Genomic DNA, 62,064 nt, shown 5'->3' with positions numbered 1-62,064 from the left:
GTGCCCGGCTGTGGGGCACACCTGGCTGGTGCAGGTGCTGTTGGATGTGCCCTGGCGCAGGCAGACATTGGGTGCTTGCACGGGGCTCCCAGCCATCAGCAGACACTGTCCCTGCTCGGGGCTGATGGACACCAGGCACCGTGGGACATGGGGCTGTCCCTCAGCACCAGGGGACGCAGGATGTTGCCACAGGACACCCCATAGGCTGGGGCTGGGTTGGGGTCACTGGAGGGTCCTGTCATTGTGTAGCACACATGGAACCACCCTTCCGGGGCAGGGTCTGGAGATCCCCCTGTCCCCAGTGCTGTGGGACGAGCCTGGTCCCAGCGGGGCATTGGGGGTCGACAGCAGGGTGTTGCCACAGCAACACTGGAGCAACAGGCGCAGGGCCCGGCACCGCGCCATGACCATATTTACCTTCCCAGAAACTGCTTCGTGCTCCAGCAATTTACCTCAATTAGGCTCGTTACCACGTCAGGAGGCCGCAGTGACGGCAGTGGCCATTGGGGCCAGTGGCTCCACGCGGCTGCTCTGACCACTCTGGCACTGTGGCTCTGAGCAGGGTGATCCCTGTCCCCCTCTCTATCCCTGTCCCCGTTCCTGCACCTGGGGGCCTGGGCAGACCCCAGCCCCTATGTTCCACTCACCTTGCCCGCTCCGCCACAGCCCCACAGTGCTGCTGCCACAGCCCTCCAGCCCCACAGCCCCAGACCCTCTGCCCTCATCCCTGCTGTGCACATTCCCACTGCCAGTGCTGCAATGGCCCCTGGGCACTGGGTCCCATTCAGCTGGGACAGACAGTGAGTTGTCGAGTAAACAGAGGAAAATTACTGCGTGCTGAGCCGGGTGCTGCTGCCGGAGCCAAGTGCTTCATGGCCGGGGCCACAGCTGCCCTCCTCGTGCCCCGCCAGCCCCGCTGACGCCTTGCCATGGTCTGGGACCCCCACCACCCCCCGCAGACAGCGTGGCTCCTGCTGTTCCTCGTGCTGGCCGGCGTGGGCGGCACTGCTGTGGCCATGGGGTGCGGGTGATGCTGGGACAGGGTGGGACTTAGCAAGAGGGTGGCTGCCCACCCAGAGCTGCTGTTTACTGTGTGGGGCTGCTGGGGCTGCCGGGGTGCAGATCCAACTCTCACCTGCCACTCAGCACATCCCCTGCACCGGGCTGCATGTGGGGCCTGGAACCATGGCGTGCTTGGGGCCAGGTGTAGCAGTGTCATGGGTGATGGGCAGTGCCCATGCCCAGGGCCGTGGGCAGCGGGGGTCACAGCAGGGCAGTTGTCACCCTCAGGCACGGTGACCCCAGCAAGGGAGCAGCACCTGCCTAATCCCCACACACCAGGCGATTGTGGTGCCCAAAGCTGTGGCATCCGGGCTTAGCGCTCATGTGCACAGCGCAAGCCTCTTAGGGCACTGCTGTGCCCCCTCCCTGCCCTGGCCAGCCCGGCCCACTGGCACAGGGGTCCCTCAGCCCCACACTCCGCTGCTACTCACGGCACTCAGCGCTGCCGGTGGCATGGGCTGGGCCGGCTCCCAGCCATGGGCTGGGCCGGCTCCCGGGAGAGCGGGGGTGCCGTGGGCAGAGCCAAATGATTTAATTAAGGGCTCCTGGCAGCGAAAGGACAGAGCCGATTAGCGGCCAGAGGAGAGCGCGTGCTGGGGGAGCTGGAGCCTCGGCCGGCAGCACTGCAGTGGCTGCTGCTGCATGTCTGCCCCGCTCCTCTGTGCAGGGCCGTGGGGCAGGCAGCGGGGCTGGAGGCAGCAGGGCAGGCAGTGGGTCTGTCTTCTGGTGCAGCTCATCCCTGCCAGGTGGCCCAGCTCCCAGTCCATGGCTGCGGCCATCACCCGTGGGTGCTAGTGGGAGCACAGTCCCAGTGTGTCTGATGTCTCTGGAGTCCCCAGTCCCCACACCCCACAGAGAGGCACACGCGGAGCTGGCCCTGCAGCCCGGCACGGGCCCACACCTATTTACAGATAGGACAGATAAATTACAGCACTGTGCACAGGGACTCAAAGGCGCACGAGGGCAGCACCACAGGACAAACTCCTACCCCCAGCCCCCCCAGCCCCACAGATCCCACCCCAGAGGTCGAGGTCCAGGTCCCACTCGCCTGCCCCATTGTGTCCATTGTCCACGCGCTCAGCGCAGCACCCTCACCGGGCCGGCGGGTCCCGGTGCCTGCCAGCGCCAGGGCAGGGGACGACGGCACGCCACTGGCTCAGCACAGCCCTCCCGTCTGGCCGTGGGCTCAGAAGTGGCTCTCGGCCGTGGTCTCAGGGAACTCGTAGCAGTGGTGGCGATCTCCCAGGGCGAGGTGCTCAGCGGTGCCACGCCCGCTTCTCTCGGGGCGGTGGGAGCCGGGGTGGGGGGCCAGGCTGTGCCCCAGCCCGTTGGTGCAGCCGCTCACCAGCTGGTGCTTCTCGCAGGCGCTGCCGGCGCCATTGCGGGCGCTGGGTGCGTGGCTGTAGGTGTGCCTGTACTCCTCAGCCAGGTCCCTCCCCAGCTTCCAGCGCTGCCATCGCTTCAATAGCTCTGCCTGCACCTGTGGGTAGATGCCATCAGCACAACCCAGCGCCCCTGCTGCCCCTGCCCCCACTGTCCTACTCACCTCCTTATTGACAAAGCAGTAGAGAATGGCCACCAGCATCCCCTGGGTGGAGGGAGGAGAGGTGTGAGGCACACAGCCAGACCCCAATCTGGTCCCTACCAAGACTGAGTCCCCACAGAAGGCTGATCCTGCAAAGGCTGGGCTCACCTGGAAGGAGCTCAGGAAGAGGTCGAAGAAGAGCTTGACATAGCGCAGTGTGCCCTGGGCGTGCTCATCTGTGACGAAGGCGAAGACCACCTCGTGGATGCCCAGCAGCGGGATCAGCGTCAGCGTGGACTTGGCCAGCCTGGGGGACAGGGGTCACGAGGTGGACGCACAGGCGTGTGTGCCACGGGCACACAGGGTGGGCCATGCCCAGCGCCCACCTAAACTTGTAGTCAGTGTAGCGCATCTGGTGCGCACGGAGCTTGGAGACAAGGATCTGGATGATACGGATGAAGATGAAGAAGTTGATCTGCAATGGAATGGAGTGTGCCATGAGGGGCAGGGGCAAGGGCAGGCAGGACGGCTCTGTCCCCCTGCCCTGGGCAGCCTCTCTCACAGCTGTCTCAGGGCTTGCAAAAGAGATGCTGAGACACCAAGTGAGGGGCTGTGATGGGCTCACCAGGATGGCCAGGAACACGGGGAAGCGAAGGATCCACCAGAAGCCCATGTTGTTGTTAGTTGACCAGCACCTGCAGAGGGGAAGGATGGGGACTGCCAGGAAGCCCCTTGACCAGGTGGCTGCTGGAGTCTGGTGTGGCATCAGCAGCCCTGGCTGAGCAAGCGCCACGGGCAGGCACCCTGCCCTTTGCATGGGCAGTGGTATGGAGCCTCTCTGGGGCCATCACAACATCCCCACAGTCCCACACACACCCACTGTGCCCTGTGTTCCCTCAGCCACTGGCAGGGGCTGATACTCACTGGATGTTTTCGTAGAGGAACTTCACAACGACCCAGGGGATGAGGAACAGCACAGGTGCCCCTGAGGGGAGGTGGGCAGGTGGCAGGTGAGGCATGGCAGGGGACAGGGTCAGGGGGGCCAGGCCATGCAAACTCACCCCAGCCAATGCACAGGTAGAGGGTGAAGTAGCTCCTCTCGGAGAAAACAGCCACCACCAGCAGATTGTGCAGGTAGATGCCCTCCACCAGCAGCCAGCAGTAGTTGGCCACAATGCCGTACTGCATGAAAACTGTGGCTGCCCGGCAGCCTGCGGCTGCCTGTGGACAGAGGTCAGGGCTGCAGCACTGCCTCTGTGTGTGCCTGTGCCCCCAGCCTCACCAGTGCCACCAGTCCCCAGCCCCACCAGCCCCCACCCCTGCCCCACCAGCACTGACCTCATCACTCAGCCAGACTTGCACGCTGTAACCATCGATCTTGTCGCTGTAGTGGGTCTTGAGCAGGGCGTCAATGACCAGCACGGAGACACCCTTCAGGATGAAGGAGGCGAAGAGATTCATGTGGATATAGTTCCTCATGCAGTGCAGCTTGCTGTGGATGCAGGGTCTGCTGTCAGTGCCCGCACACAGATCCTCAGTCTCCACCTGCCCACTCTGCGGGCAGCTGTGCCCGCGCCCCCACCTGAAGCCCAGCAGCAGGGCCAGGGCGAGCAGCAGCGCGCACAGGGACATGGAGTATCCCACGGTGTACATCACCTTGAAGCTGCCATAGGTCTTGGCAAATTTTTCCTGGAAGAGGAGGGAGCAAGTAAGGGCAGGGGCAGGCAGGGGGGCAGGCAGGGACCCCTGCACCCCTGCTGCCCAGCTCTACCCACCTGCGCATTTATCTCCTCATCATCCTGCTGGCACTGTGTGGCATCGCGCAGGGACTGTCCCTGCGGCCCCGTCACCCACTGCCCGTCCGGCCCGCAGGTCTTGAAGACGTGTCTGTGCTTCACTGTGAGGGCAGGGGGTGGTGGGGTGTGCTGGCCCCAGAGCCCCCACAGGCACCGTGCACCAGCACAGGCACGAGCACCTGCAGCAGCACATGCACACGTATGTGTGCACATACCACACGGGAGCACGTGCCTGCCAGCTCTTACCTTTGTGGTACCAGGGCAGGAACCAGGGGCAGGGCACACTGGCCGTGCTGTTGGGTGCGGTGTCAGGCCAACACGAGAACTTGTCAAAGGTGCGGTTACAGACCAGCTCTGCAACAGGATAGGAGATGGCAGTGCCTTGGCCTCACCCTCCCTGGACATCAGGATCCCCCACTGGCCCCCTGCTCTGTTCCTGTCCTGTTTGGACCCTGTGCTGGCTTTTCTGCCCCATCCCCATCTCAGTGGGACCCCCCGCCAGCCCCTGTCCCCATCCCATCCCACGAGAACCCTGCTGACCCCCCGTGGGCACTGACCTGTGGGCGCAGGCAGGCGGCTCATGTTGTGCTGGCACTCCTCTCTGTACGCAGTCCATTTCTCGAAGAGGTTATCCGTGATCTGGGCAGAGGGGCCCTGGGGGCACCAGGAAGTGTCACCTGTCACCCACATCCTGCCCACAGGGGCTGCCCTGCTGTAACAGGCAGTGACCCCAGCTTTGGGACAGCCACAAGTGAGTGCAGGCTAACACTCTGTGCCATGCCACACCATGTCATGTGGATGGCAGGGCGGGCAGGAAAGGGCATCAGCTGCTGCAGTGCCTGCCATGGCGAGGGGCCGTGGTGGGCAGGGGTGGATCAGTGTTGGCCCGGGGTGTGCAGCAAGCTGGGCATGGGGCAGAGCACTGTTGTGTGGGACAGCCCATCCTTACCTGGCAGCAGAGCAGCAGCAGAGGAAGGGTGAGAAGGTGTGGCTGGGACATCCCTCCTCTGGGCCACACGCATGGGGTGCAGTGCAGGGTGCCCGGCTTCCTACCAGCCCTCAGCAGCTTCTCCACCCTGGCAGTGATGGCCTTGGCACGTGGGTGATCCTGTGTGAGACACCTGGTCACAGGGACTCTCAGGGCAGAGCTGGGGGACGTGGGTCTGGGGGCAGGCGAGGTGGGAGGGGGCCACACCGGCACAGGGCTGACCCAGTCACGGCCCCATTCACCTTTCCCAGTCCTCGTCTGACCCTGTCTGGCATTCACATTCAGCTGCTTGTTCCTGCATTTTCCCACCAAGTACCTGCTTTTTCCTCCCCAGGATGGCACTGGGACTGTGGCCATGTGGCCTCTCTGCTCATCAAGCCAACCCCAACCCCTGTGCAGCCAAAGCGCAGCCATATGCAGGACATTACAACCTCTGAGCAGGGCAGACTCTGGTGCCCCATGGCAGCACTGCCTCCGGACCCCCAGGGGTGACCCGGGCTTGTGCCACCCCACACTGGTGCTGGTGCCCAGCTGTACATCAGTGCTAAGCTCTGAGAGTGCAGGGCTCCCATGGCAGAAGGACCCCTCCCCACACCTGAGCATGCTCTCAGGTGGGGGCCAGCACCTGGGCTCCCCCCTTCCCATCGACTCTCATGCCGCAGGGCAGCCCTCGGGGCATTCAGCCATGGCCTTGCAGCAGCACCTATCCAGGATGGAGGTGGACAGGGAGCCACCAACAGCACGGGGCCAGGCAGGGATGGGGCCAGAGGTTGGCTGTTAACCCACAGGGATCCCAGCTTGTGGGGCTGCCTTGGCTCTGAGACCAGCTCAGCTGGGGTGTGCCGCTGTGCCTTCATTGCCCCAAGCTCCTGCAATGATGTAGGGCCTTGTCTGACACTGCACCCAAGTGCTCTGCACAGACCCTGGCTCACGAGGTGCTGTAATTCCCTCCATCCCCCTAAGCCGGTTATGGGGCTCCTGAGCGTTATTTTGGCTCTTCCCACAAGGGGCCATTCTGGCAGCAGCCCCATGGCACAGCACGGCTTTGTGGGGTGAGGGCAGCTGAGCTGTGGGGGACGGGAGGGACAGCAGTGCCGGTGCCACCACAGACAATCTGGCATCGCCCCTGGCCCCTGCGCTCCCCCCGGGCACCAGCCGGAGTGTTGCGCTCCCTGACCAGCCCTGCTCCCAGGGCTCGCCGCTCTGCCTGTGCCTATTTTTATCCCTGGGAAAGTCGTCTTTCCTCCACCAGGGCAGACCCACTCACCATGCCGCAAGTGGTTGCTGGAGCAGCTCATTAATCAGCACATGGAGCTCCAGACGCAGTTTGAGGAACAGGACCTGCAATGGCCTTATTTAGCCAGTCCCAGGACAGAGGGAACTGTCTCCTGGGACAGTCCTCACTGGGTGGCCTCTGGGAACAGTGACCTTTGGGGGGTGCCCACTGGCCACCTGACCATGTCAGCATCCCTATCCTTGTGTCATCCCCCTCAGCCCCACCCAGCAAACCTGTCCCCACACCAGCATCCTTGTCCTAGTCCTTCTCCCATCCCCACCCTAGGACCCCTGTCCCTTTCCCCCATACCAGCATCCCTGTCCTTGTCCCACCCCCAGCCCCACAACATCAACCCCACCTACCCCATCCCACCAGTGCTCACATCCCGACCCCATGGAAGGTGCTGGTGCCCATCCCTGGCCGAGCATCCATCCCTGCCCCGGCTGGGAACACTTCTCCAGGCTCATGGGTTACAGCGACTCGCTGCCAGCCCCTCTGAGTGGCCGTGGAGCAGCTTTGGGGCAGAGGTGTCGCTATTTTTAGCTGCTGCAGTGGGATTTAGCAGCGGGGAGGCCTCTGCCCTGGACTCCCCCAGCTGGCAGCCACTCCCCGGCCCCTGGCCCTGCCGTGGCCAAGCTGGGCAGACTGCACTGGGTGAGGGGTCCTGGCACGAGGGCCAGTCACGCTCCTTGCCACGGCACAGGGCTCCCTCCTCACCCTGCCCAGGCCCTTTGCCCCAGCTGCCCATGGCACTGTGCAGCCACGGCACTGTATTGGACCCCCATGCCCCATTAGGTGGGGGGCCCCCACAGCCCCACTGCCTTGCAGGGAGCACAGACAGGGGCTCTTTCCAGCAGAGACGTTGATGTGCTATGCAGTGGGCAGTGCCAGGGAGGGAGCAGTGGCTCTGTGTGGTAGAACAGCAGGGTGTAGGGAGGCCAAGACCACTGGCAGCACCACCTGGGAGCTGGTACTGCCCAGCAGCAGTACCCACAGTGCTCGGAGCAGTGGCTCTGCCAACTGGACATGCCCTTGTTGCCAGTGCCAGAGGCAACTCTCAGCCACGTCCTGGGTGCCAGAGGTAGCACCACAGGAGGGACATGGCCCCACATCACCCACCACTTTCTCTCACCCTGCCATGCCCAACTGACTCTCAGTGCCACATTCCCTGCCCTGGCACCTCATTCCCAGCCAGGGCCAGTCTCTGGGGAACCCTCCCCTACACCAGGCCGTGGGTGCTGGGTGCAGGGTGCCTGACTTGTGAGTGGGTGCCTCTGAGGGGCTGAAGCACATGACAGTGTGTGTGCAAGGGACTTTCACCCCACACTGGTGCTGGACAATGTGGCTTGTCCCCATGTCACAGCTCTATGGCTGCTGACCCCTGTGGAGCCTGGGCTGCAAACACCCGGCACGGCTCTGCTGCCACAGCCATGAAGGAGAGATCTCGTGCCCACGATGGCAGAGCAGGAACAAGGAGCCAACTCTGACACAGTTGAGCATAGGCAGGGAAGGGGCCGTGCTGGCAGTCCCAGTGCTGGGGGCCAGAGGGGTCAACACAGGCATCATCATCTGCCCTCAGGGTAGGGGGAGTGGGGCTGTCAGTGGTGTCTGTGTTTGTGTACTGAGCCCTTCCCCAGCCAGTGGTGCCAACCTCTACAGCTGCACGGGCAAAGCAAGGACCCCCTTCCCCTTTAACTGGTGTCCCTGTGACTCCTGGCTGACCAGTGACTCATGGTGGCCACCATTGGCCCTGGGATCTCAGGAGGCAGAGGCCAGGGTGTGCAGCTTGGGCAGAGTATGGGGCGAGTCGAGGACCTGGGTGCACTATGACCATGGCATTGCACCAAGACAGGGAACAGATGGGAAAAGGCTTGTGTTGGGATTTTGTTCCCCACTGGTGGATGCAAAGACCCCATGCTGCCCTGCAGCAGCTCTGTACCACCATGGACCCCCACAGTCAGTTAAGTGCCCAGGCCTGCCTGGGGAGAGACTCTCTCCTCATCCCACCCTGGTCAGCTTCCCCTGGGATTTTTGCCCCTCAGCCCCTCCAGCGCTGCTGCCATCGCACGTGTGAGGGAACGAGCTCCACATCTGGGATCACTGTGGTCTATTGCCACACGGATCAGTGGTTCGGTGAGCCCCCATGGGACACTCATGGGCATTTGCAACATGACCCGAGAGCGCCTTGGCACAGCCATGGCCCTGCACAAGCACTGTGAAGCTGTCACAGCCCCCCAGAGCCTGGTGCCCCACAGGACTCTTGCCTCCCCAGCGGAATGGGCACCCGGCCTCCTCACGAGCACAGCCCTGCACCCGGCACAGCCCCACTGGCTTGGAGGCAGTGGGGGGGGCCGTGTGCCCTCTGGACACAGGGATTAGCCCCCCGTGCGCTAATGCAGCGCTTTCCATGGCTGGCTTGGCTTTGAGCCTGGAGCTACACGCCAACACAGCAGGGGCTTTGGCACTTGGCAGGGGAGGGGACAGTGCCGGGCCAGAGCTGATGCAATGCCAGCACCAGTCTAGCCCTGCAGATGCTGCTCCACTTTCCACCCAAGACCATGGCAAGCGGGGCAAGGGTGGGGGAGACAGCCAGAGTAGGGAGGCCCAGGAGGTCTGGCCTGCACTGTCTCTGCCTATGTCCCTGCCCCAAGCTAGGGGATGTCTCCCACTCCCCTGCTCCAGTCCTTTTCTGAGAACTGAGTACCAGGAACTTTGGCCACAGAGGAGCAGCTGAGCTGCCTGGAGCAGCCCTCATGCTGCAAGACCATGGCTTGTTTGCACAGAGCTACGTGATTGTGGAAGCCCTGAGCAGTGGCACATAGAGAGAGCCAACGTCACCAGGCACCAGCAATGTCGGATTCTGTGTCATCTTGGACCAAGAAAACCCAAACCAGCCCTGACAGTATTTTCGTCAACAGCAGTACAGGATGCAAACAGGAGAAATGCTTTTTGCATCACTTCCACGACCCCCCAGCTGCCTCCAGGAGTGGTCAGGGGCACCTGCACAGCTGCCCAGTACCAAAGAGGGACTGTGGTCTTCCGGCACACAAGGGCAGAGGCCAGATGACCTTGCTGCCCAACTGGCTCTGGCAAGGGGATGCTGAGCCACACAGCAGCTTGTCCCTGGCTCAGGGAAAGGGGTGGTTTTGTTCATCACGTTGCACAAAAGCCCATGAAACACAAAAGAAAAGCACGAGAGACAGTGTTACACGTGTGCTTAGCCTGTCACAGGGGAGGTACAGGGCTGGGAAAAGCCTAGGAAAAGGTCAGTGCAGACAGGGAGATGCACACGCTCCCCTGCACTGGGAGCTCCACATCCGCCTTCCCAGACCAGCTCGTGGCATGAATGAACATTGTAGCCGCTGTGGACCTCAGGACAACCTCCCAGCACCTCTCTGAAGAGCGAGCTCAAACCCTGTGCTGTTGAGGTGCAGATGCACAAGAGACATCGCAGCCCGTCTGTGAAGAGGTCCCAGCAGAGTCCGTTCCTGTCCTGAGACACCTGCAGCCCTGGGCACAGTTGGCCACCAGCCCCAGTGAGCCAGGGGTGTGGCAGGGGGCACATATGCCCAGCCATCCACTGATGCCTGTAGTGCACAGTCATGTGCCCCAGGCCCCAGGGGGCCATGGGGGACGAAGGACAGAGTAGGATGCAGTGGAGGAGCACAGGGGGATGGAGCTGAGCTGCCATCCCATCTCCCCTGTGTCTGGCTTCCCCTGTCCCTGCCCCTGCCTGGCACAGCGAGGTGCATGGAGAGGCTGTGCTCGGTGGTTGGTCTCAGCCCTGTGCTGTGGATCAAGGCTTGCGGTCACATTTTTTCATTAACTATTTTTAATCCACATTTTGCCTATTCTCTGTTCAGCCTTTTCTCTTTTCCCCTCTCCAGGCAACAGAACATAAAAAAAATCTGCACCGCAGTGTGCGGAAAGAAGCGGGATTGGTGGGAAGCGCAGTAGCTGGCAGTCGGGGCGGCACTAACACGCCGAGGAGGGGTCCTGCGGGCCCTAAATTTTCCTGCTGATGCACAGACAAAATCATAGGAGCAATCACTGAATTTGGCGTGGGTCAGGACACACGGGGCAGGCGCTGCATGGGGCGCGGCGCTGCGGGGTGCACAGCGAGGGCTGGGCAGAGCGGATGCTCTGTCCTCTGCCTGTCCGGCGTGAGGGGAGCCAGGCTGAGCACGGCGGTCTCTGCTCCCCTCACCGCCCTGAGGGAAGTGCAGCGCCGGGCAGACGGGACCTGCAGCAGCTTTGGAGATGCACTTGCAACCAGGAGGACGGCAAGGTCACATACCCGACATGTCCTGGTTAAACAAAGCCATTTACCAACACCGTGTTGACACAGCAGAGCTCAGGACAGAGTCACAAAGGGCACTCACACCGGGCTCCTGCAAGCTCCGGAGAGCTGGGAAGGGTCAAAAGTGTCTCCTGCTTCTGCCCCTCGACGAGAGATCCACGGGCGCTGTTGTGCCCACGGCGATGAGACCCCGCGGGTCCCACCCCAGCGAGGGGCTGCTCTGGGAGATACTCCGAGCGCGTCAGAGCCTGGCTGGTATGATTGACCGGGGGCTCATCACAGCCAGGGCAGCGCCCAGGGGGGTGCCGTGAGCCCGACAGCAGCGCCTCTGCACAGGGACACCAGTGGCAGCGGCTCAGGTGGGGAGCGGGCCCAGCCCCGCTGCGACCCCCGGCCCAGGACACCCCTCACCGAGGGACTCATCACCCCCGAGGCCGGCGCCTAGCACCGGGGCGGCTCTGGGAGCTGCTGCTCTGCTCTCCCGAGGCTCGATTCGTGGCCCCGGGGATGCGCAGCCGTCACCCGAATCCACATCCACGCGACGGGGCGTGCGGCATCTCCAGCCTTCAGCCCGCAGGGATGGGGTCTCCCCGCCCTCCTCCCCCCTTCCCCGTACCTCTCGGGGCTGGGCTCGCGGCAGCTCCCGGACGCATCTCGGAGCCGGCGGGGACCGAGACCGGCGCGCTCGGCCGCTCCGGCGAAAACTTTTGCCGGAGCCGCAGCAGCGGCGGCTGTGGAGGCTCGGGGGGAGGGACCGGGGCGGGGGGAGGGACCGGGGGCGCGGAGTCGCGTCCCGCCGCCCCGCTCCTCCTGCCGGCACAAGGGGGGCGCAGTCCGGTGCCCCCGCTCCGCCCGAGTGCTCGGCGCTGCCCGCCGCATCACCGACGGCCGCTCCCGGGAGCTGCGGGGGCGCCGCCGTTCGTCTCCCCCGCCCAGCCCTGCTCCCGGGCACCGGCTCGGCTCGGCGGCGGATACGGGCGGAGCGGGAAGGGCAGCTGGACCGTTCCGACCCTGGGGGAGCGGGCCGGGGATCCGTTCCTCGGGGCGTTTCCCCAGTCCCAGCGCGTCCCCGGTCCTGCCGTGTCCCGAGCTGGTGGCCCCGGCGCGGGAGCGCGGGCTGCTCGGCCCCTTGGGGACCTGGACGGATCTCGGCCGTGCCGCCTGGAGCCGCCTCAACACCCGCGCTCCGGCCGGCGCCGGCAGTGACGGGTCGGTGTTTGCCGCCGCTGTCCCGCTGCAGGTAAACAGAGCCCAGACAGAGCAACGCTCCGGGACCTCCTGGCTAGGTCTGGAGAGGGGCCCGGGGGAGCCCCGGCCCGGGGGTGCCAGCGGCCTACCCTGCCCCGGCCCCCCGGCACAAACACCTTTACCTTGGGCCATGCAGGACGCGGTGGTCATACCGGCTGTGGCAGCACAGGTACATGGAGTGTATCCCTCCGTAGCCCAACCCAGCCCAACTCCGTCTCCCCGGAGACCCCAGAGCTGCCTCTGCCGGGGTCCCGCTCTGTGAGGCTTCCACTGGCTGGAAGCCCCCGTTGGTGTGGGCAGAGCAGCCCGAGCCCATGCTGGATCCTGCAGGTGCTTTGACAGTGCCAGGGGTTCAGATCCATGGCTGTCTCCCTGGAGGTGGCCCTGCCACCCATCCGGGCCAGGAGGGGACTGTGGGGGGAGGACTGGCGACCCCCATCTCTGCCCGGGGTCAGGGCAGAGAAGTGCCCTGAGGGAACCCCTGCAGGCAGCTGCTGGGGCCCTGGCACAGGGCAGGGTGGGACCAGGGGGTGGCCAGTGCGGAGACGATGGCCACAGGCTGCTGCCAGCCCTCTGCTCTCTGATGCTCAGAGATAAGCAGTGCCAGCGCACTGCAGCTGTGGGCACCGTGCTTCGGGCTGTGTCTGGCACACACTGTCCTGCCAGTGTGGCTGCAGCACAGCTTGGCTGCCATGAGTAACGTGGGGACAGGGTATGCGCGTGCTGGGAGCATGGGGCGGGCGCAGCTGGTGGGACCACAGCCCACCTGGAACATCCCTGGCAGTGGCTGGCATGGGCCTGAGAAGGGCTCTGTGCTGCTGGGGGACCATGGGGGCTCTATTGCTCCCCTACTCCACGTTGGCCCATCGCGTGGCACAGAGCAGTGCCCGCCAGCTGTGGGAGCAGTGCTGGGCTGGCCGGGGTATGAGGCACCACAGCCTGTCCGGGCAGCCCCCAGCCCCTCACTAGGAGAGAGCCAGCTCCCCCTGCGCTCACCTGCCCGTGGCCTCTGCCGGGACTGGGCACAGGCCCAGAGTGGCAATGCCAGCCAGCATCATTAAGCCTCGTTAAGGTGACGAGCTTTCACTGCTCTGCTATGCCAGGCTGCCTCTGTTCCACCCGCCGGAGCCCAATTAGTGTCACATCCAGGAGGCAGCTCCGGCGGAGGCGACGGGCGCCCTTGGCATGGCCCCATCTCAGAGCACAGCTGAGACCGGGCACAGCTTGGCACAGGACTGGCCAGAGCCTGCCCACAGCTCCCCTTGCACAGGTCCAGGGGTGCTGGGCAGAGCAAGGTGAAGATCCCCTGCTTGGCACGGTGCCAGGGGCCATGCCTTGCTCGTCTCCCTCTACTCTGGGAGGCTCAGCTCGCAGCCCAAGCCCTTGGCAGCAGAAAGGGGGTGCAGCATCCCCCCTTCAAAAGCAGGACAGCAGGACCTGTCCACGTTCACCTTTATTATACATTAAGGTCATGGATATTCCAGTTCTTTGATCCCTCAGGGCCAGCACACACAGAGGTGCACACGGTGGAGGGGCTGGTGCCCGCAGCCCCTGCACACAGGGTGGTGCAGGGCCAGGGGGCTGCTCAGCCCTGGGGCAAGTGAAGCTGCAGAGCAGCATGGGGGGGACGCCCCCACAGAGGCTGGGTCTGACGAGGGCACACTGTGAGTGAGCGAGTACTGGGTCCTCGAGCAGGCATTGCTGGGCCCTGCCAGAGCTGGGGCTGGCTGGGGTGCATTCCCCGCCCTCATTGGTATGAGGCACAATCCCTGAAGAGCCCAGCGGCTGGCAGCGCTGGGGAGTTTTGGCCAAGCAGAAGCAGGGTGTGGGAGGTCAAGAGCAGGGCAGGGGGTCCAGGCTGAGCTGACGTTGGGGAGCATGGGGGCCAGAGGCACTGAGGGAGGACAGGGCCTCACCCCCACTGCCCTGAGCCCAAGCCCCACAGCCGCAGGGGCACCAGCCCCCTCAGCCCCATGTGTTCTGCAATGAGGTACAGAGCCAGGCAGCCAATCCCACTCCTCCCCGGGACAGCACAGTCCTGTTCCCGGTGCACGTGAGGGACAGGGCTGAAGGGGGCAAGGCCAGAACTCAAGGCCAGAAGTAGGGCAATAGGAAGACAGCAAAAAACCCCCGCAAGAAACCCAAAACCAGTAGTGCAGAGGTAATGGAGATACTGAGAATGGGGGTGAGAGGAGAGGGGAGTCTGGAGGGTTGGCCACAGGTGCTGGCAAGGCACAGAAATGGGGCCAAAAGGAGGGAGAATGGTGCTGGCCCCAGAGAGCAGAGAGAGGTTCTGGGATCTTGAGGGTGACCCACATGCTCATCCCTCTGGGGTGAGGCAGGGTCCCATCCCTCTAACTCAGGTGGTCACTTTGATCCCAAAATATTTGCGCAGCTGCTCCAGGAAGAGAAAGGTGAGAACAGTCTGAGGAACGAGCCGGACAGCAGCAGGAACAAAGCCCTGGAAGGGGATAGCAAGAAGGGGGAGAGTCAGTGTGTGCCTGGCCCTGGTGCTCCCGGCAGTGGCACGAGTGGGCAGGCATGGGGCAGTGCTGGGTGGGCACACAACGCGGGCTGCAGAGCAGGGACTGCTGCACCGCGGCCACCACAGGGCACACAGGTCTCAGCATCACATGCCAGCCCATCTGCTCTACACATGGGTGCTGGCACCTGCCCTCCATTTGGGAGCCTGATGGGTGCAACAGCGCCATGGCTGCAGTGCCTGAGCCCAGGCTCAGTCCTGGCGAGGCCAGGGCTTGTGTTACCCTGGGGCCAAGCCCAGGCCAGGTGGATGAAGGCCTTATGCGGGAAGCAGCCAAGCCACCACAGCAGAGCCTGGAAGGCCCTTGTCCCAGGACTGTTCTGGATGGCAACCTCTACTCCCAGCTGGGCCCAGCCTGTCCCACCCCACACACCCCCAGCTAACATACCTTGTAGAAGGCGAGGGGTCCGAGCTTGGCAGTTTCCATGGCACAGTGGACAACACCCTGGGGCGAGAGGGTGAGAGATGAGGTGGGAGGGGCTGGGAAGCAGAGGCCCCGTGTGTAGAGAGGGGAGGATGGGCAGCAGTGAGGTGGGCAAGGTGGGTGACTCACCTGGTACTCCCCGTGGGAGTTCATGAGGCGGGTCTTGAGCACATCCAGGGGCTGGCACAGGAATGTGGCACACCCGCCCTGCAGAGAGTCATCGGGGAATCAGAAGACCCTGGTGCCACTGACTGCTGCAGTCATTGGAGAGACCCAGAGCCATGTCTGGGCCCAACACCAGGCCAGGAGCCTCCCAGAGCCACTGTGCCCAGCCCTGCTCAGTCCAAGCCCAGAGTGGTGGCTCTGGCAGCCCCAGCCTGGCACCCTGAGCCTCGCTGTAAGCAAACCAAGCCCCGGCCCTGCCCCCCCAGCCCCAGCTCTGCTCACGGCAATGAAGCTGGACAGGAAATGAGTGACAATGTTGTCTGACAGCAACCCAGTGGCGAGAACCAGCTGTTTGGCCTGGTCATAACAGGAGAGCTGCAAAGACACTGTGAATCAGTGACATGTTCCCCTTTCTCACCACACTAGGGACCACCCCAGTCCCTACACCAGGCACCTACTGCCCAGAAGAGCTGTCCTACCTGCCCAATGGTGACGAGGGCCCCACGGAAGGATGCCACAGTAGCTCCTGAAAAGAGTTTCTTCAGGCCCTCTGTGGACAGACAGATGGGGATCAGCATAGTCCTGGGCCATCACTCACACCCCATTCCACCTGGAGCCTTCTTCCCTGCCCAGGCTACGTCCCAAACTCCTTGCACAGCCCTCCTTAAAACACACCATAGCAAATAGGATGCAGGATAGGGGAGTCCTTCAAAATGGCCCAACCTCCTCCCTGCCTCTGCTCATCCCCTGTCCCACCTGCTCCACCCTCCTGCGCTTTTCCATCACACTCCTGGCAGGTTTCCCTTTCCCACCGAGTATGGGCAGGCTGCCAGGCCCTGCCAGACCCGGCCCAGCCCCTGCCCCAGCCAGACAGTGTGGTGGTGCCAGGCCCTGCATGCCCCTGGGGCTCCCCAGCCCCAAGGGCATCCCCCAGACCCTCTCCCTGCCCTGGCTGAGCGAAATCCCCAGGTCAGCCTTGCCCTGGCTCCCTAGTGCCTGTGAGGACACCGGAACGGGCCCACCCACCCGGCTGGCACGGCCTCACCTTCCCGGAGGACACGGTACATGCCGTCCAGGGCATGGGAATAGCTGGAAGGAGCGAGAGGGGAAGGGGTCAGGAGCTGAGGCTCCCCAGCACGGCGGCAGCCCCGCCGCTCTCCGCGGGCACCGGTGGCTCCCGGAGCGGCGGCCCCGGCCCAGATCCCGCCGCTCCCGGTGCCGGTGCGGTGCTGCCACCCCGCGGCCACGGGACCCCCGGCCCCGGGAGCGCCGGTCCCTTCCGACCACCTCCCCGCTGTCCCAGCCCTCACGGCTCCTCAACTCCCCAGCCCTCTGCCTCACGCCCCTCCCCGCCTCAGTCCCCCACTCACTTGCGCCGCTGAGCCGGCGGCTGCTTCACGTCGTTCTGCATCCTGGAAGGCAGAGCACCGCAGGTGAGGGGGGGCCGGTGGCCGACTGTCCCCCCCAGCACCAGGGACTCCTGCCCAGGGCAGTGGGATTGTGTTGCCCGTTTGCAAATGGACAAGAACGCTGCCTCCAGCCCCACTCCCCCCAAGGGGCTGTCACCGAACAGCAGAACAGCTCCAGTCATCCTGAGCACAGAGCTCCTGGGCCACTGACCACTGGGCAGGCTCGCCAGGAGAGATGACAGGAGCACCCAGCACTTCCCACCATTCCAACTGCTGTTGTGCACAGGCCACAACCCCTGTCATACAGACAGAACTGACCTGACGTTCACCATATCAGCTGGGGTCCCCACGAACCCACCAGTGAAACCTGTGGCAAAAGAAGAGCTGGGTCAGGGGAGTGTCCAGCCTGAGTGAGCTAGGGCTGAAAGCCCCATTGCCTGGCTCACCTCCTGCTGCAGCCATCAGCACTTTCTGGTAGAAGGGGGGAGGCCCCTGGCTGCCCTGGCCCAGGTGTTTCTTTGCGGTCTCATAAATGCCAAAGCGAGTCAAGGAATATGTCATCTGGAGGAGAGGGAAATGAGCGGCTGTGCCCCTGGTGCAGGGCAGCCCGTCAGCTCCTGGGGCTCTGCAGCACAGCAGGGGCTCTGTGCTGGCCTCGGGGGCCCAGGGGCCAGCAGGGCACGGTGGCACTCACCTGCCGGCACAGCGAGGCGCTGAGCCCATTGTAGAGAGCAAAGAAGCCATCGGTGCGGATCACATGCATCGCCATCCCCATCATCCGCATCTTCACCTCCTGCTGTGTCTGCAGGTGGACCTGGGGCAGAACGCAGCAGTGTCAGCTCAGCGCTGGGCTAGGCAGGGACGGGAGTGCACCAGGCACCAGAGTGGGCACGAACGCGAGCACGTGTCAGGCTAACGCGTCAGCATCGCCCAGCAGCCAACAGCAACAGCTCCAGGCTCCCCACACCTGAAAAGGACTTGGAGACTGGCCCAGCCCAGCACCAGAGGGCTGGAGGCAGTGAGGGAAGGGGAGTGCCCAGGTACCCGCCCACAGCCCTTCCCAGGCCCTGCCCTCAACATTAAGCTCCAAGGTGAGGGGTGGCGCCTGCTCCTCCCGGAAGGACCCTGGCCCACCTCAGGGTGGGGCGGTCCAGCAGCACCTGAGCGAGTGAGTGCCCAGTATGGGTTTGCTCAGAGGGACGCAGTCGGGTCAGTGAAGTCACAGCCACGCAGGGCAGGGCGTCAGGCCTCCGGAGCCACTTCCCCTCCTCCCCAGCGCAGGAATCACAGAGGCAGGAAGAGAACCCACAGCCAGCCAGATGCTCTCCTTCCCTCCTGCAGCAGCCCAACACTTCCCACCATCACCAGGGGCAACGCATGGCAGCGGGAGTCATGGGGGGCCGGCCTGGACGCACGGGAGCTGTGTCAGCTGGTGCTGGAGCATGCTCTGAGTGCTGCAAAGACCACATGTAGGTCAAAGGCCCCAGGAGATAAGGAGAGCAAAGAGCTGCTGTCGGGGGACCAGGCCTGGCTCCTGTTCCAGAAGCCCCGGCACAGCTGGGCCGTGAGACACACCACAGGATGCTGGGAACAGCCGCTGTCTCCCACGTGGGGCATCAGCAGGGGTGCAGGAGCCTGCCTTCAATGCTGGCAGGTGGATTTTGGATGCCAGGGATCACAGCTTGTGTCAGGGACCAGTGTCGGGCAGCCAGCTGCAGGCAGCCTGGGGCAGAGGAAACGAGCAGGCAGGTCAGGCAGAGCCATGCTGGGATGTGCTCCGCTGCCTGCGGTCCCAGGGCTGCAGGAAGGGCAGGCAGGCGGGCAGGGGAGGGACTGGCCAGGCCGTGGTCACTGTCACACAGCCAGCAACCTGTGGGTGGCTGGTGGCTGCAGAGAGCCGGCCTAAGGGCACAAGCACTGTCCAGGCTGGCTAGCTGGGGCCAAGGTCCAGAGGGGCAGTGAAGTGCCCTTCGTACTCTGCCCTGCTGGATCCTGAGGCCTCCTGTGCCTCACCAGGCCTGGTGCCAGCCCCTGCTGGGGAGCTCTCGGTCCATGATCAATATTCAGATGTGAACCCTCTGGCAAAACCTAGCAGCAGGCTAGACTGCTCACAGCCCTGTGCACTCAGGGGCTGCACATCTGCAGGGGACAGCAAGGGGACATGGCCCAAATGTCACACCCGTCACGCTGGCTCAGAGACAGACTGAGAGGCATGTATCAGTCAAATTCCCTTTCTTAGCGCCTTGCCAGGGCATCCCACACGAGCTCCCATGGGCTGGCAGCCACCTCCGCTGGGCAGACAGGGCACAGCAACAGGCTGAACACCGGGGAGGCGGCACTCCCTTGCCAGGACTGACTGCTCTCCTGTGCCTGTGCCCAGTACATCTTCCCCTTCCTCCATGCCGTGGGGTGGGAAGGGGCTGTCTGTCCCAGCCTCACCCATGGGCACAGCCCTGGGCAGGGCAGGCCCTGGCCTGGGCTGGCTCTCCCGCTCCCCCTCCGCAGCCTGCCCGGCTGCCAGGCTCATCGCCGCTTGGCTGGCACACAAGGCTCGAGGCAGCGCTGGCACTCGCCCCGTCCGTGGGTGCTGGCAGCGCAGGGCTGCGCGCGGCGCCCTTTGTGCGGCAGTGGGGATGCCAGGTCATCCGCGGCGCCTAGGTGACATCTTGGCCAGAGGGCCCAGAGCCCAGTGGGACAGTGTCCAACACCGCCAGCCCTGGAGTTACTGCCGTGCCCGGGCAGGGGAGGCCAAGGCGTCCTCCACAGCCCCCAGGGCAGACACTCTGAGTTCCCCAGACCCCTCAGCCCCACACATCCGCCCCTTCCCCTGGGCTGGGTCTGTGACCCCTCAGCTGCATCCCCGGGCCCCAGCGCCGGCTCCCTCCTCCCTGAGCCCAGGGCCATGTACCCGCACAGCCTCAAATCGGAAATCAGCCCCTCAGAACCAGCCCCCGGCAGCTGCTTCCCTGGTGCTCTGCAGCTGTTCTCCGGCCCCGCAGTCACTCTGGGACCCTCGCTCCCACCCAGGTCCCTCACAGCCCGTCCCGCTGCTGCTCCAGGACCCTCAGACCTGCTCCTCGTCCCCTCACAGCCTCTCCAGGACCTTCATAGCCACTCTCAGCCCACTCAGAGCCACCTCCCCTCCCCTGGTAGCCGTCTCCTGGTCCCTCACCCACTCCGGGACCCTCAGACTCGCTCCGCAGGTCCCCAGAATGGCTCCCTATCCCCTCGCAACCTCTCATGGACCCTCACAGCCACTTCCAGCCGCCCAGAGCCACCCCCTGACCCCTCACAGCCGCCCTGGAGCCCCCAGACCTGCTCTCCGTCCCCTCACAGCTGCCCCCCGTCCCGCAGCCCGGTCCCTCAGAGCCGCTCCGGGACCCTCAGACCCGCTCCCCGTCCCACCGCAACCTCTCCGGGATCCCCATAGCCACTCCCAACTCACCCTAACCCCTTCCCCAACCCCTTCCAGCCGCTCCGGGACCCTCAGAACCACTACCAGCCCCGATAACCGTTCCCCCAACCCCTCCCCGCCGCACTAACCGCCTCCCCATCCCCTCACAGCACCCCCCACACCGCCGCAGCCATTCACAGCCGCTCCGCGCTCCTCAAACCCCCTCAAACCCGCTCCCTATCCCCCTAAACCGCCTCCCACACGCCGTCAGAGCCGCCCCCCCGGCGTGTCCCCCCCTCACCTTCAGCAGGTCCAAGGGGTGGGTGCAGCAGGCGGCCCCGGACGACGCAAGGCCGCCGAAGTACCAGCGCGAAACGCGCTGCTCCGCCATGGGAGCCGCTTCTGCCACAAACCACGCCCCCTTCCGTTAAGCCACGCCCCCTTCCGTTAAACCACGCCCCCTTCCGTTAAGCCACGCCTCCTCCCGGTACCGGAGGGGGGGCGGGCCCGGCCGTCGCATCCCCCGGCCCGGTACCGGCGCGCACCCCCCCAGCCTCGCGGGCGGGGGCTGCCGCGGCAACCCCAGGCTCCAGAATCATCCTTCCCCGGCCACGCGCACCTCCACAGCCCGCGGAAGTGGTTTCTTCCCGTTAATAATTAACGGGGATTAACTAACGGGGAGGTGAAGGTATCTGCAAAAAAGCGGCGTGAAGAGGCAGGGGATGCGCGGGTACAAACAGCAGCGTTACCAGTGCACACATACAGAGTGCGGGGATAATCAGCAGCTCCAGAGTACTCATTCCCACCCTGCCCACATCTCCACAGCCTATGGAAGTGGGTTCTTCCCGTGCTAACGGGGCGGTGAGACCATCAGCAAAAGGCAGCGTTAAGAGGGGGCGATGCCATGAGGAGGGGGGTGATGTGCTGGCACAAACTTCAGAACCTGAAGGGAGCCTACAAGAAAGATGGAGAGAGACTATTTAGGAGAGCCTTGACAGGACAAGAGGGAACAGCTTCACACTGAGAGAGTAGGTTTAGGTTAGATAATAAGAAGAAATTCTTCCCTCTGAGGGTGGTGAGGCCCTGGCACAGGTTACCCAGAGAAACTGTGGCTGCCCCATCCCTGGAAGTGTCCAAGGCCAGGTTGGATGGGGATTGGAGCAACCTGGGCTAGCGGAAGGTGTCCCAGCTCCTGGCAGGGGTTGGGATGAGATGATCTTTAAGGTCGCTTCCAACTTGAACCATTCCATGATTCTATGAAACAGCGACGTTACCAGTGTGCACATATGGAGCATGGGGATAATCAGAGCTGATTTGAGAGAGATGAACCATTTTACATGTTTTTTTTTATATTTATAAGGTAGAGTTCATGGTGATAGTGGAAGGAGGCAGCAGCTCTGCCAAACCACAGTGTTTTTTGGGAGAGCACTCCCACCGCGCCATACGCTTGGAAAGGTCCAGGCTCAGCTTGGGCAGCAGCCGTTGTGCCAGTCCCTCTGGGGTGAGACTACTCCAGAACAACAGTCCCTCCTGCTGCCTCCAGCGCCGCTTTGATCTTCTCTGCTTCCTCCTTGGAGGCGTTTGCCTTGATCTCCTGCGGAAGGGACTCCACCAGCTTCTTTGCCTGTGGGAGGGACAAAGTACGAGGCTCATAAAGTGCCTTTCACTAACCAGATTATCGGATTTAGAGCCATGAGCCTGACCTCTGCTTAAGATGACCAGGGAAACTCACCGACCAGTACAAACCCCAAGACTTTCACTTGAACTATGGCACATCCCACCGGAAGGTGGCTAAACCTGACCGTGGGCAGCAGTATATCCACTGGGAAACCTTTTCCAGCGATTCGCTGCTCATAAATTCCTCCCAGCATGGGCGTGGTGCTCCCAGATGTGCACCTCTGGCCTGTGCAGGAGTGGGTGCAGGCAGAGGCCCATGTAGTGACCTACTAAGGCAGTGGCTGCCTGGCACTGGGCCGGCCCTGCTCAGTGTCTGTGTTTTGGTTCACATACTTGTGCCAGCAGGAGGGGAGGCCGGTGCAGGGTTTGGACACAGCTACATCGGGTAAAACAGAGCTTCAGCACAGACTATACTTGGAACACATTGTTTTGACATTTTAGGGGCTTTCTAAGCAAAACTACTGGTACTAAGCAGCAGTGCAATACTTAAGGCAAGCTGAAAAGCTGCTGAGCTGATTTAAGGAACTTACAACAGTGCTGCCGTAGGGAGGGAAGGGAGCCTGGGTGGACAAGCCCCTGCTGTGGTCAGACCCTCCTGTTCTTACACCCAGCACCAGTGAAGCTATTTGGCTCCTTGAAACAAATCCCAGCTGGTTCCCAGGTGAGAAGCCACAGCTCTCTGCTGTGGCTTGGTGCAGCTTTAGTGCCCACCGGACTGGCTGCTGCTGGCAAAAAGGTTTTGTCCTTTTGATTCCTGCTGGGTACAGTGACAACATATCTGTGGTGGCAGAAAATGCTTTTTTTTTTGCTGGGGTGAGCAGGCACAGCCAGTGCTCGGCAGGGCAGGAATGCCTTCACTCACCAGGACAGGGTTCAGACAGGAGCCTGTTCCAGCTTGCTCCATGAGAACAGGCAACACAACCCAGGTTATTCATTTCAGAACCCTGCTCACCAAGGCATGACTCCATTCTAAAGCAGCCCTGGTCAAGGGAAGCAGCTGTTCCTGGCGCCTGGCGGGAAGAAGAGCAAGGCCCGAGCCAAGCAGGATCCACACAGCAGCAGTCACGGGGCAGAGGCAGCACATTCCCACCCCAGTCAGACCCGGGACTGGCAGTGACACAGGGTCAGTGTCTGCTGGGAGGCTCTCAATGAGCTTCCTGAACCGAGGATGCCCTCAGTCCAGTGTGCGCTGATCACACACCTGTCTCATCACGCAGTTGTTGCCGCAGGACTGACCTGTTTGGGTCCCACCAGCACTCAAAGTCCTCACTTGCCATGCTCTCCTCCAAACCATCAGGCCACAAAGAGATCCCCTGCAAACCTCATTAAAACACCTCCACTGGATGGCCATGAAATTTACAACAAAAGTGCATCAACTCTACTTTGAACACAACTTCTGCAGGCAGAAGCCCTGTCAGCAGCCAGTTGTTTTGTGTGTGTGTTTTAAGCAAAGGGCCAGGCCGAGTACATCACACTGGAGTTTGCCTGCAATAGCCGGCACCTACAAACAGCTCGTCCGACAGGTGCCACGTGCTACCCCGAGCTCATTTAGCATCAGCTCTCCAGTTAATTATCTGCTGATTGCATCCATTACAGGGTTTGCTATTTTCATGTTTGCTTCGGACCAATAATAGATGAACAATTTCCAGAGGAACCAGGCTGACAGTCAGGTAATTATCCCACTGGGGCAGCCAAACTTGCACCTGTGCCACCGAGCTTCTCTGTTGGCTTTGCAACAGGAACAGGTCAGAAGATTATCTGCAAACCTTTCTGCTATTCCAGAATACAATAAGAGCAGACTCTGCAATACTCAACGCTGCAGTTGGATAAATGGAAAGTGCTACTATTAACCCCAAGATATGGTAGCATCACCCAGTGGAGAACTGCAGCGTGTTAAATACTTTGCCAGTAGCAGCTTCATCACCCAACCTGCTGAGCCCACACCCTGGCTCAAGGGCATGAGCTCAGATGCTGCCCAGGGCTGGAAGAGGCCTGGTCTCCTCCCAGGAAAGAGGAAGAAGCATCACCTACAAAAAGAAGAGCCCTGAAAAGACCTGGAAGCCTGGATTGAAAGATGTGTGAATTAGAAAAACTCATCTAAATTCAGAAACACATTGGTTTTGGGAAAGGCAAGCCAAACCGAGGTGTAGTGAGGGACTCCTGAGCTCTGCAGGAAAGCTCACAGCAGCTCTCAGGTTTGGAGAAGCTTAGATTGGCATGAAGGACTTTGAGGTCTTTGCTCTGGGTCTCCTCCTTCACCCTCCCACTTCTGCCAGGGGAAAATGCCAAAGACACAACCAAATCTTGCTCCCCACTTTGTCCATGCCTCTGCACTGAGGCTCACACAGGCAGACTGTGCTCCCTGCACACGCAAATACAGGCTCCCTTCGGACAGAGAGCCGACTGCTGGACCCACGTGGGCTGGGGGTGACACACCGGAGCCTGGGACAGCCCCTGCTCACCTGCACGAGGTTCACTCCTGGCACGAAGTTCTTCACCTCCTTGATCAGCTTCACCTTGTCAGCGGGTTTCAGCTCTGTCAGCCGAACGGTGAAATGTGTTTTCTCTTTCTTGAGCGGGACCTCCTCCTCCTCCTGGAAGCATCAGGCGCGCGGTGAAGCCCCGCGGCCAAGCCCACCAGCCCCGCCCGCCGCCCGCCCGTGGGGCCCCGGGGCCTCACTCCCGCCCCTCTCGGTACCTGTGGAGCCGCCTGGGCGGGCAGGGCGGACACGGCGGCCGCCGCGGGCATCACCCCCACGTCCGGGATCTTCAGCGTCTCCTGCGGGAAGAGCAGCGGCACCGGCGGCCGGTCAGGCGGCGCACGCGGCCGGGCCGGGAGGAGCCGGGTGGAGCCGGGCCGCCCCCACACCCACCTTGAGCAGCGCGTTGAGATCGGCCACCTCCAGCAACGTGAGCCCCGCGATGTCCCGCACCAGCTGCCGCACCTTGGGCGAGTACTCCTTGGCGGCCGTGTCCAGCGGCGCCCCGGCCAGCGCCTCCGAGCGCCGCGCGGGGCCGGTGCCGAGCGCCCGCAGCCCGGCGGTGTCGGGCGGGGCGCGGGGTGCGGGGCGCGGCGGGCGCGGCAGGCGCGGCGGCAGCAGCGCCCGGCGGGCGGCGGGGAGCGCGGCGGGGAGCACCGCGGGCAGCATGGCGGCCCCGAGGACACCGAGCGCTCCGCCCCGCGCTCCCGGCGGGCCCCGCGCCGCGCCGCCGCTCCGGACGGGCTGGGCGGTGCTCGGCACCGAGACACGGCCGAGAGGGGCGGAGCGAAGCAATTTGCCCTGGGAAGTGTAGGCAAAGTCCGGTAGCATCGCCCCCCAACCCAGCACACGAGGCCGCAGCTCGTTCCAACGCTTTATTGTCACCGTTCGCGCTCGGTCTCCCCCGCGAGGGGCGGGGACGGGACGGGCCCGGCCCGGCGAGGGGCCCCGGGCCCGGGAGGGCACTGCGGGGAGCGGGACTCAGCGGGGACAGGGCGAAGCTGGCGCCGAGGACCGGGCAGGGCTAAAGCGCTGCTCCTTCGGGGCCCGCGGCCACAAGCCCCGGGGCAACGGCAGGGACCGGACGAGCTCCTGCCCGGCCCCAGGGGCCGCCGGCTGGCAGGGAGGAGTGGGGGGTGGGTGGGTGAGCCGGGGGCAGCAGCCCCGGGCAGTCGAGGGCAGGGGGCTGTGCCCCTGCCGCTTGGTCCCCAGAGCCTGCGATGGGAGCCTGCGGCACCACTGCCCCCGGACATGGGGCCAGGGGACAGGAGGAGCAGTCGAAGTACAGAGTGATTCTGGATGAAGAGTAGTGTTACACAGGACCCCCAGGGTCCCCCATGCCCTGTGGCCTTGATCAGTCAAATGAGATGAGCTGGGCCTCTCCGCTGCCCGGGGGCTGCTGCCCGGGGGCTGGCGCCGGTGGAGGCTGCTGCTGGGGGGGCCCCCCGGCTGGGGCCACCTGGAACAGACAAAGTGGTTTCATTAGCATGTGGCTTCATCAGCACACATGCCCCACTGGGTCCTGACCCCCATGGGGCCCTGACCCCCTGGGCTGGTGGCACTTACCTGTTGGTAGAGGGGCTGTTGCCCAGGTATGTAGGACTGCTGGGCTGGAAGGCTGCTCAGAGCTGCATCCTGGCCCGGGAGGGCAGACATGAGACCCTGTGGGAGCGAGGGGGTGGGTGTCAGAGGGGCCAAGGGACACGCAGCACCCGTGGGGCAGTGGTGACAGACCCCAGCCTCTGCCAGGCCTCCTCCAGGACGACTCCATAGGCTGGAGCCCACCCACACCTCATCCCCCCATGCCCAAGTGGGGAACACTCACCTGCATGCCGTAGGGCTGGTAGCCCATGGAGACGGACTGGCTGCCCATGTAGCCCATGGCACCCGACTGGGGGGCCTGGGAGATGGCCGGGATGCTCTGCGACTGCGAGGCCGCGCTCTGTGGGGAGAGCCTGGTGAGAGGCGGCGCAGGCAGCGATGGCTCACAGCTCCAGCCAAGACCCCAGAGCCTGGAACTGGCTCCGACCCCAGCCCACTCCCACAGTGAGAGCAGCAGATCTGGAGGTCTGGGACCAACCAGGCCATCCTTCCTCCTGCTCAGAGAGCCCGTTGATGAGGTGGGGTACATTGCCCCAGGCCCCCAGCCCTCACCTCAGCAGGCCACAGGCTGTGCTGCCTCACTTGCCTGGTAGCCCTGTGTGGGCGTGGGCTGGTAGGACGAGTATGCTGGGGTGGTGGTGGGCGCTGCTGTCCCCTGCTGAGCCCCCTGCCCGCTGCCGGCCCCCGGCTGGTACATGTAGGCATTCACCATGCTGGGATCTGGGCAGAGAGGGCAGAGGTTAGAGCAACCACCTTGGTTCACCCCCACCCCTGTGGGATGAGCTGCCCAACGTACCAGTCCCGGTGACGGGCATGGCAGCGTATGGCCCTGTGCCTCCCTGTGCAGCCTGGTTCATGTACACGCTGTGCATGGGAGAGCCCTCCACAGAGCCAGCTGGGCTGAAGGTGCCAGGGAAGCTGGTGGGCCCAGAAGGCTGGTATATCACCCCGCTGGCTGCCGGCATGGCCTGGAGCTGGTGGGAGAAGGAAAGCCAGCCTTAGGCTGCAGGCCCTGGGACCTGGCAGGAGGGTTCCTGGCCCAGCAGCTGTACCTGGGCATAGGGCAATGAGAAGGCTGGCATCTGGGCTCTCATCTGGATGGTCTGCTTCTGCTGCTCCAGGCGCAGCTGCCTCTCCTTTTCCTGCTCCTGCAGTCGCTGGATGGCCAACTGACGCTGCATCTCCAGGTACTCCTGCGGACATGGGACTGTGATAGCTTGGAGCCAGGACACTACAGACCCCCTCCCACTAGGACAGCTGTCCCTGTCAGCCCTGGGCTGATCCATGGCACAGGCAGGCCTGAAATACCCTGGACACGCTTCTCTGCCTTACCTGCTTCTTCTGCCTCATGATCTCCAGCTTCTGGGCCAGCTGGATCTGGCGCTGCCGCTCTGCCTCCTCTGCTGCGCGGCGCAGCTTCTCCTGGTGCTCCTCCCGCAGCGCGTTCAGAGCCCCACGCGCATCCCGGATCTGGGCCAGTTTGTCCTGCAGGCCTTCATAGTACACTGGGGGGGGAAGGGACAGGCTCAGGGACATGGGGACAGAGCATCAGACCACCCCTGCACTCCTCACTAGTCTCTGGAGAGGCTGCGTCACAGGAATGCCAAACGCTGGCACTGGGGAAGCCCCGGCAGCTGCCCGCCCACGCCCAGGGCCAGCAGCTCCCCCAGCTCCCACGCACGCCTGCGCTCGTCCAGCTGGTTGAGCAGCTCCAGCAGCTGCGGGTGCATGTTGTTGATGGACTGGAAAAGGGACAACACGGCGGAGTCATTGGTGATGCTGCGGCCTCGCATGTGGTTGCTCTTCATGCGGTTGACGAACGTGGTGACTGCGTTCTGCAGCGCCTTCAGGAACTGCTCGTGGTTCTCCTCAGACTCGCCATTCTGGTACTGCTGCTGGAAGGAAGGACGGGGCAGCCGATAGCCGTGACCCCCCGGTGCCAAGAGCTGGCAGCCAGCCTGCAGAGCCAAGGAGTCCGGTGCTTCTTGCCCCTTGGCAGGTGCCAGACCCAGGTCCGGGCCCTCTCTTACCTCAACCACCCCGAGTGGGGCGGAGTGGGCTTCCCCAGGCTGCGCAGTCGGCTCTGTCAGAGACAGGGGTGCTGACGGCGTGGGGCTCTTGCGAACCTCCTCTTGTTTCTTCTCCCAGTAGTTGCGGTTCAGGTACCGAGCCAGCTGCCAGGAAGAGAAGGAAGGTGAGCATTGCTGCCTCGTGGAAGCAAGCCTGTGCCACAGACTAACAGGGCTGAGATCCTTACCTCTGGGTCAATGTCCTCAGCCAAGGGAGCAGAGGAATTCTGGGAAGAGACAAACAGGGAAAAGCAGTTCAGAGAAACCAGAGACCCCCCAGGTCCCACACAGATGTCTGGATCGGACCTGGCCATGTACAACCACCAGTGCTGAGCACCAGCAAGAGCCTCAAAGGGGACACACGCTACAGCTCCGGGAAGCAGCAGAGGCACCTAAATGCCACCTAGGAACAGACCTTCTTGCTCAAAACACAGTGAAGAAGCAAGGAGTTGAATGGGGCAACTATTTTCCCTCAGAATGGGATTAAACTGGACACAAGCAGGGCAGACTCGGGCTCGGGAAGTGGCCTTCACGCCCAGGGCTCCCATGGACGTACCACGGGCGGGGAGTAGAGTGTGCTGACCGGGGGAGCCGATGACGTGACAGGGGTGGGCTCAGCCTTAGGGTACATGGAGTAGGTTGTTTTCTGCCTCTGCAAAAGAGAAAATTGCCAACTCAGGGACTGTCCAGACTCCTCCAAACCAACTGCAACACGGCCCATGCTTGGCTCTGCTTTCACCCTCTCATTCCACAGGCCCTGCACCTCGCTCATGCCAGGACATGCCCAGAGATCTGTTATGGCCCAGTACACCTGGGCTGAAGAGCAATGACCCCTCCCAGATCCCAGCAGTGCACAAACCATTCTCTCCTTCTCCTCAGCCTCTGACTGAGACAAGGCAATAGCCAGCTGGAGCTCCTCTTCCTCTTGCAGAGCTGTCTCGTCGCGCTTTGGAGGCAGCTTGAAGTGAAAAGATGAGGAGGTGGTCGGTAATGGGGTCAACAAACAGGTCAGGATCACCAGATCACCTACGGGGCAGCCACTCACCTGGGACTGCTGAGAGAGAGGGCTGGTCAGGTACTCGGGGGGCAGTTCGGACGTGGCAGCAGCTTTGCCCTCAGCCTTCCTGCAGTGAGAGGTGACAGTGTGGACTGAACGCTCCCTCCTCTGCACCAGAGCCCCAGCTCTGCACAATGTTTCAGCGGCAAACCCTGCTCCTGGGAAGGAAGGGGGCCCAGCCCAGCCTGCACAGCCTGGGAAGCACCCTCGCCCTGCTCTGCAGGGAATTGGCTCCACATCATGCTTCCCCCCTCACAGTCCCAGCTCTCGCAAGCAAAGAAACCCACCACGAAGGGTACTGACTTGTTGAGATGCTCATAGCAGGGCTCACAGACTCTCACTTCCTTCTCAATCCCAAACTTGGGGATGGTGGAATACTTGGAGGAGCATTTCCCACAGAAGATCTGCCCGCATGCCCGGCAGTGGTGCTGTGAAGGATGGGAGACATCAGTGTAGCAGCAAGACACTCCTTCTCCATTAGACAACACACTTAGATACTCCCAGCATTTCCCTGCCAGTGGCCAGGGAACACGGTCTGTCCCCAGCACATTTCCACACAGAGAGTCCTGCAGGGAGCTCTGCCAGTCCCAAGGGCTGTGCAGGGCCAAGAATCCCAAAGGGGCAGGAGCAGCACCCACCTTCCGCGTCACAACACCAAACTGCACTCGGCACCTGTGACACTCCTCAGCGTCTACCCAGTCCGGAGCCTGTCAGGGTCAAGGGAAATCACGTAAGGAGGGAGTAGAGCTTTAAGGACAGTGTCTACACTGGGCCTTTCAGGAGCTCCAATGGCTAACAGGGCCCTCGTGCATGGGGGAGAATGGAGGCACTTGCAGCTCAACAGGAAATATTAATCCCCACAAGTTATCCCCTCTTGTGTTCCTTAGAGACTGTGACACTTTCACACTTAGCACAAAGCTCTCTAGGAACGTGTCTGCACAGTGATCACTTCAGCAATGCCTTGCCACGTTCAGCCTGCCAAGATGATGCAAGGCCACCAAGAAAGGGGAATGATGGGACTGACTCCCTGCCCCTGTCAGTTCTCCCAGCAAGGTCTCCAGTCTGCATGAAAGGGAGGAATGCAAGACCTGCAGGTTTCGCAGGGAGAGGATGGGAGGGCAGGTCTGTCCTGCAGTGCCAGCTCCCCCCACCACACAGCTCACCCTCTCAGCAGCGAACATGGCATCGCTCTCCTTGAACTCTGGGAAGACATGACCTGCAGGAGAAGCAGAGTCCCATTGTGAAAGGAATCCTCTGGCACAGGGGGGCCTTGGTGCCTGCAGTCTCATGCTGTAGGTGCCAGGACAAACACCAGATCCAGCTCAGCACCAACTCCTGCCCTGACTGGTACCTTGTTCCGACACACCAGCATCAGCCTCCCCTCAGCCCCACTTCAAGACAATCCCTGATGGTTTCCCTTATGCACTTATAAGGGACATAAGGAACCTCTGGATAAGGCTTCTTATTTCTCAAGACCTTGAACTGAGCATGGGGGGATAAAAAGCCCACTGGGTGGGCAGGTAGGGCTGTGTGACTCTGGCCCTGAATGGCCAGAGTGTGTCAACACCAGCTTGGGGGGACTGGCCCTCCAGGCTCTGCCACTGCCCACAGAGGTTCTGGTGCACAGGAGGCAGAGGCAGCAGCGTGTCCCTGCCCTTGAAGGGGACACTGCTGTCCTGGGATAGGAGGAAAAGCATCACACCAATACTCTGTCAGAAAGGGGGAGCATGGACCCATCCTGGGAGCAGGAATGAAAGCCTGGGAGGAAGGAACTGCCTCAAAGCAAATCCCACCCCAGAGGACACACTGACTTGCTGTCAGTCTCCCCAAGAACATTTGCACCTCCTGCTGTTCAGGTCTTCTCGCCAGCCCTGAACTTCTGGTTGGGCTGGAGGCCCAGAGCAAGGCACCCCTGATCCTGGGACCACGGGGCTGTCCCATCTCTGCAGTGGGATTCAGTCACTGCAAGGGGTTTCTTGGGTATCAGGCACCAAGGAAAAGCTCAGTGCTGCAAGTCCAGATTTTGCTCGCGTCAGGCAGGTCCTGCCAAGGCTCCTGCAGAGCAGAGCTGCTTGGCCAGGTGTCCCCCAACCTGTGCCCACGGTCCTCACCTTCAACCTTCATTATCTGATAGGTGTCCTGCACCACCTTGTACTTGGGCTCATTGCGGAAGGCGTGAGCCCAGGCCTGGATGAGGTACAGGATCTTACTGCGGACACTTGTCTCCACTTGCCTCTGCACAGGAAGGGAGGAGAAAACATCTGAGAAAAAGCGCCTGAAACCCAAAGGATGGTGTGAACCCCCCAAAGAGAAGCCAGAAATACCAGTCAGGAAAGAGAGACTTTAGAGTACTCATGAGAAACAAGAGCTGTCAGAAACCCACAGTGAGGATGATGCACAACACAAATGACAGACCCCTTCGGCTGCCCCACTGCCCCCCTTCGGCAGGAACAACAGAGCAGCACAGACCAACTGAACAGGTCTGTGGCCTTGATACTTTGAGCAAACGCCCAGGGCCAGGCACAGGGGCTCCGGGACCCACAGCAGCCCAGCCCACCCAGCAGCTCCCCTCAAGAGAGCTGCTCATCCCACACTCGGAACACGGCGGGACCTTCAACTGCCCAGAACAGCACAGCCTGCCTCGCCCGGGCACTGACAGTGCTGGGGGTGCCTGGAGGTGTCAGCACCTCCAGCCCAGGAATACTCAAAGCCATCTCAGAATGTGACACAGTGAGGACAGCTGGGGCGCTTGCCCTTTGGAGGCAGGGGCAACTGTATCACACTTTCAGAGGCTGGAAAAAACTTGGCAAGCCTATTCTGAGCTCAGCCAGCCTCGGAGATGCCCTGTCCTCAGCTGCCCAAGTCATTGCATCCACATGACCAGCTGCTCCAGAAATCCCCCAGGAAGCACAGGAGCACTGTCAAGCTCCAATTTCAGCCAAGAGCTCAGTCCACACAGTGTGACTTACTGAGAATTCCTGGAGGTCCAACTACTGGAAGGTTTGGCAAGATCCTGCATTCCACACACGTCACAGCCCTGAACTTCATCAGAACTTGAATTGTTTTACCAGCATTGGGCATTCATGAGCCCCAAAGTTCCAAGTGTGGGAGGAAAATGGGGCAGTTGTGAAACTCCTGAGGTAGGCAAGGACTGAGAGAACCACAAAATCCTTGGATCTGATCTGATCTCCTCAGCTCTTGGAGAGGCTGTGCTACCACACCTGGCTGTCCCACTGAAGTAGTGTTCCCTCCTGGGAGGAGATCCTGCATGGAAACTGAGTCAGCCCTAACAGGAAGGTGACAGGAGAGACACCCTGTTCAGTGTGTGAGGTGACAGGGCTCACACAACTCATCCTGCAAGGATCTGGGTCATCTGGCTGTTTATTTCTGGTGGAAGATAGGAGCTGTAAGGAAGGAACAGCATGATGCTAACAAGCTCTTGTCTGGGCATTGCTGTTCTGAGCTGGGAGCGGGAGACAGGAGTTCTCATTTCCACTTCACTCATGGAATTCTCCAGACCAAGGACACACAGAGCTCCTGCAGGTATCAGACTGGTGGTAGCCTGTGACAAATCTTGTCAGTGCCAGCAACCAGGGTCACATCCTGCAGAACTCCTGAACTATTCCACAGGGTGGTGAAATGGCCACAACACAGAGGAAGCTCCTGTTGGTTTTTCCTTTACTGCTTTACCTGCCTGTGTGTCTCACACTGTTCTGTGGGAGGGAATTCACCTCACCACTGCCCAGGTCCTCAATGCAGGTGCCAGGCCATCACCTGGTTTCCTTAGCTGTCCCAAGCCAAGTGTTGCATCCAGGAGCATTTATCATGGAATGGTCCAGGCCTCTACAACACATTCCTGCCTGTTCACAGCACAGCCAAACCTCTGCTTCCACCACATCTCCTCTTCCCAGAGATCCTCCTTCGCTCCCTACACTCACCCCTTCACACCACATGATAGTTTGCTCTTTTCTGGAGTGCACTCCCAGTTTCCCTTCTGTTCCTTACCCAAAAGGAATGCAGGAGAGGACACACACATTTCCTCCTGCTGCTGGTGCTTTTCCAGAAAAAAAATGATAGAAAAACAAATCGATTTACCTTGAGTATTTCCTTCAGCTCCTCCATGGTCTGTTTATTGGCCACCTCGTCATGAACTGTTTGGCCACAGTTTTTAACCACTGACTCCATGACCTGCAAGGACCAAGAACAACATCAGCCCACGGTTTCCTGCCTCCTCTGCAACCCATGGTGTTGCCAGCGCACTGTACAGGCTGAACACAGGGCACTATTTAAGCAATGAGACACACTGGGGCCGTGTCAATCCATATCCCATGCTGGGAACCAGCTGCCCTTCAGCTCCACAGGAGCCTGGGGGGCCTTTGTTCTCTGGAGACTGACCCCAGGGACAGCGGCCCAAGTCCCAGCTTTGCCTGTTCCAAAGCCAAGACAGACCTAAAGCATAAAGGCCCTGGCCTGATCATCCCAAAACCTCTGTGCCAGAGCCAGGAGGAGGCTGGCTCCATGCTGTGCCCCAGGCAGGGAAGCTGTGCAGCCTGAAGGCAGGACGGCGAGAGGGGACATTCCCCAGGTCCCCGCGGTGCTCCTGGTCTGGTGCTGTTACCTCCAGCGCATACAGGGCCACGTGGGGATTCTTGTCATTCACTTTCTTCTTGATGGCGTTGACGGCGTATTTCGCTCTGGGTACAAAAGAGAGGACACATCCTCAGGGGATCAAGGATCCTAGGGGAGATCCCACCTGCTGCTGCCAACCCGCCAACCCCCCCTCTGACATGAGGGCACAGTTAGCTCAGGGGTACACAATTCCTTGGAGGAAACTGGGAAGGAATAAGCACATTCAAGCTCGAGTTTCCCTGAGGATTTCAGGCCAGGGGTAACCTGTAACCCCTGAGGTCTGGGAAGAATGTCAGCACATTGAGGTGTGCTGTACTGCCCTTCCAAAGCTCCTGTGGAAGGGGACAGACACGTGTGCTCCCACGGGCTGGCAGGTCCAAAACCCCCGAAGGGTCAGACACGAGAGCTGTGCCCACAGCACGTCCGAAAGCCCAGGAGCACTCACTGGGTGTCTCCCTGTCGGATCATGTCGCAGATCTGCAGGATGGATTCCCAGTCCGTCTCCAGCAGGAGCTGGCTCGTGGCCTTATCTGCAAGGAATAAACCCACCGGGATGCCGTGAGCGGCCGCTCCCCGCGGCTCCGCTCCGCCACCGACGTGTCGCGGGAGCGCCCCGGGCGCGGCGCTGTCCCGAGGCTCAGGAATAAACCTCCGATGTCTCCCGGAAGGCACCAGCCCTCTCTCCCCTTTAAGACATCCCGGGGCCCTCGGTAACCTCGGCCCCACCGCTCCCGCTCCTCCCGGAAAGCATCGGGCTGCGGCACCGAGCCCCGGCCCGGGCAGCGCCGTGCCCCGGGCCCGCCCTCTCCGGGGCCGATTGCTGCGGACCCCAGCCCGGGCCCCGCCTCGCCCGCCGAAGGGGCCGCGCCGGTACCGAGGAGCCGCTCGAAGGTGCCGCTGCCGCGCCCCATGGTGTCCTCCCGCCGCCGGCCCGGCCCGACCGCTCCGGCCCGGTCCGTCCCCGCCCCTCCGCGGCCCTTCCGCTTCCGGTTTCCGCCGGGGCGGGGCCGGTTCCGCCGGGGCGGGGCCGCGATGGCCGCGGGTCGGCCCCCGCCCACGGTGCTGCTGCTGGGGGCGGCGGGCGGCGGCAAGAGCCTCTTGGTGCGGCGGCTACGCCATATCCACCGGGCACGGGGGCACCGGGGGGACCGGCGGGGGCGGGGGGGTCCGGGCAGCCCCTTCCCCTCCTCAGCGCGAGTCCTTAACGCGCGGCACAGCTGAGCGCCGAGGAGCCAGCGGGGCTGGGCGAGCCCCCGGCCACGCTGCCCACGGTAGGCAGGGCCCGGCGGGGCCGAGGGGCGGCGGGGGGCGGCGGGCACGGCCGCACCCAGCCCAGCGCCTGTCCCGCAGGTGGGCACCAACCTGACCGACCTGCGGCTGCCGCGGAAGGTGACGGTGCGGGAGCTGGGCGGCTGCATGGGCCCCATCTGGCCCAGCTACTACAGCGAGTGCAGCGCTCTTCTGGTGAGCGGCACCGGCACCCCGTGAGATCTCCCTCCTCCGTGCCCTGCTTTGGCCCGGCGCCCTGGGCTGCCCTCGGCACACCTGCACCCCGCTTTCCCTTCTCCCCCTGCAGTTCGTGGTCGATGCCTCCAACCCCACCCAGGTCTCCTCGTCCTGCATCCAGCTGCTCTCCGTCCTTTCGGCAGCGCCGCTCGCCTCCGTGCCCGTCCTGGTGCTCTTCAACAAGATGTGAGGAGGGGGATCAGCTCGGAGGGTGGGGCTGCCCGGGGGCAGCAGCTGCACTTTGCTGCACTTCCCGGGCTGGAGACCCCCAGGCTGGTGCTGGGCTGGGCAGGGGAGCTGTTGTGGTGGGCTAATGCAGCCCCCCTCTCCCCACTGCAGTGACCTGCCCTGCTACATGTCGCTGCTGGAGATGAAGTCACTGTTCCGCATGCAGGACATCGTGTCCTGTGCCACGCAGCCCATCACGATGCTGGAGACCAGCGCCCGCAACGGGACCGGTCTGGCCGATGTCCTGCAGTGGCTTCGGGCCACCCTTGGAAACCCCCATTGACCCCAACCCTGCCAGGTGCCTGCAGCAGCCCAGGACAATTCTGTCACCAAAGGTGGCCAGGGAGCAGCTGCCTTGTGTGGTGCTGGGAGCAGGGCCTGGAGCAGTGTCACAGGCTGGTGACAGACTGTATCCCCGTGGGACTTCACAGTAAAACTCTGACCAAACTGTCCAGGCTGGTGGCTGCCCTGTGCTTGGGAGGAAACCCCAGGCTTTTGGGGAAGGGATGAGCAGAAGGCTCAGAGGCCAGACCGTGCTGGCACCTCTGGGCACAGGAGGGGTTGCTGCAGTGGGGCTGGGGGCTAGGGCAGCATCTGAGCTGGGCTAAGCAGGGCAGGGGCTGGTAAGGCTGCCCAGGTTGGAGACTGAGTGCATATGGGGCTCCTGCCAGCAGCTCTGGCCCTACAGGCATCGTGCCAGTCCAGCCACTGTGGGGTGACCTGGGGAAAGGTGTGGGAGGACTGGGGAACCTGGGTGGGTGTCAGGAGCTGGGGTAGGCCCACTGACAGGGATGTCTCAGTCAGGGATGTCTCACAAGTTGTAGCAAGTTCCAGCCTGTGGCTGCTCCCCAGCACTCACTTGGGCTCAGAGAATCTCAGAATGGGTCAAGCTGGAAGAGACCACAGAGGGTTGTCTGGTCCAACCTCCATGCTCAAGCAGCGTCATCCCAGAGCACATGGCACAGGATTGCATCCAGATGGTTCTGGAGTATCTCCAGTGAGGGAGACTCCACCAGCTCTCTGGGTAGCCTGTTCTGGTGTGTGGTCACTGCAGAGGAAAGAAGTTCTTTCTCATAGAATATCATAGAATATGCTGAGTTGGAAGGGGCCCATCAGGATTGTATTCAGGTGGAATTTCCTGTGCATCCATTTCTGCCTGTTGCCTCTTGTCCTATTGCTTGGCACCCCTGAGCAGAATCTGGTCCATCCTCTGACACCTCCCTGCAGATACTGACAGAGGTCCCCTCTCAGACATCTCTTCTTGAGGCTGAACAGGCCCAGCTCCCTCAACCTGTCCTCATAAGAGATGCTCGAGTCCCTTAATCATTTCTGTAGCCTGTGGGATCTGTTCCAGGAGCTCCATGTCCCTCTTGTCCTAAGGAGCCCAGAACTGGACACAGCACTCCAGATGTGGCCTCACCAGGGCTCGGTAGAGGGGCAGGATCACCTCCGTGACCTGCTGGCAATACTCTTCTTAATGCATCCCAAGAAGGGCTGGGGCTGTGTCCAGGACCCACCCCATGCCCACACCTATGACCAGTGTCTGTCCATGACAATAACCCGCCTTGTGCCTGCGCTGATGGCCCGGCCTGGCCCAGCTGCCTCACCCGGCGGCGCCAGTGCCAAGTCACAGGGTACTGGTGGCTGCCTGTGCCTGGCACACACAGTGGCACATCCCGCCCTGGGCCTGTCAGTGCTGTGGCACAGGGGCAGCTGCTGTCCCAGGGCTTGGGGCTGCCAGCAGTGCGCCATGGAGGGGAGCAGCTCTTGGTGCCGGGGGCTGCAGACACTGCCCACAGTGGCTCATGGCTCACAGGGTGGCAGTGGCCCTCGCTCCAGCGGTGTGGGCTGAGCTGTGCTCTGCCCTGGGCAGTCGGATGGGCAAGCAGGCGGTGCCGAGGAGTCTGAGCACACCCTGACACAGCTGCTGAGTCACCACTACAACCAGCGCTGACGCACCAACCCCACCTGCCTGCTTCCAGCCCAACAGGTCCAGACACCAGCCAGAGCCCTCCTGTGCAGCAGCACTTTAATGGGCCAGGTCAGACTGAGCCCACGGGGTCCCTGCTCAGCCCAGCACCACAGTGGTTCTTCTGAGTCCGTCTTGCCAACTGGTGCAGTGTGTGTAGGGCTGCTGGGGTGGCCCAGAGGCCTTTTTCGTGGGACTGGGATCAGACAGCTGCTCTCCTGGCAAGCCAGGCACGGGGCTGGAGCTGGGTCAGCCGTGTCAGTGCCTGGCAGCTCCCAGTTCCATCCTTGCTGCCCCTGGACAACGTGAAATGAGCTGCAGGTTTCTCCATCCAGAAAGCTCTGCTGTCTCCAAAGGATTCTGAAAACAGCCCAGGGCCATTCTCCATGGGGCCAGTGGGCTGGTAGGGAGGAGAGCTGGAGAGCTGTTCTCTGCAAGCAGTGACCACCCACAGAGCAGGGCTGTGGTGAGGCAGCCCCACATGGAGCTGTGCCCTGGGGTGTGACAGCAGTCCTAGTTCTGCACGTGCTGCATCCCAGCAGCTCCAGGAAGCAGGAGCACCTGCATCCCTGTGCCATGGCATTCCTATTGACATGCCTCAATGGGTCCTTGGCCACAGCAAGCAGGGAGGATCTTCCCCAGCATCCTGTGGTCCTGCAGCTTCCAGCACAGTATTGTGATGGACAGATCGAGCCCTTCATGCCAGCCTTACCTGGGCCTCAGGCACGTCTCTCTCGCTGCTCATAAACGGAGTGAAGCTTCTGCATGAGAAATATCTTATCTTCCCCCTCCTGCAACAACAGAGCCGTGGGACAGCTGAGTGGCAGTGCTGCCAGGGCCAGAGCCTGAACTGGCAGTCCTGGGGCTGGACCAGGCCTGGAGCAGCCGGGACGGGCAGGGACAGGGCGCAGCGCTCACACACCTTGGCGATCTGCTCCCTGAGCAGGCAGATGACCCTCTGCTGGCCTCTCACCACTTGGATGTAGAAGTAGATCACAGCTCTGCAACAACAGGAGGGGATGGTGGCAACTGGGCAGGAAGCTGAGGAACGCTGTGCTCCTGGCACCAGGATGGGGCACAGGGCTCTGGATTGTCACCCCAGCTCCCAGCCCTGCTTAGGGCCATGGCAGTGGGACCCTCAAAGCAAGGCCCAGGATTCAGCCTTGGGCTTTAGTCCATACTCACAGGAGGGCCCCGGACGTGAAGAACAGGAGGAAGGTGTTCTCCACCAGGTGCTGGTGGACCCAGGCGAACCAAGTGATGTTGGGGTTGGACTTCTGCAGCACTAGCACCCAGCTCTTCCCTGATTTGTAGATGGTTTCTAGCCCCCGGAAGGGTCCGCACGTTTCTGATGGCTGCACCCTGAGCAGACAGACCGACGGGGTGGTCAGAGCAATGGGCAGCCCAGCAGCCGCTGCCCCCAGCCCAGGGCACTGCCTGTCTCAGACATCCAGCCCTCCTGGGACCCAGTCTCACTGTCCCCAGCATCCCCATGGATCTTAATCCTTGTGTCCTGCACCAGGAACACCCGTGAACAGCTGGAGGAAGTGGGCACAAGCCAGTGGCTGGGTAGCACCTCCCTGCCTGGGACAGCACTGCACAACCTGGGGCTGGGGATGTTGGGGTTGGGGGGCATGGTGTCTCCAAGCCCCTCCATCTCCAGGCTGCCAGGGGTCCTGTGCCCCAAGGCATAGCCTGGTGGGTACTCACGACCAGATGGTGTAGGAGAGGAAGATGGTTGCACCCAGGAAGAAGGGGAAGCACAGCAGGGTGATGAAAATGGTGCTCATATGCGACGCTTGCCAGGGCTTGCTGGGGGACTGGCAGTTCCGCATCAGGCTGGTCTGTGAACAGGGAGCAGCGTCCTGTGGGCTGCCAGCTCCTGAAGTGTGGCCCCCACCCTGCTGTCCTCTCCCTCCTACCCGCTGGAAGCCAAGTGAGCTTGGACACCCTCTCCCCAGCAACCTCTGCTCAGTCCCACCAGGACGGGGCTGCTCTGTGCAGCACCTCTGCTGCAGCAGAGGCTGGCAGTGGCAGGGCACAGTGTCACCACTGTGTCACCAGTGGGGAACTGCAGGGGGCAGAGGGAATCACACCTTTTTGATATAGAACAGCAGCAGCAGCTTCAGCATCTGCACGGCTGGCAGGAGCGGAGCGAAGAGAATGCCCAGCCTGGGAATGGGGGGAAGACGAGCTCGCCTGGGTCTGAGCCCCAAGGGAGCCAGTGGTGGGCACAGCTGGGGCACCCACGGGGCTCTTGGGGAACACAAGGTATTTGTCAGCAGAGGAAGGAGCCACATCAGGCAGAGACATCTCACCAGGTCAGGGTCTGCCCGTAGATCAGCTCCAGCACATTTCGGGCAATGTCAAACTCGGGTCTCTGCCTCAGCCTCTTCTCCAGGATCAGCCTGGAGAGGAGCAGAGCTCTGCTTCCACACTGCCCAGGGGGACCCTTGCACCCACCTTCCCACTCCGATGTGGCAGAGCCTGGGCACACCAGAGAGCTGGGGCCGTGCAGGGACACAACACCGGGGGGGGGGGACACATCCTGGGGCACGTTACCTCCACACCAGCTCCCCAAAGAGCGTGTCCAGCAAGGTGAATATGAAATCCATCACCACAAAGCGATAAAGGTCCTGCCCCACACATGTCTCCCAGCACTAGAGATACAAGCAAGGGTGGCATACAATCACAGAATGCTTTGAGTTAGAGGAACCCTAAAGCTCATCTCATTCCACCCTCCTGCCATGGGCAGAGACACCTTCCACTAGACCAAGTTGCTCCGAGACCTGTCCAACCTGGCTTTAAACACTTCCAGGGATGGGGCAGCCATAGCTGCTCTGGGCAAACCTGTGCACAGTGCCCCTCACCACTGCCACAGGGAAGAATTTCTTCCTAATATCTAATAAGGAAGAAACCACCAGTTCCTTCCATGGCCCCATGCTGAGCCTGGCCCCTCACGGCCCCAGGGCAGCAGTGCTGACCTCCTCTGTTGAGCAGACAACACTCCGGCTGAGCCACTGGAAACACAGCAGGCTGAGGACCACCATCTTCAGAATGAGGTTCCTGGAGAGCAGGAGCAGGGCCAGGAGCCTCTGAGCCCAGGGGAAGGAGGGGCCAAGCCCCACAGACAGGGTGCCTGGCCCCAAAGCATCCCCCATGCCACAGGTGGGGGTGCAGGACTCCCTCCACCATAGCCCCCGCCAGCCCACCTGCAGATGGCCACGTAGACCTGTGTCACAGGGGAGTCCTGCTTCTCCCACATCGCCAGCAAGTTGTACAGGTGGGGCATCAGTGCATTAAGGAGGGATACCACGAGGGGTAGGACCAGCAGGATGGCTTCCTGCTGCCACCTGCCACTGCCCTGTGCTCGCTGCTCCTGCTGAACCTGGTGAGCAGGTACTGTGGTGAGCACACGGACTTGGGCAGCCAGGCATCCTTAGGGAAGGCAGCAAACATCCAGGCCAGGAGAAGAGCTGCAACGGGGCTGCCCCTGCCTCCCTCCCCGCTACCCCTGCTATGTCCCTCCAACCCCAGGGCGAGAGCTGGCACTCACCACATGCATGTGCTTAGACAAGTGGTGCACAGCCAGTGTGCAGCCCAGCACCGAGCCCAGTGCGACGGTCCAGGCCAGGAGTACCACAATGCAGTGCCTCAGGCGCTGGCAGAGGCTCTGGGAGTGGGAGCGGGAGCGCTGCTCTGCCAGCAGCTCCTGGAAGAGAGCAGTGCCAGAGCTGCCAAACCTGCTCTGTGTCCAGAGCAAGGGTCTGTCCCACTGCACTGTGGCAGGACCCAGAGGGATGATGGACAAAGTGCTGATGCAAGAGTGGGATTGGGGGTGTTTGTATCACCCAGCTCCTCACCTTCAGCTGGGTGCAGAAGTTCTCACACTGCAGCTTCACTGAGCGCCTCTGGATCACCTTGAAGTCCCAGGCGCAGAAGACTTTGACAGCCAGGTCCCCCATGGAGCTTCCCACGCTCTCCCGAAAAGAGCAGGACACGCTGCATTGAGGGAGAGGGCATCAGGGATCAGGGCTGGGTGAAGGGGGAAGGCTGGCAGTGCCATAGGTGCTGCTGACCCACCAGTACACCAGCAGGATGCAGGTGACGAGGAAGGAGACCCCAACACTGAACAGGTAGGCCAGCGGCATGTTGTACGGGAACGGGGGGGCTGCGGGGGGGCACGCGCTGCCCTTGGAGCCAGGGGTGCAGGGGTCATTGAGGGTGACGTTGCTGTAGTAGCCATAGTACAGCAGTGAGTGTGTGAAGTAGCCCTGTGGGAAAGCACAGGATGTGGCCCATGGTGACCTCGGCGGTGCCTGCAGCTCCCCACCCAGCCTGGCACCTCTGTGCCAGCCCCGGGGACAGAGTCCTAGGCTGGGGCAGCACCAGGCACCCCCTTTGCACCCACAGCACTGGCAGTCCTGGGGCCCAGCTGTGCAAGGGCAGCGACTGGGGCATCACTGTGGTGGGGATGTGGGGCTGCACCCCAGGCCTGGAGCAGCCCCTGTCCCGGGCGTGCCCGGGCCCTGATGCGTGGGCTGTGCTTACCGCTCCTGTGAGGAGCTCCAGGCCGGTGAAGGGTGGGGGGCTGGCCGAGGTAGGGGGGTACACAGCCTGCAGGACCACCACAAAGGCCAGGAGGATGAGAAATGAGAAGAAGTTGAACATAAGGAGCGTCTTGAGGAAGAGGAAGTAGGAGAGGACGCTGGAGCCAAAGCGGCCACTGATTTGCTTCAGGGTGTAGTGCCAGGGCTGCGCGGTGCGGAGCAGGGAGAGGAGCCTGTACCAGAGACCTCGGCAGCCCTGGGGAGAGAGAACCTGAGGAGAGCACCAGAGCCAGAGCCTGCACTGGAGCCCCTACGTTGCTGTGCAGACCGCGCCCTGACTTACGAGGCCGACGTAGACGATGGACCATCCACAGGGCGATGAGGGGGCCCAGTGCTGGGCACGCTGCCTCAGGAGGCCCCTCTGCCTGTTCACCTGCCGCCTGTCCAGCAGAGAGGAGTGTCAGAGGGTACCAAGGTCCCGGGATGGCTCTGGCTGTGGGAGCCCTGCCTGGTCGGGGCTGGCGCAAGGGGACCTACCGGAGGGTGCGTTTCTCTGCCAGGCTGATGGGCAAAGTGAGCAGCATCTGGCTGCGCTGGTAGGGCGAGAGGCTCAGCAGCTCCTTCACCAGCAGGCTCCACTTGTCTGGGGCACAGGAGGCTCAGTGGGACACGGCTAGCCACATCATGGCATGCCCTTCCCAAACTCAGAACAGGGACAGTGCCTGGCACTGCCTGCTCCCACTCCAGGGGACCCTCACCTTCCAGCGTGGCCCTGGCGGGGTCAGCGTCCAGGTCGTACTGCCGCAGGCTGGGCCGCGCCGCACGGCACAGCTGCTGCAGGGGCGGGCGGCTGCTCCGGCGCCGCAGCCGGGCCGTACGGTTGCAGTACTGGGAGATGATGGCCCCGAGGCTGCGTCCTGCAGGCCAGAGCAGGGCAGGGTTTGGGTGGCCGTGGGAGAGCAGGGCAGGCGGGAGAGCTCTCTGAGAGGCTCTGGGGCCTGGAGAAGGGTGGGAGGGCAGGTGGCTCCTACCGATGGTGCGGCTGGGCATACTGGCCAGGATCTGCAGGGAGGCGGAGGAGTAGCCAGGGCACTGCTCACCCTGCCCTGGCTCTGGCCAGGCCGCGGCACAGGCGTCTGGGGGAGCCAGGCAGGCCGGGGACTCTAGGAGGGGGAAGGCAGGATGCAGAGTGCCCAAGGCTCATCCCTGTGTCCCCACTGCTCTGCTCCAGCACAGAGGGCAGGTGTGTGTCCTGGTGTGTGCTTCCCCCAGAGTACCCCCTACTCCAGGGACACTCTATGTCCCCAAGAGCTGCTCTGCCCTGGACCAGCCAAGGCATCAGCAGGCTCCTTCAAGGCTTTGGCCACAGCCATGACGTGTACCCCAGCTGGCCCAAGCAGGGTCAGGGTGGGTGGATGGCCCTGGGCACACACATTGCCCTCGGCCTGCCCCAGCTGCAGTGCTTTTACCTCTGTCCCTCTCCTTCATCTCCAGCTCCAGACCTGCCTCGATCAAGCTGCTCTGCTCCAGGATAAGCTGGTGGAAGGAGGTGTGCAGGGCTCTCTCGTTGTCCGGGCTCGGCTCCTGGCTGCAGGGACACAGAGACCTCATGCCACTGGGGTGCAAGAGCAGGGGCACAGCTGGACAGCGGGAGGGTCACACTCACCCATCGCTCTCGGTGCCCTCGGGGACGTGGAGGGTGATGGAGGGCAGCTGGGACATCCTGCGGGGCCGAGCAGGTCCCTCCGACACGGGCCCTGCCGCGGCGAGCGGACGGTTGTCAGTGGCCCCGGCCCCCGGTTCCCCCGCGCGCTGCCGACCCGCTGGACGAGGATGGAACCGCAGCCACTGCGTGCGGGATCCGGGGCAGGCGGGAGCGCGCGGTCTGCGGGCCTAAACCCAGGACTAACCCCGGGGCCAACCCGGCAGCGGCAGGAAGGAAGAACGGGCGGATAGGGCGGTGCCGCCGCCGAGCGGGTCCCGCGCGGGAGGAGCCCGCCCGCCGTCCCGGGACCCTCGGGGGCAGGGACGGAGCCTCCAAGCACCAGCCCCAGTGCACGGCTCGGGAGGGGTCCGAACCGGCCCCAAGAGGACACATGGGAGCACAGACTCCCCCGTGCCCCGCCGCCGTGTCCCCCCGCCCGCTCCCGCCGGTGCCCGGCGTCGTCTCCTTCCTCCCCTCCTCCACCAACCCTCGGGCTCCGCAACCCCCTCTGCCCCCGGAGCGGGCTAAGGCTGCTCGGGGCAGACGGCGGCTCCGGAGCTCCGCGGCAGCTCCCGCCCGCCCCGATACCGGGAACCGACGGGACGCCCCTCGGGGCTCCCGCCGCCTCCGCCGGGGCCGTGGGCCGGTGTGGGTGCGGATCCGCTTGGAGGGCAGGGAGCACCGAGCCCTGCCCGCCCCGCCGTTCCTGCCGTCTCCCGGTACCGGGCGGGGGCGGCGGGAGTCCCCCAAAGCCCCTGTTTCCCCTCGGCCGCGCTCACCGGGACCCGCCGCCGGCCGGGCCGTGGGGGCGGTGCTGCCTGTCCCCGTTACACCGGGGCGGAGACAGGGACGGAGCGGGGCACCGGGGTGCAGCGAGGGACGAGCGCGGCCCTCTGTGTCCGGGCGGGGGAGCCCCGGTCCCGCCGGCCCGAGCCCGCCCCGCCCCAGCGCCACGGGACCGCCCGGCCCGGCCCTCCCGGGGCGGTGCCGCGCAGGAGCGGCGGCGGAACGCGATGGAGGGCGGCGGCAGCGGCGCCTACGGGGCGGCGAAGGCTGGCGGCGCCTTCGACCTGGTCCGTTTCGTACAGCAGCCGCAGGTGCTGGCGCGGATCGTCAGTGCGGTGAGTCGGGACGGGACGGGGCGGGAGAGCCCCGTCGGGCCGGGCCGCGGACGGGACGGGCCCTCCCCTGGAGCCCGTCCGGGCCCGCCTCCCCTCCGCCCTGGCCGGTGTCCCCGGCCCGTCGGGCACGGGCAGCCCCCGAAGGGCCTCCCTGTCTCGGTGCCGCCCACTGGACACCGGCTCCGCCTCACAGATCTTCGCCCTGATCGTGTTCGCCTGTCTGGTCGGGGATGGCTACATCAGCACGCCCGAGGACTCCCGTCTCTTCTGCGTCTTCAACCACAATGAGGACGCCTGTCGCTACGGCATCGGCATCGGCGTCCTCGCCTTCCTCGCCTGCATCTTCTTCTTCATGGTGGACGTCTACTTCCCCCAGATCAGCAACGCCACCGACCGCAAATACTTGGTCCTGGCCGACCTCGGCTTCTCAGGTACCGTGGGCGCGGGGCAGGGCTGTGCCTCCCGCCGCTGGCACAATGGCCGCCTTGTCCCGTGACGTGGCTGCCGGTGCCTGGCAAAGGGAGTCGCTCCCGCCTGGCACGCTGCCCATCGGCCACGAGCTGCTGCTGCTGCTGCTGGGCGTCCCGAGGAGTGACTGCCCCCGGCCGGGTGCCTGCACCGGCCTGCACGGTGGAGCAGGGTCTTCATGCTACTTGCCCCCACAGGTCTCTGGACCTTCCTGTGGTTCATCGGGTTCTGCTTCTTGACCAACCAGTGGTCCTGGACATGGACTGAGCACGTGTACATCGTGGCAGACTCTGCCCGTGCTGCCATCACCTTCAGTTTCTTCTCCATCTTCTCCTGGGTGAGTGAACCACCCTGCCCTGCTTGGGGGGAGCGTGGAGGGGCCCCCTATACTGCACAGTGCAGGACAGCCCTAACGCTGCCGCCCCCTCCTCTCTGCAGGGCCTCCTGCTGACCTTCGCTTACAAGAGGTACAAAATGGGGGTGGAGGACTTTGCTCAAAGCTATGTCGACCCCACCCCAGAGGTTTCGACTCCCTACTCCAGCTACCCCAACATCAGCCATGAGAGCTACCAGCAGCCGCCCTTCACTCACACTGCAGAGGCCCCGGAGGGGTACCAGCCCCCCCCGGTGTACTGAGCCCCAGCTGGTGCCTGCGGGTGGCTGTACCAGTGCAATTCCTTCTGTGGGGTGGGAGGGGTGGGAGGGTGACGGCTGCTTTGTGTGAAGGTGACCGGGCCTTGGCATGGGGCGCAGGAGGGGCCTGGTCCTGATGCTGGAGCCAAGCTCCCTGATGAGGGGTCGAGAGCCCCGTGTGTGGTGGGTGATTTGGCGCACGGTGGTGATTTGCAGCTGCTGGGTGAGCCCTGCGGCTGCGGGAGGGTGGGTGTGCGGGCAGCCCTGGCACAGCTGAGCCTCTGCCCTCGCTGTGGTGCCTTGGTGGAGTGTGTGGTTCATACCCCCCTGACCCTGCCCCGGCTCTGCCCCTGTGACTGCTGCCCTGGCCTGTCCTGGCCCCAGTGCCTTTCAGCCCTGCTGGCTGCATCCTCCCAAGTGCCGTCTCTTGCTGCTGTAACACAGCCGGGCCCGGCTCCTGCCTGTCCCAGCTTTCCGTGCCTTCCCTGCTCGGCTGCTGCTGGGTGAGCTGTTGCCAAAGCCCCCCTTGTCTTCCTCTGATGCCGCACTGTGCCTTCTCCCAGCCTGCACTAGAGCTGCCAGTGCTCCCGCGGTTTGGGATCCGTGGGAGCGTTGAGCGCTGGGATCCCTCAGGAGTGCCAGGGCTGCTCCAGCTGAGGAAGGTCCTGGAGCGCTTTCTGTCCCTTGCTTGCCTCCCCCATGAGCGCTGCCTCTGCCAGCACGAGGCTGTGCTGCCGTGCCCTGCCCACGGCTCCCACCTGCACTCCGGCTGCCCTGGGTGCCGCAGGGCCGCTGTCTCAGGTTGTGTTCGCTGCTGTGCTATGGTGAAGCTGTTCCTGGTGGCCTGGTGCGGGCTGTTGCTGCTGGGGCTGGTGTTCAAGTAGTTGTCACTGTAAGGTTTGAATAAACTTTTTCACCAAGCCACCATGTACCTTTTGTCTCTGGAGAAGGAGAAGGGGCTACTGCCCTCTCCCCTTGAGGGCTGGGGGGTGCCAGGCGAGGCAGTGGCGGCACAGCCCCTGCCAACTGCTGTGCTGCAAACAGCACACTCACGCTGGTGGCTATTTTTAGGCAACCCTCCTCCTGCTCCTCGATCTGAGCAGAGCTCCAGTGCCAGCCCTGCAAGCAGCCCTCCTGCCCTGTGACCACTCCAGTGACCAGCCCAGGCTGCCTCACTGGCCACAACCAGGAAGCTTCTGCAGAGCACTCTGGTAGAAAACGCACACAGAGGTTCATTAAGTTATTTATTAACCTAAAACAGCAGCAGCAGTGCCTTCCCTAGCTCCGAGAGAAAAGCCCAGGCCTGGGACTCGAGTACTTGTGAGTACAGTTGTGCCCACTGGCAACATGGGAGGAACAGGGGGAGTTCATGTGGCTCTTGGAGCCTTCCAGGGCACAGGTAAACAGTGAACCTGCGCTCACACGTGGAGATCTGGCCTGGCCAGAATCAAGAACTACTGCTTGGAGCCTGTGGATCTCTTCCAGGGAAAAGCACTTTTGCAAGGAGTAAGGAACAAAGCCAACAACCTTCCAGAAGCTGAACCAAGCAAAGGGGGAAGAGGATCCTTCAGTCAGCTTAGAGCAGAGGAACAGTCAGCCTCGAGAATTTTGGAAGGCTCAGGAGGGAGCAAGAGACACAACTAAAGTAAAGAACCAGCCCTTCAGATCAGAGCCCCTTTGCCAAGTAGCTGGACCTTCAAAGGAACAGTCGCCGAAATCTGGGTAGATGAAACCCTGAGCCTCTAAACCCCTCACAGGTAATGCAGCACCAAAATGGCAGCACCAATCTTGAACCTGAGAAAAACTGCCCTGAATTTTGAGTAGGCTCTTCCTGGGACCAGTTCTTCCAAAGGACTCTGTCACAGCCTGCTAGACCACCGCCAGCCCTTTGAAGTTCAATGGCTCAGAAGAGCCTGCTGCCAGGCTGAGTTGGGCTTTCCTTTCCCCTCTTCTGTTTCAACAAGAATTGACAAAACAATAATAAAAGTGAGAGTGTCAGCAAATGGAGAAGCCAAGGCCCTGCCCAGGGCTGGGCTGTCGCATGTGTCAGTTTAAAAGTTGTGCCACAGCTCTGTGACAAGGGACAAATTACCTCAGACTGTTAAAAAAGGAAGTGGGTTCAAAATACTGTACAGTCTCAATGACTGTACATTGTCTTGAGAAGCCTGGAATTTAGCAAGAGTGCACAAGAGAGAAGAGCTGCATTCACAGGTACCAGAACCAGCACCAGTGCCAGCCTGAGCACACACAGAGCACTGGGAGAGCCGGCCAGAGCCACGGCGAGCAACCAGAGCCCTGCAGCCTAGCTCGCCATGGACTGAGCCAGGGCCTGTGTGTGGCAACATCGCTAACTACACCTGTTTCTCTCTGTGTTCTGAGACTGGAACTCACTCTCATCAGGCTCTCGCTTCAGCTCTCCCTGGCATCAGGCCTGGTGGATCCTCCTTGGCTGTGGTGCTCGGTGTGGGGGGGCAGTGGAGGTTGGGCAGGGAGGGCTGAGGCACTGAACAGTTCACTAAAAGCACGGGGAAGCAGATCCTGAGCCCATAAGCCCTGGCACTGAGCTCTCTTCCCCTCCATTTTCCCAGCAGTCAAGTGAAGATCTTCCGAATGGCAGCTGCCTCTTGCTGCCTCAACCCCAGGGGCATGTTCTCCTTGTTCTCCAGCCCAGGCTGCTGGAGCCGCTTGCGGAAGTAGCAGGCTCGGCACACGGAGTGATACTTGTCAGCTCCTCCAATCACTTCAACCTGGCAGGAAAATTCGGAGGGTGACTCTCCAGAGTCCAGCTTCCCTGAGGGGATCCCTCTGGACCAGCAGGACTGGAAAGGTGAAGCAGTTTCTGTTCCAAGGGAACTCACCTCCCGCTCTGTTCCCAGCCTCTTGGTGTAGGAGGCCTCCCGGAAGCACTCCATGCACACGGCATTCAGCTTCACCACGCTCTCCGCCAGCGGCACGAGGTTCAGGATGCTCCCAAAGGCCTGTGCAAAACAGTGTAGGAGGTGCTGCTGGGCGGGTTCTGCGAGGGTCCCAAAGCAGCTGCTGTACCAAAATGAGTGTTATACCTTTCTCTGGAAAGTCCCATCCAGAGCAGCAACGATGACTGTTTTCCCGGCGTTGGCCATTGTCTCGCAGAACTCCACAATATCTGGGAACTGGAGGGGGCACAGGCACAGCATCAGGAGGGAGCAGGGGCAGCTCTTGGCTCTGGATCCTGCAGTGCATACCCAGACAGCAGCACCAGGAACAAGGAAAGTCAGAGCCACATGCCCTGTCTTTAGAATGGACTCCAGTCCCATGCCATTGGGGACTACAGGGAGGGAGGGTTTGACTACAAACACAGTCCAGCTGGATCAAACTGCCCCAGGGCATTTCTTTCCATCTCTTCCTACAGAGGACTCAGGCCTTAGTCTGCACAGGGTGCCCTGGGGAGTCTGTGTTCCCCAGAGCGCCCCGAACCCCCTCCAGCTGTGTACTTACGAACTGGCCCTCGTCGATGCCGATGACGGCGGCGCCCAGCGCCTCCTGGTACACATCCTGAAGGAGCCCGGCGGGCACAGCTTCCATGGTGCTCCTGCGGGCAGGGAGGGGGTGAGCCGGGCAGGCCAGGCATCCCCGCGGAGGGGGGGTGGTCCTCCTGCCCCAGGAACTGACTTGTCGTGTGTGGAGACCCCGGAGGAGCTGTAGCGCGTGTCCTTGGCGTACTTCACCAGCAGGCACCGGTACTGGGCAAGCTGGAACCGCCGCACCCGCCGCATGAGCTCCGTGCTACGAGATACTGTGTCAGCGGGCACCGGCACCGACCCTCCCCTCGCACCTCGCCCCGCGCCCCCCGCCCCGGGCCTACCTCTTCCCGGAGAACATCGGCCCGAAGATCACCTGGGGGCAGAACGGCGGGTCATCGGACAGCCCCGGCCCCGCCCGGTGCCGGTGCGGCCCCCGGCCTCGCAGCCTCCCCAGCCGGGTGCCCTGGGATGATACCCGTCCGTGCCCCCCAGCGCGGTGCCCGGGCGGTGCCGTACCTGTATCTGCCCGCGGGGCCGGCTGGGCGAGCCGGGGTGGACGCCGGGCACCGTCAGGCAGTTCATGGCGGACTGACGGCCAGAGCCCGCGCGCGCCGCTCCGCCGCGCCAGCGCCGGCCAATCGGAGGAGGCCCCGCGCTGACGCGCCGCCGTGCCAGCCAATCGCGAGAGGGTCCGCGCCGGCGCTCCGCGATGCTGACCAATGGGGCCACGGGCGCCAAAATTCTTATTTTCCGCTGAGCGTCGGCACCGCCTTTCCGGGCCAGGAGGGCCAATGGGAGGGGCCGGACACGCCCCCGGCCCTGGCCCCGCCCCCGAGCTCTGGCCCTGTGCCCGAGCTCCAGCCTCGCCTCCAGGGTGGCCAATGGGAAGGAGTCGGCCCCGCCCCCGCGCTCTGGCCCCGCCCCCGGGCGGGCAGAGGGCGCAGGGTCTGGACGGGACCGGGCGCGGGACCGGGCGCGCCATGGGCGGGTGGCGGGACATGTCCGCCGAGGTAGGGCCCGGGGGCAGGTAGCGCGCGGTTCTCGGCCAGACCGCGGGGTCTCTCTCGGCCCCCGCTGCAGCCCCGTTGCCTCCTCGCAGGCGCTGGAGGACCAGTACTCCCCCAGCCGCTGGTCCCCCCGCCTCGACCGGGACACCATCATCGACGCCCACCTCGCGGTGACGGCGGCAGGTGAGGAGCGGGGGACGCCGGGAGTGGGGGCTGCGCTCGGTGCCATGGCCCCATGCCCCACCGCCTCCCGCCCTGCAGGAACCGAGCGGGCCCGGGCCAGCGCCCAGACCTCGCTGCACGTCCCCTATGGCAAAGGGGACGGGGAGAAGCTGGACATCTATTTCCCCACGGACCATTCTGGGAGTAAGTGACAGAGACGGTGAGGATGGGGGTGGGCAGGGGTCAGATCCTCTGCTCACCCCCCACTGCACTGTGCAGCCTTCCCGGTCCTGGTCTACATCCATGGCGGATACTGGCAGTGCCTGAGGTGAGGTGGGATCCCTTGGGAAGGGACTCCCCCTGCCCACCCTTACTGACTCCCTTCTCCTGACATTGGGACTCTCTGGGTACGTGGGGTCTGACCAGTCCCCAGCTGGCCCCCACAGCCCCTGGCCCCCAGAGCCTGTCAGCGTCTCTCTTCCCCCAGTAAGGACGAGTCGGGGTTTGCAGCCCCCCCGCTGGTGTCGCAGGGGGTGGCGGTGGTGGCGGTGGGGTACGACACAGCCCCCCGAGGTGGGTGTCACCCTGCAGAGGCTGTGGCCGCGCGCATGGCCTGGCGCCCTCTGACCCTGCCCTCTGCCCTCTGCCCAGGCCACATGGACACTATGGTTCTGCAGGTGCGCCGCAGCCTTGCCTTCCTGGTGGAACAGTACCCTGAGATCAGGTGGGCAGCTCCCAGGGGGGCTGATGTGTGAGTGTGGCTGGGGGGGCAAACGAGCCTTGTACCAGGACAAAGACTCCAGCACCTCAGCCCAAGTGCTGGGCAGTGCCTGCAGCCCCGATCCTATCATTGCACAAGGCAGCAGCTGATGGATTAGGAAACATCCGAGCTGCTGTGTTCAGGCGTGCTGCCCCCTCCGCATGGAGCAGGATGTCTCTAGGTGTCCCCAGGTGTCCCTGCCAATCACTCCCTGAACTGGCTCACGGCGCTCTCCTTCCAGAGGCATTTACCTGTGTGGGCACTCGGCAGGGGCCCACCTGGCAGCCATGGTGCTGTTCACAGACTGGACGGAATTCCACGTGGTGCCAGATATCAAAGGTAGGGTTGGCATATCCCAGTGAAGAGGCTGGAGGAGAACTGGTCTCTGCACTTGGAACAAGGCTGTGGGGCTGTGGAGCCGAGGGGATGAGCTGCCCAATGATGAGGTCCCCAGGGTTGTGGGAGCCACCCAAGCTGTGGCCTCTCACTTGCCAGTGCCTCTGCCTTCAGGAGCAGTGCTGGTGAGCGGCGTGTACGATCTGGAGCCCATCCTGCACACCTATGTGAACGATGCTCTGAACATGAGCCGGTGAGCCTGCACACTGCAGGGACAGCCACAGGGACAGGGCACAGGCAGGCAGACATCAGTGGCTCTGTGGCCACTCTGCGCCTGTGCCACCCCCTGGCCGATGAGCCCAGCCAAGGACATGGCTGCTCTTGGAGCGAGGGGCTGTGTCAGCTGCCACTGCGGTGACTCCTGCAGGGAGGTGGCCCAGAGGAATAGTCCCATGCGACACGTTGCCCCGGCGGTGCCAGCAGCCTGTGAGGTGCTTGTGGTTGTGGCCCAGCACGACTCCCCGGAGTTTCGCAGGCAGTCGCAGGAGTACAGCCAGGTGAGCTCCCGCAGCGCCCTGCCCAGCTCCACGGGAGTGCTGCTCCAGCTGGCCCTTGCCAATGTGTCCAACTGGGATGAAGAGCTCGCATGCTGGACCAGAGTGGTGCTTCTGGCTTGGGGAAGGACACCAGTCCTTTTCAAGCTGTCATTCCTGCTGCCCTGTGCAGGGCAGGTGGGCGTTGAGGTCCCTCCTGCCAGCACCGCTCTCTCCGCAGGCCCTGCGTGCAGCCGGCTGGTCCGTCTCCCTGCTGGATCTGGCCGGTGTGGATCACTTTGATGTCATTGAGAAGCTGTCTGAGAACAGCTACATCCTCACTCAGGTAGGCAGGAGGGCTGTGCTGAGACAGATCAGGTGGGTGCAGGGCTGGCTGTCACCTCCCTGTGGGGAGGAGCGGGGCCAGCTGCTGCTCACAGGGCTTGGTTCCTCATCCCAGGTCATTCTGAACATGATTTCAAGAGCATGATGGCATGTTGAGAGCAAACAGACAGGGACCATGGCCCTGCATGACGGCACCAGGCAGCCAGCCAGTGTTCCCCTTGCCCACTGCCTCCTTGCTCCAGCACAGGGTGGCCACTGCCTCAGACCCCCCTGGCCCCTTCTGCTCTGCCCTGCCTAGGCTGGTGCCCCTTTCCTGGGGTCTTCCTGCCTTCCTGCCTGCCGGAGCATGAGGGGCTGAGGGCTCCAAGGCTCTGTCCAGACAACTGGTTGATGAAGATCATTCCCTCAGTGTCCTTTAAACTGCATATTGTCAATACAAAATAAAACAAGAATTACTGTTGCCTGGGGTAGCTGCTTCCCAGGGAGCCAGTGAGTGCACACCCAGTGTGATTACTGCTGAGGGAATCCTTTCTTCCAGCACAGAGTTCTGGGCTGCAGACTCACTGACCCAGAACATAACAGAGAAGCCTGGGGAGCCCACCTGTGGCTGCAGGACTGGGATGACACAAACCTCTGGGAATGGGGGTGATGGAGCCATCTAAGCCAGGCTGGGCTCATGCTCCTGGGACAGTCCTGGCCAGACACAAACCTTGGCGCTGCTGTGCAGTGACTCTGGTCCTCTGGATGACATGCTTCCATGTCCTCAGGAGCATTTGTCCCTCCATGGGGACCTTGGCCGAAATGTCCCTGCTGCAGAGGCAAGAGAGCCAGGCACACTTAAAACACCCCGCACAGCCACAGTACTGCCAGAAAACATTTATTTTGTGCACTGACCACCCCAAGGTCTGGGGTCTCCCCCAGGCTGGGCTCACCCTGGTTTGTCAGTCTGCCTGTGGGGACAGATGATGTGTTGCAGTCAGCTGGGAACACACCTGGAGCACACAGGGGCTGGTCCCAGCCCCTGCACTGTGGGCTGGCCTACCTGCTTCAGCTGGGGGGGAAGCTGGGAGGATGCTCAGGCTCCCCCTGTGCCCAAAGGAGTTGGATGCAGTCCCAGGGCCAGCTTCTCCTGACACTTCCTGGCAACAAACTCCAGCTTGCTCCTTGCGAGCTCAGTGTCGTGGGCCGAGATGTCGCGGTGCCAGACGGCGCGCACGGTGTGTGCCGACCAGGGGAGCAGCAGGACGCTGACAGCCTGCCCAGTCTCAGCCACCTCCTCTTCGCTGGTGGCACGCAGGTGATCGCAGAGCTCGGCGGGGGATGGCCAGGCCCCCCGGACATTTACCATCACGATGTTGGTCTCCACTGCTGCCAGGTTAACAGAGCAGAGAGGCAAGTCCAGCACGTGGATGCCTGTGGGAGGCCAGGGTGGTGGGTGCAAGCCCAGTGCCTGGCTACCTGGGAGAGGCTACCTGCCCAGCCATGCCCCAGGTCCTGGCTGAAGGGGGGCCCTTTACCCCGCCGTGTGGTACCAGGGTCATTGCGGGCACCATGGGGATGGTCACAGAATCATCCCAGCACTCCAGACAGGTGAGGATCTCAGCAGCATCCTCACCTGGCTGGAGACCCAGCATGACCACTGGGGGATGGTGCCTGAGCCAGCACTACCCCAGCAGTGCCTGGCAGTGCTGGGTGTGCCGTTACCTCCTGGCAGGCCGAGGGGCCCTGAGGTACCTTCTGCAAAGCGCCGGGCATTGTCGTGGTCTCTGTGCAGCGTGGCCTCCGCGTGCCGCAGCCCGAGGAGGGCAGCGGCCGCCAGCACTCCCGCCTGCCGCATCCCCCCGCCCAGCAGCTTCCGCGTGCGCCAGGCCTCGGCGATGAACTCCCTGCGCCCCGCCAGCACCGCGCCAGCCGGGGCGCCCAGGCCCTGCAGAGCCACCAGGAGGGTCACCCCTGCTGCCCCTCTTGGGGACACATCCAGCCTGCCAGGTGGGTTCTTAGCACAACGCCTGCAAACAAGGGCCAAGCTCCAGCTTGCGCTGCCTCCCGCCAGCCCTGGGGACCCCTCTCCACACAAGCACACCTTGGAGAAGCAGAGGGACACAGAGTCACAGTGCTGGGTGATCTGAGCAGGCTCCACGCCCTGGGCCACCGCCGCATTCATCAGCCGTGCGCCATCCATGTGCACCTGCAGCCCATAGTGGTCAGCGAGCTCACGGACCTGGGGGGCACAGGGGCAGCTGGTCTGAGATGGACTCCTGGGGCATCTTGTCCACCGTGAGCTGCGCTCTGAGCTCCAGCGTCCCCAGAGCGTCAATGTGCTGGGTCTAGCTGTTCATGTCAGGCAGGATTGTGCCAGCACTGTCCGTGGGCTCCCACCTGCCTGAGGTAGGTGAGGGGCAGCACCCGGCCTCCTGCCGAGCTGTGCGTGTTCTCCAGGCAGATGAGCTGAGGGCGTGGGTGGTACCGGCTGCCGTGGGCCTCGCGGACGGTCAGCTCCAGCTGGTCCAGGTCGAAGGTGCCGTCTGGCAGATCTGGCAGGGCTTGGGAATGGACACCAGCAACCTGCAGCCAGGGCGGGTAAGAGCACAGAGCCAACAGGGGACAGGGGGGTTCCAGCCCTCTGCCCCTCAGTCCCCTCCATCGGGTGTGCTCAGCCCCTACTCATGCACAGCCTGTGGTTTGGGACAATCTGGGTGATGCTGTGGCAGTGGGTCCTCTGCCCAGCGCAGCTCTGGCAGCCAGAGGAGGGCAGCCAGAGGAGGGCAGCACATGGCCGCCCTCCTGCCCCTGCCTGCACTGCCACCAGTGCCACCGTGCCCGCCCTCGGTACCCACCTGTGCGGCCCCACCATGCTCATAGAGGTGCAGGTGGGCGTTCTGACCCAGGAACAGCTGAGTCCCCCTCTGCTGGCAGTGGCACATCACTAGGGGAAGAGGGGCCGTGAAGGAGGATTGCCAAGGGCAGCACCCCACAGCTCTGCCCTACCACCCCACGACTTCCCCGGCAGCAGTGGGGCTCTACCCCGGGGAAAGCAGAGGGGGCCCCGGCCCCAGCAATGCTCTCCCGAGGAACGGGGCTCTGGGGACCCGAGAGGCGCAGGGCTGTCCGGGCCCTCCACACGTCCCACGGGACGGGGGCACCACCTGCCCCCGGAGCGGGCCTGGGGGCGCGGGGAGCAGCGAGCGCAGCCCCGGACTCACCAGCAATAAGGTTGGCCATGGTGGCCGTGGGCACGAACAGAGCCGCCTCCGTCCCCAGGGTCCCCGCGGCCCGGCGTTGCAGCTCTGCGGGGGGACACGGGAGTCCTGGGGGGCTGGCGCTGGGGGTCCCGGGGCGCCGGGAACCCCACAGGTCCGGGGACCTCACGGAAAGTCCGTCCCCTCCGCCCACCGTTCACCGTCGGGTCCTCCCCGTAGTCGTCGTCGCCCACGACGGCGCGGGCCATGGCGCGGCGCATCCCCGCGCACGGCCGGGTTACCGTGTCGCTCCGCAGGTCCACGGTGCGCGGGGAAACCGCGGCGGGGCGGGGGGGCCTCCGCGGCTGCGACCCCCCGAGCACCCCCCTGGGCCAGGGCAGCCGTCCCTGCCGCAGCACCGCCCGCATCGCCAGGACCGCCCCCCGCAAGGGCTCCCGGGCGGGGGCGGGACCGCTCGGCCCCCGCCCCGGGACCAGGGCAGGGATTTCGTGGCGACGGCACGGGGCAGCAGTCCCTGTGTGGGCACTGTAGAGCCGTCGTCCCTCCATCCCCCACCTCTGCGCTCGCCTCAGCCACAGTGGCGCTGGGTGACACGGGTGGAGGACCGCCCCAGCCCCGCAGTCTCCCGCGGCCCCTCGCTTCACCGGGAGCCCCATCCTGGGCGCCAGGGGGGATCCGCGAGTCTTTCCATGGCTGAGCGAGGATAGTTGCGGCTCCCGCCACGCTGTGCCGCTGCCAAGAGGGCTGGCACGGGGTCACCTGGCTCCAGCTCTGGCTGTGTCTGCCCTGGCAGCAGCCGACACATCACCCGGTGGCACCGAAGGTGGGCTGGCACTGCACCGGTGCTGTGGGGTCTGTGGGCAGCTCCGCAGTTCTCAGCGCTACCTGCCTCCTCTGGGGGACCAACCGGCCTCTTGGCAGAACTCTGCACTGCCCCGGAGCAGGAGGGCATGTGCCCAGTGCAGCAGTGAAACCCCCCTGCCTTTCCCTGTCAGGCTGGACTGGCTGGGCTGCATCTGCCTCGTGCTGTAAATGGGGAGGGGGGCACAGCTCTGCAGAACCTGACACTTTCTCCTGACGTTTGCAGGGGATCAGCAGGGTAGGTGCGTTCAGGTCCCCCCTTCCCCTCAGGGGCTATGCTGCCCAGCCCTGCCCACCTATGTATGTGCCACATTCCAGCCACCTGCACCATGGCTCCTGCCATGCTGCTGCCTTCTCCCTTCCTCTGCCCCGCCATAGCCTTTGCCCTCCCCAGATCCCCCATCCTGAGCCCTGCAGCTTCCCCACCGGCTGCCCTGCCCCTGCCTGCACCCCTGCCCATGGGGCCCCCTCCCTCACTGCCCCCCTCGCTGTCAGCCCCGCAGATGAGTGAGCCATAAACAGTCCTTCATGAGACATTTTTCACACGCAGGGCCACATGTTAACAGTTTTTCTTTATTTACTGCCTCCATTTCCTCTTTGTTCCAGGAACTTGTCCTCCAACTTCAAGCTGCTCATGATTAGGCAAAAAGGCCTCTAATCTCCCCGATCTGATTTACCGTCACTGAGAGCAGACGCTTCCCGTTACTGGCCCTGGACCTGGAAGCATGGACAGCTGAGCTGTGCCGGCTGCCGAGCCCAGCCGAGCCTCCCCAAAGCTGCCCCGCCGCACACACCGCCTTCCCAGCAGCTTCCTCTTCCAGTAAGAGCTGGGCAGCACAGCCGGTCACGTCACAGGTGAAGGGCTGGGGGGAAGAGCAGCTGTGGGGCCCTGAGCCAGGGACCCCTCCCCATGCCTGGGGCGGCTGCCCTAGGGCAAGGCAGGCTTTGGAGCTGCTTTCTCCACTTGGAAAGGCTCAGTGGCTGGAGCATCCCTCAACATGGCCTTCGCAGCCACTCACCCATCCACTCCCACAGTACCTAGTGGGGTGACTGGTGGCCCTGGGGTGCCCACAGTGGGGAGAGCTCCCATGCATCCTGGCTGTCCCTGTGCGTGACTCCAGCAAATGCTGAAGGGTGGCTTCAGAGAGCTGAGGGACAGCTCAGGGCTCTGTGCTGTGCAGCCCCCATAGCCCAGGCAGGACCTGCAGCCAAGCAGGGGCTCCTTCACTAGGAGGTGGCCACATCCTCTGCAGGACCGTGCAGCGTGGCTGGGTCTCCTCTGCAGAGCCCCTTGTCCTTCAGCCCCATACCTTTCTCTGTGTCTCTGGGCTGCGACCTCCCTCGAGGGTCTCCCCTCACTACGAGCACACAGAGAGAGCTCCCCCATCTGCACGGGGCCCAGTAGGGCCAGGGTGGAGCTTGGTGGCCATATGTGGGGCAGCCAAGCTGAGGACACAGTAGTGTGGGCAGTGGGTGGGCAGTGCCAATGCCTGGCCAGTGGCTTGGCTGGCAGCTGGAGGCTTGCTGGGGGCTTGCCCAGGACCACACTGCACTGTGGCTCTACAGCCACCACCTGCCCACACCAGCTCCTGTGGTGGGCTGAGCCTCTGCTCCGCTGGGCTCCTGCTCCAGCCGTGCCTCCCCGGGGCTAAAATTAGCAGCTGAGGCCTGGCTGGGGAGCTGGGAGTGGAGCCCAGACCCCACCGCGGAGGATCGGGTTTCCCCCCCTCCCTGCCACAGGCCTGGCAGCCACTGGGGCTGATTCCCGGAGCTGGGCCCCCCCTGCCACCGGCCCCACCGGCAGCCCCGTCCCAGCCCTGCCAGGCCCAGCTGCTTGCCCTGCACTGCAGGAGGCTCAAGAGGGGCTGTGGGATGGGGGGGCACAGTGCTGTCCCTCACCAGGCTGGGGCCGAGCTCTCTGCCCCTGGCACACAGGACTACCCTGGGACAGGCTGGCAGTGAGCTCCATTATCAGCCTCCCAGTAGAGCTGGTGGCTGCAAGGGGGGCCCTGTGGGGACGGGGCTGTCGGTGGCTCAGGTGGTGCCCTGGGGGTCTTGTGCCAGGTGCCCAGGGCTGGCTCAGGACCGGGCAGTGACCCTGACATTCTCACCATGAGCTTGGGGTGTTTTCCTGCCAAGCTGCCTTGGCCCTACAGCCACACTGCCCTTGCTGCCTGTGCTGCCCACCCTGCCTGCCCTCTGGGCTGCCACGGCTCGTCCCCGTAGGCTGGCGTCCTGGAGGGTCCCGGTCCCACCGGGGCCGGGGCAGCCGCCATCCGTCACCCCTGAGGGGCCGGAGCCGCGGAGCCGAGCAGTTTCCCGCTACTGGGAATGGCGGGGCGACGCCCGGGAGCGCCAGTTCCAGGCTCAGCCAGTCCGGGTCGTGCCCCCACCCGCCGCACTCCCGGTGTCCCGGTGCCGGTGACGTGTCCGCAGCTGCGGCATGCGGCGGCCGCCGTTCGCACACGGCACCGGCCGAGCTTCGGCCCGGGACAGAGCCCCGACGGGCAGAGTCCCGGGGCTGCCACGGCCGTACCCGGTGCGGGACCCGTGGGCTGCCTCGAGGAAGCCCCGACGGAGCCCCGCGTGGTCCGGACCGGGGCCCGGTGGCCGCGCGGTCCCGGCCGGTGCCCCGTCCCCAGCCCGCGGGGCCGCGGATGCCCCCCCTCCGCCGGCAGCGACTTTTCCAGTAAAACCGCCGCAGAGATCCCGGCTTCCCGACAGGCCCGGCCTCCGCGCCGGGGGGGCGCCGGCCGCCCTTAACCCTTCCCGGCCCGACGGGCGGCTGCGGGTTCGGGACCCGGGGCGACTGCGCCCGCCCTGCCCGGCCCGGCCCGGCGGCTCCGGGGACCTGCGGGGGACTCTGTCCGCCGGGTCCGGGGCGGCGATGGCCCCACTCCCGAGAAACAGGGGGGCCCGGCGGTCCTGGCGGTACCGGAGGCTCCAGTGCCGAGGCAGCCTGACCCGCGGCACACCGGGAGCCGGTGGGAGAGACCCAGCCCCGGGGGGCCTTTCGGCCTCAGCCCCGGCGGGGTCCGGCCGTGCCGGGAAGGGCCCCCCCATCCCACCGTACCCCCCAAACAGAGGGTTTTGCTTCTCAGGGTGCAGCTGAATAGGGGCTGGACCCTGCCACAGAGCAGAGGGACCAACTATCCCAAAGGCCAAGGAGCTGGAGAACTGCCGGGGGAAAAGCCCCTCTGTGCTGTACCCCAGCGAGGGCTGGGGGTGGGTTAGGGCCCCGGCGCTGTGGGGATGGGGTGGCCGTGGGGTCCCTGGGAGAGCCCAGGTGCTGGGGCAGCTCTGGGCGCACCCTGGGAGAGTACTGGTGGCGATGATGGCTCAAGGCTAGTGGCTGTGCCAGCTCCACAGCCCTGCTCAGCGCTGCGTGGGGACGCTTTGGCTGGGTGGGCAGAGCTGGGGCTGCCCAGGCACCAAGGGTCCGTGCTGAGAGCTGTGCAGGGCCGTCCCCACTGTGCCCTGCCTGCCTCCAGCTGCTGCACTGGCCGAGCCAGGGCTGAGGTAAGTGCTGTAATTGTTTTCTCTGTGGCCCGAAATGAATAATTGAGAGGTCTTTGAGGAGAATTAATTAGCCCGTTTATTGGCAGTAAATGCTTTTCTCCAGATGATGAAATAGATCTCGAGCCACACGTGGGGCAGGCGGATGCAGGTCGCTGAGGCTGCTCCGGAGCTCGTAGGTGCCAGTCTGCAGGCCAGGCGTGCCAGTGCCCCATGCCCACTGTGGGCTCCCATGGCCTCCCAGCGGTCCTGTGTGCCCGGAGCTCACTGCACTCACGGCCAGCGGAACCTGGCATGGGTGGGAGCACAGGGCACCAAGGGGTGAGCAGGGTCCTGTGGCAGTGTGGGAGCCCTCTGCCCCTGTCATGCCCATGTGGCTTCCTGCTCCCCCCCAACTCACATCCCATCCTGGGGGCTCTCTCCCTGTGCATACTCTGCTGTGTCCCCTTGTGTTTCCTTTCTTGTGGCTGCCAGGGTAGTGCCAGCTTGGGGCTTGTGGCCTGCACCTCCTCCTCCTCCTTCTCCTCATCTCCTCTTTCTCCTTCTCCCCTGGGCATGAGGTGAAGGGCCCAGGATAGCCAGAAATGCTTAAACAAGGATTTCCTTGTTGCTGCACAAGCTGTTTGCCTTCTCCCAGGCCAGCCGTTAATGAGGTTTGGCAGGAGGCACCGTCAGCCCCAGCCATTGGATTTCTATAAATCAGCCTGGAGCTGATGCTTGGGGCTGGGATGGAGCTGCTTGGCTTGGGTGCATGGGACTGCAGCCTATGGGTCATGGGAGACCCTCTGGGAGTGGAACATCCTGGCAGGGTGGAGAGGAGCAGAGGCTGAGGGGGCCAAAAGGGGACAAGGGGGCTGTGGCTGCTTCCCGGCAGACAGGTCAGAGTGTCCACTTCCAGGAATGGTGGAAAATGTAAAGCAAAAAACAAAGCAGCTTCCCACAGCTGAGGTGCTTCTGTGTCCTGATCTTTCCCACATTCCCACCTCCCTTCCCCAGACCTGGGGAGGCTGTTGGATGGTCAGAACCGGGATGGAGATGGCTTTGCTTCCCTGCCCACCTGCCTTGGAGTGGGGACGGTGGCCATGGCCATGCATCCCCAGGCAGCTTTAGGCATGCAAAGCGGGGCAGGCAAATCACCCAGGCCCCCAAGAAGCATTGCTGCAGCTGGGGCTGGTGGTCACTGCTGCAGCTGGCCCCTGCCGGGAAGCAATGCCATAGTGGCAGGGCTGGCATGTGGGCCCTTCACACTGAAGCTGCTGCAGCAGATGTGCTGGCTGCTGCTGGCACAGGGACACTGCCAGGGCTGCAGGTCCTGTGGAGTGCCAGGCTGCTGCTTCCCACAGGGACACAGGCTGTGCCCAGCCAGGACCCTTGCTGGAATGTCCGGAGTGCAGCAGGGAGCAGGTTCCCATCAAGAAAGGCCTCCTGGGAATGGATGCTCAGGCATTCTGCTCCCGGCAGTCCTGTGTACAGGAAAGGAGGCTCTGGGAAGCAGGACCCTTATCTCTGGTTTTCCACAGCCATGCGTTCCTGCTGTGGGCAGCCGGGCTCTGCTCTCCTCACCGGCGGGACAGTTTGTGAACTGGCACAGCCTGTCTGTGCTGTGCCGGGCTGGGGGGAGCAGCAAGTCTCAAAGGTGATGTTTCAGTTCCTGCTCTGAGTGTGCTTCCCCCTTGTTCAGAAACCCCTCTGCTCTTGCTTGGAAGGAGAGTTTCTGCAGTGTGTGGAAATCGAGAAGATCCCCAGCCCCAGCATGGCTGTGGGGCTCCTCCAAGTCACCGCTGGCTGCTGGAAAAGCTTCAGCCTCCCTGCTAGTAGCCTGGCCCATGGCGGGGCAGTCTCCGGGTCAGTGGTGTCCCTCCGGGTCAGCAGTTTCCCCACACAGTGACCCCACAGCAGGACAGCACCAGGATAATGGCAGGGGCAGTGAGCAGGGTCTGGCAGGAGCTGTTCCTCTGTCTGCACACACCTCCACCCTGCCGGCATTCCCCATTCTGCTCCCGTTGGCCTGGGGTACT

General features: G+C 63.3%; 10 protein-coding genes across 24 annotated transcripts; 3 read left to right on the top strand and 7 right to left on the bottom strand.

The window, feature by feature from the left end:
• Positions 1-1,934: 1,934 nt before the first annotated feature.
• On the bottom strand, positions 1,935-11,680 carry GCGR (glucagon receptor). Of its 3 annotated transcripts, XM_017837730.1 has the most exons (14): positions 11,564-11,680; positions 5,333-5,491; positions 4,941-5,037; positions 4,630-4,737; positions 4,363-4,484; positions 4,170-4,276; positions 3,926-4,079; positions 3,649-3,808; positions 3,512-3,572; positions 3,213-3,282; positions 2,974-3,062; positions 2,756-2,894; positions 2,609-2,650; positions 1,935-2,542 (listed from the first exon to the last, which is right to left on the bottom strand). In XM_017837730.1, the coding sequence occupies exons 2-14, from the start codon at positions 5,381-5,383 to the stop codon at positions 2,249-2,251; spliced, it is 1,494 nt and encodes a 497-aa protein (XP_017693219.1). In that variant the 5' UTR covers positions 5,384-5,491; positions 11,564-11,680; the 3' UTR covers positions 1,935-2,248. The 3 variants fall into 3 exon arrangements, with proteins under 3 accessions (XP_017693219.1, XP_017693217.1, XP_017693218.1); XM_017837728.1 differs by lacking the exon at positions 11,564-11,680 and having other exon boundaries at positions 4,941-5,095; positions 5,333-5,438; XM_017837729.1 differs by lacking the exon at positions 11,564-11,680 and having other exon boundaries at positions 4,941-5,092; positions 5,333-5,430.
• Positions 11,681-13,631: 1,951 nt separating this feature from the next.
• SLC25A10 (solute carrier family 25 member 10) lies at positions 13,632-20,565 on the bottom strand. Its single transcript, XM_017837726.1, has 11 exons — positions 20,431-20,565; positions 17,430-17,549; positions 17,182-17,296; positions 17,054-17,102; positions 16,697-16,738; positions 16,372-16,415; positions 15,806-15,876; positions 15,609-15,701; positions 15,291-15,368; positions 15,126-15,182; positions 13,632-14,656 (listed from the first exon to the last, which is right to left on the bottom strand). The coding sequence occupies exons 1-11, from the start codon at positions 20,518-20,520 to the stop codon at positions 14,555-14,557; spliced, it is 861 nt and encodes a 286-aa protein (XP_017693215.1). The 5' UTR covers positions 20,521-20,565; the 3' UTR covers positions 13,632-14,554.
• An 892-nt stretch (positions 20,566-21,457) lies between these two features.
• Positions 21,458-25,117, bottom strand: MRPL12 (mitochondrial ribosomal protein L12). The gene is made up of 4 exons (XM_017837639.1): positions 24,680-25,117; positions 24,505-24,585; positions 24,269-24,400; positions 21,458-21,753 (listed from the first exon to the last, which is right to left on the bottom strand). The coding sequence occupies exons 1-4, from the start codon at positions 25,115-25,117 to the stop codon at positions 21,637-21,639; spliced, it is 768 nt and encodes a 255-aa protein (XP_017693128.1). The 3' UTR covers positions 21,458-21,636.
• A 266-nt stretch (positions 25,118-25,383) lies between these two features.
• Positions 25,384-34,622, bottom strand: HGS (hepatocyte growth factor-regulated tyrosine kinase substrate). Of its 2 annotated transcripts, none has more exons than XM_017837722.1 (21): positions 34,518-34,622; positions 34,089-34,173; positions 33,633-33,708; positions 33,110-33,202; positions 31,126-31,249; positions 30,178-30,230; positions 29,653-29,721; positions 29,318-29,442; positions 29,003-29,081; positions 28,817-28,915; positions 28,514-28,609; positions 28,146-28,184; positions 27,919-28,062; positions 27,570-27,783; positions 27,221-27,393; positions 26,941-27,081; positions 26,685-26,862; positions 26,475-26,608; positions 26,112-26,228; positions 25,853-25,948; positions 25,384-25,745 (listed from the first exon to the last, which is right to left on the bottom strand). In XM_017837722.1, the coding sequence occupies exons 1-21, from the start codon at positions 34,552-34,554 to the stop codon at positions 25,641-25,643; spliced, it is 2,277 nt and encodes a 758-aa protein (XP_017693211.1). In that variant the 5' UTR covers positions 34,555-34,622; the 3' UTR covers positions 25,384-25,640. The 2 variants fall into 2 exon arrangements, with proteins under 2 accessions (XP_017693211.1, XP_017693212.1); XM_017837723.1 differs by having other exon boundaries at positions 27,570-27,780.
• A 53-nt stretch (positions 34,623-34,675) lies between these two features.
• On the top strand, positions 34,676-35,829 carry ARL16 (ADP ribosylation factor like GTPase 16). Of its 2 annotated transcripts, none has more exons than XM_017837677.1 (4): positions 34,676-34,914; positions 34,994-35,107; positions 35,250-35,335; positions 35,489-35,829. In XM_017837677.1, the coding sequence occupies exons 2-4, from the start codon at positions 35,060-35,062 to the stop codon at positions 35,658-35,660; spliced, it is 306 nt and encodes a 101-aa protein (XP_017693166.1). In that variant the 5' UTR covers positions 34,676-34,914; positions 34,994-35,059; the 3' UTR covers positions 35,661-35,829. The 2 variants fall into 2 exon arrangements, with proteins under 2 accessions (XP_017693166.1, XP_017693165.1); XM_017837676.1 differs by having other exon boundaries at positions 34,684-34,914; positions 35,220-35,335.
• Positions 35,830-37,231: 1,402 nt separating this feature from the next.
• TK1 (thymidine kinase 1) lies at positions 37,232-49,927 on the bottom strand. 2 transcript variants are annotated; one of them, XR_001878465.1, is made up of 8 exons: positions 49,843-49,927; positions 49,668-49,699; positions 49,475-49,588; positions 49,301-49,394; positions 48,886-48,975; positions 48,682-48,801; positions 47,348-48,570; positions 37,232-37,242 (listed from the first exon to the last, which is right to left on the bottom strand). XR_001878465.1 is itself a non-coding variant. In XM_017837721.1 (7 exons), the coding sequence occupies exons 1-7, from the start codon at positions 49,906-49,908 to the stop codon at positions 48,415-48,417; spliced, it is 672 nt and encodes a 223-aa protein (XP_017693210.1). In that variant the 5' UTR covers positions 49,909-49,927; the 3' UTR covers positions 47,055-48,414. The 2 variants fall into 2 exon arrangements, 1 of the variants encoding a protein (XP_017693210.1); XM_017837721.1 differs by lacking the exon at positions 37,232-37,242 and having other exon boundaries at positions 47,055-48,570.
• Positions 37,390-43,658, bottom strand: TMC6 (transmembrane channel like 6). 6 transcript variants are annotated; one of them, XM_017837707.1, is made up of 20 exons: positions 43,563-43,653; positions 43,366-43,484; positions 42,928-43,059; positions 42,655-42,813; positions 42,434-42,539; positions 42,240-42,336; positions 41,898-42,152; positions 41,430-41,620; positions 41,210-41,348; positions 40,903-41,058; positions 40,559-40,734; positions 40,331-40,412; positions 39,909-40,006; positions 39,665-39,754; positions 39,443-39,518; positions 39,057-39,190; positions 38,532-38,708; positions 38,269-38,347; positions 38,059-38,137; positions 37,390-37,915 (listed from the first exon to the last, which is right to left on the bottom strand). In XM_017837707.1, the coding sequence occupies exons 1-19, from the start codon at positions 43,616-43,618 to the stop codon at positions 38,066-38,068; spliced, it is 2,394 nt and encodes a 797-aa protein (XP_017693196.1). In that variant the 5' UTR covers positions 43,619-43,653; the 3' UTR covers positions 37,390-37,915; positions 38,059-38,065. The 6 variants fall into 6 exon arrangements, with proteins under 6 accessions (XP_017693196.1, XP_017693197.1, XP_017693198.1 ...); XM_017837708.1 differs by having other exon boundaries at positions 37,390-37,840; XM_017837709.1 differs by having other exon boundaries at positions 37,390-37,777.
• Positions 44,598-46,747, top strand: SYNGR2 (synaptogyrin 2). Its single transcript, XM_017837720.1, has 4 exons — positions 44,598-44,722; positions 44,916-45,153; positions 45,388-45,527; positions 45,629-46,747. Exons 1-4 carry the CDS (start codon positions 44,615-44,617, stop codon positions 45,824-45,826), a joined length of 684 nt encoding a protein of 227 aa, XP_017693209.1. The 5' UTR covers positions 44,598-44,614; the 3' UTR covers positions 45,827-46,747.
• A 329-nt stretch (positions 49,928-50,256) lies between the features above and the next one.
• On the top strand, positions 50,257-52,929 carry AFMID (arylformamidase). 3 transcript variants are annotated; one of them, XM_017837716.1, is made up of 11 exons: positions 50,257-50,336; positions 50,426-50,516; positions 50,595-50,699; positions 50,775-50,823; positions 50,983-51,068; positions 51,147-51,219; positions 51,497-51,594; positions 51,766-51,844; positions 52,019-52,148; positions 52,366-52,470; positions 52,585-52,929. In XM_017837716.1, the coding sequence occupies exons 1-11, from the start codon at positions 50,307-50,309 to the stop codon at positions 52,612-52,614; spliced, it is 876 nt and encodes a 291-aa protein (XP_017693205.1). In that variant the 5' UTR covers positions 50,257-50,306; the 3' UTR covers positions 52,615-52,929. The 3 variants fall into 3 exon arrangements, with proteins under 3 accessions (XP_017693205.1, XP_017693204.1, XP_017693208.1); XM_017837715.1 differs by having other exon boundaries at positions 51,751-51,844; XM_017837719.1 differs by lacking the exons at positions 50,775-50,823; positions 50,983-51,068 and having other exon boundaries at positions 51,751-51,844.
• Positions 52,930-53,261: 332 nt separating this feature from the next.
• On the bottom strand, positions 53,262-56,042 carry LOC108508700 (probable low-specificity L-threonine aldolase 2). 3 transcript variants are annotated; one of them, XM_017837713.1, is made up of 8 exons: positions 55,863-55,966; positions 55,673-55,756; positions 55,307-55,395; positions 54,849-55,034; positions 54,553-54,690; positions 54,204-54,396; positions 53,512-53,882; positions 53,262-53,279 (listed from the first exon to the last, which is right to left on the bottom strand). In XM_017837713.1, exons 1-7 carry the CDS (start codon positions 55,927-55,929, stop codon positions 53,545-53,547), a joined length of 1,095 nt encoding a protein of 364 aa, XP_017693202.1. In that variant the 5' UTR covers positions 55,930-55,966; the 3' UTR covers positions 53,262-53,279; positions 53,512-53,544. The 3 variants fall into 3 exon arrangements, with proteins under 3 accessions (XP_017693202.1, XP_017693201.1, XP_017693203.1); XM_017837712.1 differs by lacking the exon at positions 53,262-53,279 and adding an exon at positions 53,331-53,419; XM_017837714.1 differs by lacking the exon at positions 53,262-53,279 and having other exon boundaries at positions 53,331-53,882; positions 55,863-56,042.
• Between the last annotated feature and the right edge of the window lie 6,022 nt (positions 56,043-62,064).

The sequence above is a fragment of the Lepidothrix coronata genome, unplaced genomic scaffold (assembly GCF_001604755.1).
Source record: "Lepidothrix coronata isolate B3197 unplaced genomic scaffold, Lepidothrix_coronata-1.0 Scaffold308, whole genome shotgun sequence".
NCBI classification, from domain to species: Eukaryota; Metazoa; Chordata; class Aves; order Passeriformes; family Pipridae; genus Lepidothrix; species Lepidothrix coronata.
Note: the sequence above shows the minus strand (reverse complement) of the source record. Positions and strands in the feature narration are given on the sequence as shown.

Bases quoted from the DNA above. Each gene is read 5' to 3' on its own strand.
- GCGR (XM_017837730.1), bottom strand. From the start codon at position 5,383: ATGTCCCAGCCACACCTTCTCACCCTTCCTCTGCTGCTGCTCTGCTGC. The intron at 4,080-4,169 runs GTGGGGGCGCGG...CTGCATCCACAG, and splicing joins GCCCTGCTGCTGGGCTTCAG to CAAGCTGCACTGCATGAGGA. The intron at 2,651-2,755 runs GTGAGCCCAGCC...CCCTCCACCCAG, and splicing joins TCTTCCTGAGCTCCTTCCAG to GGGATGCTGGTGGCCATTCT.
- SLC25A10 (XM_017837726.1), bottom strand. From the start codon at position 20,520: ATGGCGGAGCAGCGCGTTTCGCGCTGGTACTTCGGCGGCCTTGCGTCG. The intron at 16,416-16,696 runs GTGAGTGGGGGA...CGCTCCTTCCAG, and splicing joins CCGCCGGCTCAGCGGCGCAA to CTATTCCCATGCCCTGGACG. The intron at 14,657-15,125 runs GTATGTTAGCTG...ATCCCCTTCCAG, and splicing joins GACCCCTCGCCTTCTACAAG to GGCTTTGTTCCTGCTGCTGT.
- MRPL12 (XM_017837639.1), bottom strand. From the start codon at position 25,117: ATGCTACCGGACTTTGCCTACACTTCCCAGGGCAAATTGCTTCGCTCC. The intron at 24,586-24,679 runs GTGGGTGTGGGG...CTCTTCCCGCAG, and splicing joins ATCTCAACGCGCTGCTCAAG to GAGACGCTGAAGATCCCGGA. The intron at 21,754-24,268 runs GTGAGCAGGGGC...TCCCTCCCACAG, and splicing joins CAGGAGTGAACCTCGTGCAG to GCAAAGAAGCTGGTGGAGTC.
- HGS (XM_017837722.1), bottom strand. From the start codon at position 34,554: ATGGGGCGCGGCAGCGGCACCTTCGAGCGGCTCCTCG. The intron at 27,082-27,220 runs GTAAGGCAGAGA...CCATGTCCGCAG, and splicing joins TCATGAGGCAGAAGAAGCAG to GAGTACCTGGAGATGCAGCG. The intron at 25,949-26,111 runs GTGAGTGTTCCC...TCGCTCCCACAG, and splicing joins ACCAGCCCTACGGCATGCAG to GGTCTCATGTCTGCCCTCCC.
- ARL16 (XM_017837676.1), top strand. From the start codon at position 35,060: ATGGGCCCCATCTGGCCCAGCTACTACAGCGAGTGCAGCGCTCTTCTG. The intron at 35,108-35,219 runs GTGAGCGGCACC...CTCCCCCTGCAG, and splicing joins GCGAGTGCAGCGCTCTTCTG to TTCGTGGTCGATGCCTCCAA. The intron at 35,336-35,488 runs GTGAGGAGGGGG...TCCCCACTGCAG, and splicing joins CTGGTGCTCTTCAACAAGAT to TGACCTGCCCTGCTACATGT.
- TMC6 (XM_017837706.1), bottom strand. From the start codon at position 43,618: ATGTCCCAGCTGCCCTCCATCACCCTCCACGTCCCCGAGGGCACCGAG. The intron at 42,337-42,433 runs GTAGGTCCCCTT...TCTGCTGGACAG, and splicing joins GCAGAGAAACGCACCCTCCG to GCGGCAGGTGAACAGGCAGA. The intron at 40,413-40,558 runs GTGGGCTGGCGG...CCTGCTCTCCAG, and splicing joins GTCTACGTGGCCATCTGCAG to GAACCTCATTCTGAAGATGG.
- SYNGR2 (XM_017837720.1), top strand. From the start codon at position 44,615: ATGGAGGGCGGCGGCAGCGGCGCCTACGGGGCGGCGAAGGCTGGCGGC. The intron at 44,723-44,915 runs GTGAGTCGGGAC...TCCGCCTCACAG, and splicing joins TGGCGCGGATCGTCAGTGCG to ATCTTCGCCCTGATCGTGTT. The intron at 45,528-45,628 runs GTGAGTGAACCA...TCCTCTCTGCAG, and splicing joins TCTTCTCCATCTTCTCCTGG to GGCCTCCTGCTGACCTTCGC.
- TK1 (XM_017837721.1), bottom strand. From the start codon at position 49,908: ATGAACTGCCTGACGGTGCCCGGCGTCCACCCCGGCTCGCCCAGCCGG. The intron at 49,700-49,842 runs GTACGGCACCGC...TTCTGCCCCCAG, and splicing joins GGCCCCGCGGGCAGATACAG to GTGATCTTCGGGCCGATGTT. The intron at 48,802-48,885 runs GTATAACACTCA...TGTTTTGCACAG, and splicing joins ATGGGACTTTCCAGAGAAAG to GCCTTTGGGAGCATCCTGAA.
- AFMID (XM_017837715.1), top strand. From the start codon at position 50,307: ATGGGCGGGTGGCGGGACATGTCCGCCGAG. The intron at 50,700-50,774 runs GTAAGTGACAGA...TGCACTGTGCAG, and splicing joins CCCCACGGACCATTCTGGGA to CCTTCCCGGTCCTGGTCTAC. The intron at 51,069-51,146 runs GTGGGTGTCACC...CCCTCTGCCCAG, and splicing joins GTACGACACAGCCCCCCGAG to GCCACATGGACACTATGGTT.
- LOC108508700 (XM_017837714.1), bottom strand. From the start codon at position 55,929: ATGCGCCGCGCCATGGCCCGCGCCGTCGTGGGCGACGACGACTACGGG. The intron at 55,396-55,672 runs GTGAGTCCGGGG...CTCTTCCCCTAG, and splicing joins CATGGCCAACCTTATTGCTG to TGATGTGCCACTGCCAGCAG. The intron at 54,397-54,552 runs GTGTGCTTGTGT...GTGGCTCTGCAG, and splicing joins TGTCCCTCTGCTTCTCCAAG to GGCCTGGGCGCCCCGGCTGG.